At 45.0% G+C, this 72,089-nt stretch overlaps 1 protein-coding gene and 1 long non-coding RNA gene across 3 annotated transcripts; one reads left to right on the top strand and one right to left on the bottom strand.

The window, feature by feature from the left end:
- Positions 1-21,582: 21,582 nt before the first annotated feature.
- On the bottom strand, positions 21,583-22,638 carry Gm52008 (predicted gene, 52008). Its single transcript, XM_030247053.1, has one exon. It carries the CDS (start codon positions 22,636-22,638, stop codon positions 21,583-21,585), a length of 1,056 nt encoding a protein of 351 aa, XP_030102913.1.
- Positions 22,639-33,857: 11,219 nt separating this feature from the next.
- Gm16086 lies at positions 33,858-62,814 on the top strand. Of its 2 annotated transcripts, XR_381902.3 has the most exons (6): positions 33,858-34,223; positions 46,957-47,137; positions 48,880-49,008; positions 54,296-54,464; positions 58,763-58,863; positions 60,030-62,814. It is a non-coding gene; the product is annotated as a predicted gene 16086 (long non-coding RNA). The 2 variants fall into 2 exon arrangements; XR_381903.3 differs by lacking the exon at positions 46,957-47,137.
- Positions 62,815-72,089: the final 9,275 nt, after the last annotated feature.

Below are 72,089 nucleotides of genomic sequence, written 5' to 3'. Positions count from 1 at the left end.
TGATGCTCTCCAGAGACGTGGAGGTGATGCACTGCAGGGTAAGGGGCTGCTGGGATGGGGTTGAGGGGCTGAGGACTCCTTTGGAGGTTACCACACTCCTCACCTACTTGACGGACAAGAGAGGGACAGAGAGGATGGAGAGGCAGACCTGCTTCCGCCCAGCAAGGCAGGAGCAAAAGGGACTTGGTTTCTCTCAAATTCACACCTGAGTTTCTGACAGGACATGTTTCAGACATGGGGTTTTGCTTTTAATCAAAAAGACTGAGAAAATCACAGAGAAACTCGCGACAGTCTGTGCTTTACACTCCACTGTAGAGTTTGGGCAGCCATTATATTTTTGTGTGCTGCAGTCTTTCTATTGTGGCGGACACTTAGGGAGTTTTTCCTGGTCATGGCTGCAGTCCTTGACATAGAGGACATCAAGGAATCTGTCCGAAGTCAAATAGACTGAATGATGTCACCTAGACTCTTCCTAGGACGCTGGAGTGGACACAGAAGTTTTGTGGTCCCTGGACAGCCATTTCTTGTCTTTTTCCACTTCTCATCCTGGATGCTTTGCATTCAGATAGAGCTTCCTGGTCTCGTAGTCTCTTGGAGCCATGAATAAATGCAGAGCATTGCCTTCTTGGGGTCTGCCATTTTGTGTGACCCCAACCCCATATGAAGACAAGGTACAAAGTGTTAGGTATTGACACATTCCCCCAACAGAACACCAGTGTGCAGGAGGGCAACCCATCTGTTCACATCAGGATAGTTTCCTGATTGGGGATTGAGGGGTACTGAAGAAGCTATAAAGATATTTGCAATGTTTCATTCTTCCTGGACACAGAAAAATCAAGCATGCCATATTCCATTCAGATATTTGAAGCAAAACAGTTTTGACTCTCAACCATGCATGTGTCCCCGTCATTAAGTCCTCTAGTGCCAAACACTCTGATGACCTCCCTGTCACTCAACAGGTATAATGCTTAAGACGAAGTAAGCTGGATTCCAGCCTCCACAATGTTACCTACTCATTGCAATACCTGGATGAGTCACCAGGTCTTTCTGACTCTTTGTTTCCTCTTCTGCCTCATGAGCCTGGGACAAAAAAAAATCTCCATTGTATTCTACACCCTCATGGCCAAGGTTGGGGCTTTGAGCAATGGCATTAATTTGTAGCAGGGAGGAAGAAGGGCAATTCCTAGGATAAGAGAGGGTGACGAGGCAGAAGGTGGGCAAGTCCTCTTTACCAGGCTCCTGGATTTTCAAGTGTTTCATCTGGTAGAAAAGCAGAGAGCATTTACTTATTGGAACTAACCCTGTATACCTAGATAAGACTGTATACCTAGATAAGACTGTGCTAGTAATAATAGCGACGAACCGTTCGTCACAGCTTCCTTTCAATTAACCATTTAAATCACAGCCCATACAAACCCCGACCCCTGTTGCTTTGTGATACAAAAGGAGAGTTCACACTGCTAAGTGTGGAAGATGCACAACCCTTCTCCGAGGTCCACGGTTCTCTTTGAAAGAACTTTCTTCTGGCTGTTGTGGGAGATATGTTTGCTCCTGCCCTGCAGCGATTCATTATAGATAACCCCTCCTGATTAATTTTGCTTTGACTTTAACGTTGACATTAAAGAAAGAAAAAGATAGTGCTGGAGAGGTAGAAATCTCCCCTCTAACACTCAGTGCTTAGCTATTTTTAGCCAGCTCTTGGGTTTGATGCAGAAAGGGAGGGAGGTGTTTAAATTTAGAAAAAAAATGACACTGTTGATTGTCATTAAAAGTCCTGGCTGTCAGGTTCGAAAGTCATCCTGGTAGACCCTCTGTGATAAATAACAAATCGGTGATTTCCTCTAGACCCATTTTAAGGTATGTCAATTGGAAGTGTCTGAAAATGGTTTGAATGAGTGGATATGAGCTGGCTGTTCTGCAGCAGGAGACTTTCCAACACTAGTTACAGATATGTAGGTTTGGAGGGAATGCAGCCAGGCAGTGTGGACACACTCACCTGTCTACTGAAGCTACCTAACAGGAGCAAATGTTGCTGGGATTGAATTCTGTGGCCAGCCATGGTGGGCACCCACGTCCCTGCCTCTTTCTGTGATCCTTGGTGTGCGGATCTGTAAAGGGATTTGAATAAATACTACACACAACACAGGGAGGCCCAGAGGGTGGAGACAATGGGAAATGGGTGCACAGGAAGCGACTCTCAGAAGGGTCTTAGCACGGTGACAGGTGTCATGAAAGTAGAGTTAGCAGACAGCCACAGTAACTTCATAACACAGAATCCACAGGGGAGTCCAGCAAGGGACCGTCCAGTGAGCTTTTCCATCGTTACTCAGAGTTAATGAGTAAGTCGCTCCACCTCCCACCCATTTACAGATGCTTTGCTGCTCAGGTGCCATCTAAGGTCAGAGATTTACCCCACCAGTGAGTGACAGCAGGGTCAACTCTACTCACACATTTCGACACACTGGGACAATGGCCACAACCCACAGGGAGGGGGCATGAGATGTAGCCCTCTGAGGGATGATTGGGCCGCTGAGAAGAAATCCAGTGTGAACTTAGACACTGAAATTTATCAGGAGTCATTTCCTGACACAGGTTTTCCCTGTGCTCTGTCTCCTGGCACAGGCATCTTCTGGTGCTGTTGGGTTGTTTGTTTGTTTGTTTGTTTGTTTGTTTGTTTGTTTTTCTCTCTCTAAGGTCCTACATAGAATAGAGTGTGTGGATAAAGGTGCGTGTATAGAAATGAAGACTAGATAGTGGGGGAGGGGGGCTAATAAAGGAGGGGAGAGAAGGCAGAGAACTGGAAGAGGGGTGAGGCGGGAGAAATTGTGTGTGGTAGGTGTCACCTTATAGACACATTACAACATTTCATAGTTTTTGAAGTTAATTATGTATTTATATATTCACATATGTGTGTGTGTGTGTGTGTGTGTGTGTGTGTGTGTGTGTGTGTGTGTGTGATGTGAGAGTCTATGGGGGTTCATCCATACCACAGTGTGCATGTGCTGGCCAGAGGACACCCTGCAGGAATCTGCTCTCTCTTTCCTTCCACCATGTTGGCCCAGGGGATGGAACTCAGGTCTTGAAGCTTGGCAGCAAGAATCGCTACCCACTGAGCTGTCTTGCCGGCTCTATTTATTTATTTTATCAGTTTGAGTCATGGAGTGGTAAGTTTGCTGTTCTCTCCATGATACTGTGCACATGAAAGTCATCTGATAGTTACAGGATTACAAGTGAGTCTCTGCATTTCATCTGGGTTGGCAGTGGTGACTTTTATCATTCCAGACTAACTATATTCTGCATAATGCATGTATCATATTCTCTACCGTTTTCACTCAGGCACATTTAAAAGAAATCTGGATTAATTTAAGAAACAATAAGGAGACGTAACATGCAGTGGCTTTTAGGAGTGTAATATTTAAGGTATAAGACATCTTATATGTACACACACATATATGCATTGTATATCACACAGATAGAGCCAATTAACATAATAATCACCTTGTTTAGTTACCAGTGTACATGTGTGTAGTACACATATAGGTGTTGTGTGCATGCATGATATTTCTATATCTGAATATTCATGAGCACTATTTAAATATGTATGAATATGTATGTGTGTGCATGAATGTGTATGGATGCTTCCATGTATATGAGTCTGGGGTGTGTGTGTGTGTGTGTGTGTGTGTGTGTGTGTGTGTGTGTGTAGCTGTGCCTCTTTCACTGTGTTTAGGTCCAAGTTGGGTAGGAGCCCACATACATCCTCCTTACCTCTGAGGTAATCTCAGCCCAGGTAGGACCCTTACTTAAATCCTTACCTGGCTTGGGACTTTGTCTGGGTCTATGGCCTCAAATCCAGAGAGGGCTTCCTGAGATGAGGGCTCTGTGGAGTATGGTTTCATGCTTAGCCCATCCAAGGTTGGCATAGTTCTGACCTGGGAAGGAAATGCTGCACCAGCCTTTCTGAACAAATTAGTGCACGGACAGAGCAGGCTAGCTTGATTGGCTTTGTGCTGCTATAACGAAATACTGGAACCTGGCTGTATTATTATGAAGTTAAGAGGTTTATCAGTTTTGGAGGTACAAAAGCATGCTGCCAACATCAACTCCGCCCCATGTACCAGTCTCCATTCTGCCCTACGAGAGCTGGGTGGGGCTAGTGTTAGAAAGATGGAAGGCCCTGCAAAGAGGTCAGAACAGGAAGCAAGAGAGCATGCTGAGAAACCCCAGGTCTCTTTGCAGTTGATTCTCTTGTGAGAGCTAACCCACTTTGTGGGATCAGAGCACACCCCTTCTAAGGGCACTACACCTTGTCTTGCATGCATCCCACGAGATTCTGCCTCTTAAAGTCTCACCACCAATTAATACCCCTCCCCCGTGGGGACGGAGTCCCCAGCAGGAGAACTTTTAAGGAGACACAGCCAAGGCCCATTCAGACCTCCGCTGAAGCCTCACCCACTGTCTGATGGAGGCAGAAGCAAAGCTTTGCATCAGGGAAGCCGCAAGGTCACATCTCTTTGCCACAGCCAGTCATGTATCACTTCTTTAGGCTGAAATCCACCCCGACTTTCAGCATTACTGCAAGCCATTTGGTTGTGGACACAGGGTAAGCCCAGACCTGTCACCTTCATCTTGGCTCACTTGCATCCCTGTCATCAACCAGGCTTTCTGCACCTGACTCGTGTCCGAAAGCGAGGTCCCTTCTATATATTTAGACAGATTTGTATCAACATTGCATTGTTACACTTGACTTCCCCCTTTTTTTTAATTATGTAAAAAAAAAATCACATTAAGCCGAATCTAATTACTGCAATGTATATTAGAAGCAGGGCACCATCAAAATTTTATTTAAATTAATCAGGTTTTGATTTAAGATATTAAATTCAAATTAATCATGTAAAAATGGAAATGATCCTTGACGGGTTTCCAGCTGTGACTTCAGTCTGTTTCCTCGTGAGTCACTTTCGGGATGTCTTGGGGGGAACATTACAAAAATTCACGCCGGAGCTATTTCAATTACAGTTATTTAGCAGGACAGATGTAAAGAATATGGTATAATTAAGAAGGAGCTGATGACATGGTCACACATTTTCAGGATTAAAAGTGAAAAAAAAAAAGAAAAAACCCTACGTGGGTTAGATGGAAAGCTGGCCGTGTCACCCAGGTTCAAACACAATGGGGCAGAGCATTGGTTGCAGACAGAGTGAGGATGGCAGAGGCACAGGACTCTCTTCTCTGAAGCTATCTGCACCCTCCGACTTGGGTTTCAACTTTGAAGTTTCATTAGCAGGCTGCTACTAACCGATATTGCGATTCTTATCGCTCCCTAAATTATCTTCCCCCATGGCTATCATAGCCGTGGACTAATTTGATTCCAGGGCTATCAAAAAAAAAAAAAATCTCCTAGAGTTAAAATAACACTTGAAGAGCCATCTGAAATCAAATTGCACATATTGCTTACAGAGATCACTTATTATTTAGACTCACCTGTAATTATATCGAAATATCTTTTTAAATGAATGCTAATTTCTCATATGGATAATACGTTTCGTGGGGTCATAGAATGCTTGTGCGCACCTTAACCCGATTGCAGGTGGCATGGGCTGTGGTGCTTTGTCCTTACATGGTAAGACTGGTGTAAAACATCTGGGTGGCTGTGTGGCTGTGTGGCTGTGTGGCCTTGAGCCTTGCAGCTAATTGGAGGCTGTAGTCCCCGTTCTTGTTTCTCCCAATATTCTCTAAGTGATGCATCTACCTCTTAGTGGCTCATCTCTGGAGCAGGCTGACTTTCAAGGCCTTAAGAAGCCCTGACAATCATGCCACCTCTTCAAGGGCCTACCAGCATGCTTGGTCAGAACAGAAAACTTTGCTGGGTGACTGTGAGACTGGGCCCCCAGTCTGTTTCCAGTGTTTTGGCTGAACCTCTGAGAAGGAACTGGGGTAGGGGCTTTCCAGCCCCAGGACATGACTCACGTTCGGTTTCTGAGTCTTCAGCCAATGATCAGTATTTCCATACAGTGAGCAATGTGTGTGTCCTTCCTTGCATCCAGACAAACAACTCTGCTCTTTCACCCGGGCCCTCTGCTGTCCTCTGTCTCCACAGGAGACAGAGGTTGTATGAGCCAGCATCCATCCCAAGCTTGGGATGAGGGAAGCATCCCTCGGTCATCAGTGCCTGACTTCCACAGAGCCTCAGCAGCTTCTCCTGCCAGGCTGATTTAGTATCCTTCCATACTGCCTTTTCTTCTGGAAAGATGACCTCATAGAATGGACTGCAGCTTTGCACGCAGCCCCAGGTCTCACAAGTGGCTTGGCCTTGAGAAACCGTAGAGACCTTTATCTATTTTTTTACTTTATTTATTTTTATTATTTTGGCTATTAGACTCACAGTGCTTAGTGTGGGACTCAAAACCCAAGGAGAACTCAGAAAACTTGTGCTTAATGAAGAAGAAGAAAAAGGGAGGGAAACAGAAAAGGAGTGGAGGGGTGGGCAGAAGAGTAAGCTTGCTACCTCTAAGCTTATCCCCAGTGCTCTGGGTGGAAGCTATCCTCTCTTTATCCAAGATTTCCTCATGGGATTGTCTACTGGGTGAGTCTGTACACTCTGTGAATTAGGTGTCCCATATTAGGTGTGTGTGTGTTTGTGTGTGCGTGTTGGTGGGGAAGCTATAGAGAGTAGATGTGCCATTGGTGAGGTCAAAGTTCCCATGTAACAAAAATACAGGTAATGAGTCTTTTTCAAAGTCACATTTTGCAATTTAAAACACTGAGTCAGGTTCGAGGGTGACATACGTCTTGCTCTTTGTGGAAATCAAGACTTGCCTGTCAGTACTAACTGTCCATGTTTCCTGTCCACGGATCCTGTACAAGGGGTCAGGTATTAGGCCAAAAGACTAATTTTTCCTCATCTCAATTTTCTTTTGTTTACCAGTATACCTTAGACTTCTCTGGCCCTGTGTAACCTGGCAGACAGGAAAAAAAAATGGCTTGTAGCCATTGAAGAAGAAATGTCTCCCCTGGGATTCCATTCCTCACTGAGAGTGACCGATTCATTTGGGACCATGTTGCTTCTGCTTGATAGTGGCGGGGCGGGGGTTGGGGGTGGTGGTTAGAGCTCAAGACCATGGCTGTGGTTTTTGCTTCTGTCTTTCGAGGCCTGGTGGGAGCTTTTCCTAGTCAGGCCCTTAAGTGATGCCTGTAACTCAGAGTTCCACTGGATACTTTCTGTGTGGCTCTGGCTGTCCTGGGACTCGATCTATAGACCAGGCTGGCCTCCACCTGGGAGATCTGCCTGTCTCTGACATCTGAATGCTGGGGTTCGAGGTGAGTGCCAGCACCACCCAACCCCGTTTGATATTCTCTACCCTTGTTCTACCAAGATTCTGCGGAATGCCTTCTGCTCCTCACAGAGGCCAGTTAGAATCTCAGCTTGGAAACACCCGTGCAATTTCTGTGAAATTATGGCACGGTAATCTCTTCATCTGAGAGTCATGGGTAAGCATGAAGCCTTTCCTGTCACATTACCATCACCTGGCGTCTCTTCCCTTGCATTTTAATGCACCCGGCCGGCTTCTGTCACGGGGCCTGTGTTCTGTTTATTACCCCTGGTGGGATGTTCTGCAGCTGGTCAATGCCACACTTCCCTCAGAATGTCACCAAGATACCGTGTCTGGCAACCCTGGTTATTCCCTGTTGCTCCCAACAGAGTCTACTTCCATGTCTGGTTTTAGTTTTCTTCACAGTGTTTATTTCCTGAAACAGCATTTTTACTTATTAATGTTTCTGCTATCTTCTCCAACTCTATTCTTGTTCTGTCTTAAGTGGTGGGCCAGGTCATGGTTGCTCCCCAAACATTTCCAGAATAGATATGTATGCTTGAAATGTGCTACAAATCCCCTTCTCTCTGTGGAGATCCCAGGCTCCGTTGAGAAGCAGGAAGCACCAGCTGCGGTGTCCACTTATATCTGTGGAGGGCAGCTGAGCACCCGGGGGCATGCACGCACGTGAGAAGAAATAGTCCAGGGAAAACAAGAAAAATCCACAAGACCACATATGAAGAAAACCTGAGGGGAAGAGAGCTAGAGAGACCCAGAGCAGGAGAGAAGCAAAGATGAGAGCAGAGACCCAAGGAGGGGGAGAGAGACATGCCCAGCCCTGAGTACAGAAATGGACAGCAGAGGCCAGGCCCAGAGCCTCAGGCCACTCTTCTTCAGCATGCCTGGCGCCCGCCCACAGGGAGTCCCTATTACATCATCTCCTCGCCCTTTGGAAGCTGAGTGCCACCTTATTTACTTGGATCTCCTGGTCAGCCCTGAGCCCTTTGTGAGCGGCGACGTCCCTGAGTGCTCCCCTAGAGACCCTGGCGTCCCCTGTAGCACCAGGTCAGGGACAGCCAATTACCACAGAAAAAGGTCTTGGTGGCTCCTGCTAATTGCTGTGGCCTCAGCAGGTCTTAATTCTCTCTTCCCTCCTCCCCAGCCCCAGTTCCCAGGGGCCCTATACTTCTCTGAGCACACAGATGCAAACTCTGGAAAGATTAAACTTCCACTGCCTCTCTGCCCAGGGCCTGCAAGTCATCACAAAACATCTAGAGAAGTGAAGACCCCACCCCTACCCCCGAGTGCCCAGTCCTCCAGGATCTTCCGTGTATGCCCACCCCCCCCCAAAACCTCCGCAGGTTGTCTTCCCTGAAAGGCTCCTGCTCCTCTCTGACACTGGGCCCCAGTCTCCCAGGAGCTCCTAGCTGGCTGAGGACATCACAAATCACAGTTGCATGGACCAGAACTGGAGCCAGAGCCACTCTATTTGTCAAACTGCTGTGACTGCCACAGCCCGAAGCTACTGAAGGGACACGGCTCTGAACTGGGCCTGTGGTTTTGATCTGTGGCCCCCTGTCTCTTTCACAGAACCCTAAAGCTGGCTGTATTTTATAGATCAGAACAGTGCATTATAACTACACTGTGCCATGCTACCCGTGGGGTCAAGGTAACACCTAGGGACAGAATGTGCTTCTACGGGCACAGCAGTGATCATGTCTGTTCTCACGGTGAGGGGAATGTGAGCTCCAGCTAGAGACTTCAAGGAGTTTTAACAATTCAGGTCAGGTTTTACCCACAGAGAAATGTTAAGACGCTTTGAAACCCATTTGACTCTGAGATCACAGGCCAGTCACCAGCCATGCGGCATGAGAACGGCTCTCTTTGCTCCGACGGTAGAGATGGTAACCCAGGGGTGAATGGAACTTCTGCTTGTAAGCCAGCTCTTCAGAAGTGGAAGGGGTGTGCAAAGCTGAGATAGTTCTTGTTCCCAGCAGTGCACGGCGGACCCCTCTGCTGGGCTGGCTGACTTACTTCACGCGTCGGCTTCGTGGGTGGGTCACACGGCCTCGGTCTGCACCTGTCACTCTGACCTCCTTTCATGGAAGGCATCTGGGATGGAATCAAAGCATTACCTCAGGGGCTGAGGTACAGACAGTGTCTGGTAATGTAGCCTGAGGCTGTAATGACCTGAAAGAGCCAATAGAAGTGTCCATTGTGTTAGAGCTATATTAAGTAAGTAGGGCTATATACTCTAGACACTCAATAACTGCTCACTTAAATCGCTGAAGCCTGGCCCCAGCCAGGTCCATCCACCATCATTCTGTGCACATTAAGGATGTGGAGGATGGAGTGCCCTGGAGACAACAGGTTTGGGCTTTCCCCAGGACATAAACTCAGAACACCTCTCCAAGATTCTGGAAGACATTTTCGCCTGCTCCAGGCAGTTCCCAGGGCAGACAGAGTGTCTTCACACTGCGACCTCTGACCTTGGAACAGGTGTCCAACTCTACCCTTGCGGCAAGACAGTTGACTTGTCAAGGCTTAAGAAGACTGTCACCCCTCTCCTCTGGCAGGGTTTCGGCTTCCTTCGCTCTTCACCGTGTGAAGATCAGAGGTGTGGCTCCCACCCCCCCACCCATGTGACAGAGGCAAGAGCAGAAAACAGGCTGGTTGTCACCAAGGAAGGCCAGAGGCTGCGATTATGTGTGGAGGTTCAATGTTTGCCCGTTCAGGGCAGGCAGGCAGGAAGATAGTTGTGAGGCTTTGGGGAGCCAACCGCCTGTGACTGACTCTAGCAGCTAGAATTAAAAATAAAAGGAAACAAAACAAACAAAAAATAAAAACAAAAACAAAATAAAACAAAAAACCTAACAACAACCAACCAGGCTTCCAGTGCAGCGTGGACTCTGGTAATCGGCAAGACAGGCTAGTTTGAATTGCCTCAGTTACCCAGTCTATGAAATAGGCTGCTGATGCACCCTTCACATGCCTGCTGGGTCATAGGATCTGGAGTGTGGGCAAGACTCTAACACAAAGCCCCAGAGCTAATGAGTTTCCAGTTCTCAAGATCGCGACTTGGCAGACACGGTCCCATTTGAGCCCTTGCTGGCTTGCAGTGTCTGTCCCCTTACCTCTGCTGATTAGCAGGCTCACTCAGACATTAGGTATGCTTACACGAGTTGCTCAGGACCACAGAGATCTCCAGTGGTCAGACTCTGGTAGAAATTCAGTTTTCTCAGACTATGAGCAAAATCACCTTAAAGAAGGCTGGGGAGCTAGCTGAAAGTTGGCAACGTGCTTGCTTTGCAATCATGAGGACCTGTGTTCAATTCCCAGAAACATAATAATAATAATAATAATAATAATAATAATAATAATAATAATAATAATAATAAATAATGTTGACAAGAACTTTGGTGTGGGGTGTGGATTTGTAATGCCAACAGGTAGATATTTTGGGCTCTCTGGTCAGACAGCCTAGCCTGCTTGATGAGTTCCAGGTCAATGAGAGATCCCATTTCAAAAGAAAGGTGGTACCTGAGAAATGTCCTCTGGCCGGCCTGCAAGTCTCCTTGTATAAGTGTATGTGTATGTCCATGAGCACATGTGTATGTGCATAAATGCATGCACATATATGTTTACACACACACACACACATGGGGAGAGAGGGGGAGAGGGAAGGGGGGAGAGGGGAGGGAGAGAGAGAGAGAGAGAGAGAGAGAGAGAGAGAGAGAGAGAGAGACTCTGTATAGTTAACAACAAAGACGATAGCTGATCATTAGTTTAACATAAGGAAACAATGTTTCTTATCAGGGTCCTGCTTTGAAGAGATAGTTACTATAAGAATATAATAACTGTTCCTGCTGGGGAGAGGCTCTCAGTTCTCTGCCCTGGTCAAGAAGTAAGTGTTGGGTTACTTTTCCCTCAGGAAGCAGCCTTTCATGCAGATTTCATGGCCCAAAGAACAAGGATGAATTGGCCCCCGAAACACATCAAGTTCTCTCCCTGGCTCTAGGCCTGAAGGGAGAAGGATGAAACTTTGAAGCACAGTGAACGGGAGCTGTGTCTTTAAAAGTGAGCCTGTCCTTGCCTTCTCTGGGCAGAGCACAGCAGCTGGGCTGCCCCCCAGGCCCAGGCCTCCTGTTTTGCACAGCCTCTGAAGCCAGCTTGGCTGCTGCCCTGGGAGTCTCCCGGCCACAGGTGAGGTTCCATGGCCCTAGCAATGCCCAGGGGGCCAATCAGGCTGGGCCTGCATGAGGTAAGAATGAGAGTCGCCCCGTGTGCTCTGGGCTCTTTCAGAAATCTCAGCAGATCAATGTCACTGTGGCTTTTAATTACCCCTCCTAGACTTCATCATTATTTCATGGCCTCTAATACACCCAGCAGGCTGCCCTTGGCATACAGATAAACAGCCACCCAGCATGGCCTGCCCCCTGAGGTGGTACCCACTGCAGTTGCCCAGCCCAAGGGACAGTAGCCTGACAGGGATCTGGCCTTGCTCAGTATAGATAAAGCCAGTGCTTGGTGAGAGTTCTTCTGTGACTCTCACTTTACCAAGAACCTACTGTGTGCCAGATGTTGAGCAGAGACTGGAGACACTGTAGTGACCCCCATATGATTTCCAGAGGCTACCCTCTAAAGTCACTGTCACCCACTGCCTGTGCACCCTGTCTTTCCTTAGGAGAGTAAGCTAAACCCAGGATGATTTTGCCCTCTGGGGACACTTGACAGTGCCTGGAGACACATTCCCCTTGTCACAACTGAAGGAGAGTCACTACTGGCTTCTAGTGGGTGGAGCCCAGGGCTGCTCAACATCCTTCAGGGCATAGGCTGGCCATGTCTAAAAGATGACCAGACAAGATGTCACCAGGGCCATGGATAAGCAGCTCCAGAGATGACAGATGCTTGGCCTGGCCTGGCCAAGCCATAATACCAGAACAGTGGGGTCCCACCAGACAGCTCTTGGTCATCTCTCTCTCTCTCTCTCTCTCTCTCTCTCTCTCTCTCTCTCTCTCTCTCTCTCTCTCTCTCGCTCTCTCGCTCTCTCTCGCTCTCTCTCACTCTCTCTCGCTCTCGCTCTATCTCTCTCTCGCTCTCGCTCTCACTCTCTCTCAACAGTTGTTCAGGAACTAATTTGTGCCAACGACTCTTCAAGAACCCTTCCGTACCATCCACAGTCATGTCTGTGACCAGCCTTCAAGGGAAATGAATCTTTCCCAGTCTTTTAATTTTCTTGGGTTCATAGACTCTCTTTGGCTGGAGGAGAATCTAAACTAGCTCTGTTTTCTGTTTTGAATGAGTGAGCTTATTAGGCGCGTGGCAAGCAAAAGAGCAAAAGAAAAAGCACGTATAACTCGTAGCAGAGAGAGGGAGAAGCAGCAGGCAGACCAGCAAACCGCCGCCATCAAATCAGGTGCTCACTGCGCACGCGCAGTGGGAACTCCTGAGCAAGGTGATGCGGACAGCCTGGGTTCCGCATTGAGCTTTCTCTCCACGGACAAGCTTCCAGGTTCTCGCTCCCACTGCAGACATTCTGGAGAAGCAACAACGGTGTCTGCTATAAAGTTTTCAATTTTAGTTGTTTTGCTGTTCTCTCTACGGGGGTGGGGGTGGGGGGGAGTGGGTTGGTATTTTCAGAGCCAGCTTCTCTGTGAACTCAAACAGTGCATGAACATTTACTGATGTAAGGTATATTACAATAGACATGACATGTTTTTAACTAAGACAGTCTGGCATCAAACCTTGTGCCCTCTCCTGCTCGGAAGAGGCCACTCACGCGTACTGAACCCACTTTGTTGGCGGCTGCACCAGCGAAGTCTGATTTGAACTTTATCCTTGATTTGAACTTTGCTCTTATTTTCTGGATTATAGAAGAAGACTTTCGTGGTTTTCCCATAATAAGGCATTTGAAACTAGATGGGAAAATTACCCTTTCTTGTGCTTCCTATTTTTTTTAAAAAGGAGGGATTTTTCTTTATGTGAAAGATATGGTCTGACCTTGACACCACTGGCAGACCTCTGGGTCTCTCTGAACTCTTTTAAGTGTCCAGGACTGACTCTGGGCATCTGAATTCCAGGCATCTCTTACCAAATGATGGTGTCTAGGAGTAAACTTCCATTTCTGTTTCTGGACTCTGGTGTCTTGTTGCCTCATTTCGTTGACTAATTCCAGTGTCTCTGGATACACTCTCATTTCCCTGGTAGAATTCTGGTGACTAGACTATGGCCATTTTGTAATCTGATCTCTCTCTCTGCCTGAATTTTAGGATCTCCGATTGAATTCTGGGACCTCTGACAGAATTATAATTTCTCTGACTGAACCGTGGTAGCTTTAACTCAAATTTGATGCCTCTAACTCAACTCCAGTGTGTCTAGTTGTACCGTAGCATCTCTGTTTGTACTGTGGTGTCTGACTGAACTCTGGTACCTTTTATTGTACTCTAGTGTCTCTGGTTGTGAGCTTGTATCTGACTAAACTTTGATTCTGAGCTGGACCCTGACATCTCTGGTTGGACTCTGGTATCTGACTGAATGTCTCTTTTATGTGTAAGTACAGTGAGAGGCCATTGAAATTTATTGAAATTCTATGTATTATCCATTGCTCTCCTTTGCTTTCTGTGTCTGTTGCTAACAATTTAAGGCCAACTCCTCACACCTTCTTAGAAACTCTTCCGTGACATTCATACCTAGCTCTCACATCTGAGCTTACTCCAGAGAGTGGCAATTATTTCTCTCCCTGGCCAGTCAGTAACAGCCTCCAGAACCTTGGCTTGTCTCTTGAAGAACATTCTTCTCCAACTGTGATCTCTCTTCCATCCTCTAATGAGCATCGACTCTCTTGCCTGTGCAGTCTGTTCCTTTAAGAAATGCGACCAAAGAGATGGGAGCTAAAGGAAAAAATAACTCACAAAGAATCTGCAGGACAATGTATGACGATTACTTTCCTTCCCATCGTGAAGTCCTGCCCCATTTTATTGCTTTCGGTTAGCGACACTCTTTTCCAGAAGAATCTGAGTTCTGGTCACATTGTGCTCTCACGGAGGAACGCCCCAGATTGGCAGGTGCTTCAATCGAGTTAACCACAAGCCATGGTGTCAACTGGCTAAACACCCACTTAAAAGACGTGGGACAAAGCTTAGGGCAGCCACCTGCATATTCCCTCACACCAGGACTCAGGAGACAGAAAGGCTAAGTCTGAGTGGGAAGGAAGCAGGGGAGAAGAAGCTGTAAAGGATACAACCCAGGCCAGTCACCCGAGACAGCTATTTCATGGGAATCTCTTCCTGATGCTAGACCCTGAGGGCAGGGGCACACAGCCACAGCAGCGTTGTTCTGAGCTTGAGTTTTAAACATGAATCAGCCTGAAATCAGCTCTTTACAAAGGCTCGCTAGAGAAGTCCATGTTAAAGACTTGGTACAGGGGGGGGGGGGGGGGAAGAGTACAGGCCTCCTCTAGGGAGAAGCAGGGCAGCATGTGCATGGCCCATTGACTCTGGCCCATGTGTGGCCAGCCTGCTTCTTGGTTCCCCCATGTAAACAGCTAAATGCTCCTATCAAGAAGTGCTAAGGCCAAGATGAAGAAGGCAGAAGCATGCCTGAATAGCATGGCAGCCTTTGGATGCAGAGCAGGTAATCTGTATGGAAGTGAACATAAGGGAAGAGAACCCATCAGTAAAGTGCTCAGAGTTTGTGGGACTGGGTATGTTCTTCATGGCTGAACTTTCCAAAGACTGTGCTTGTCATTTAAGATCAATAAACACAAGGCTCTGCAGGCTCACTGCGAGGCAAAGCATCAGGACCGGAGGATGGCCATGCCAAGTCTACCCTCACCCCACTGACGAGGCTCTGAGCCCTGCCTTCTCTTGATAAGGAGTGCCCCCTGTCTTCTCTTAGATGCCAGCACATAGCCCCATCATCTCCAGAGTTCTTGGTCAGTGTTTGCTGTAGAACCTCAGGGTGAGTGGTGGGTGGAGCAACTTATTTTCTACAAAAGAGTCAGGGACTTGTTAAATGACCTCAACTCCTAGAAACCAGAACATGTTAAGATTTTTTTTTAATGTTCCCTGAGAAAGACAATTCTAGTCTTTGGAAGTGCCAGGGTTGTTGCAGAGCCTATACTTTCAAAGGCAGCTGAAGAGTACCCTAGAGAAGTCCAGGAGGAAAGAAACATTCAGAAAGAGGCAAGAGTGAATCCAAAGTACTCCATCCAATGGGTGCCACTCCTTCTAAATAATTAAGCTGATGACCTGGCCATGACTTCTAACTATGATTTGGCTTAATTGATGAACAATAAAACACCAGAGTTCAGCAAGGCAACAAAGAGCATCAAGACCAAAATGTGAACGTGATATTGTTATGCCGAGAAGAACGCATCTATAAATCCCCTTCTGCCTCCTTGCAGGGACTGCAGATGAATATCCTCACACTGAAATTATTTTGGAGTCTAAAGTCAGTTTTGTAAAATGCTCATGAGGAAAGGAATATCACACAAGACATAATTCTAAAACTCGGGTGGGGATAGAAGATATGCACACACAGAGGTGTGTGCATATGACATTCTGTTAGTGAGTGAAGCCCAAAGGAGGAGATGATGGTTTCAGCAAGGAAGGATGGTGGTGAGGTGTCATGCAGCATTCTCTATGTGCAGACCACAGGCTGGCTGCTTCAGAGGGGCATCTCCTTTGGTCTCCCCACAGGGTTGGTGGAGTGTTGAATTTTCTGCAGAAAAGGGGTAACATAATTGCCCGGAGTCCTTAGCTCTACAGTAGTGGGAGAACTGAGCCTCACACCTAGGCAGGGGGCCCAAAAACTCTCATGCTCATCTAACTGTCCAGCTTGAGTGAGAAAAGATGCTAGTGGAAGGAGCTTAGGCCATACAGTAGCTACTCACCTCATGGCTGGGCCAAAGCATCCAAGAAAAAGCAACTTAAGGAAAGACAGAGAGAGTCATGTAGGAAAGAGCCTGAAGTGGCTGGTCACATTGCATCTGCAGTGAGAAAGACAAGATAGATGGATCACAATTCACTGCCTTCTTACTCATTCTGAGCTGAGATCCCAGACTATGCAGTGGTCCCACCAACATTTAGAATGTGTCTTCCCTTCTCAATGAACTTTTTATATATATATACATACATACATATATATATATATATATGTATATGTATATATATATATACACATATATACACATATGCATATATGTATATTGTGTATATGTATATGTGTGTATATATGTATATATGTATGTATATATTACTATATATGTATATTAATGTATATATGTATATAGGTTATATGTGTATATGTATATGCATATATGCATACATGTATATAGGTTAAATGTATATATGTCATATGCATATATGTATATATGCTATAGGTATATAGGTATACGTATACACACACCCATATATCTCAGATATCTTTGGATAGTTGTTTCTGTGGTTATTCTAAGTTCTGTCATGGTGACAGTAAAGATCACCCACCATACACACCCACATTTGATCAGCCCACCACCTCCCTGCTGGGCCTCAGTGTTTGGAACCTGCAGAGTGGGCATGGATAGTGTTGACTTAGGATGCTGTTCAGTATCACCTGATGAAAATATTGATCTATCACAGCAGTTAGCTGTCAAGGATTTGTGGTTTCTCTTTCCTTTCATTTCTCTCATAAAAGTGAACTGAATCGTATGTGACTTTGCAACCAGTCAATCACGCTTGACTTGCAAAGTGGCTTGCTATCAGCAATAGATAGAATTGGATACGAGACTACCAGGAGCTGGTCCAAGACATGGATCGTGGCTGGATGGTGATGAGCAATATTCAGACATTATGGCAACCCAGGCCAAGGCCAATACCTAGGATTCTAGAAGGCAAGTAACTCTGGGACTGCCAAAGGTATTCATAATAGTTCTCTCATCTGGCCCAGTCACGTGATCTGAAAGTATAGCTAGAGGGAGCCTAGGACATCTGCTCAATGCATGAGTGGCCAGAAAGGCGACACCAGAGAGAGAGCAGCCTTAGTTCAAACTGGCTCCACTTGGCTATGGGAATTCTGACTTATGTTCCTGGCCTGGGCTAAAACTGTTCACAAATCCTTGTCTGGGCATGCTCACTCTGCTCCTGCCTATGCCTTGTAGGTTAGCTCTTAAGTGTAGCAGAGCATTTGAAATCACATGACCTCAGGTGTCATGCAAGCAGTACTACACCTTAGGAAGAACTCACGCCAACAAGATGAGTTCATGGGAAATTCTCCTTGTGTCTGCAATAAGCATGCAGCGTGTTTTCTCTTCATTCCTTCAGGAATGGTCTTCTGTCATGAGTGTGTGTGTGTTTGTTCTCTTTTGTGTCCGTCAATCTCCCTTTAAGTTAATTAATGGAAGTTGTTGACTGTTTGGTCTCTACTCATTTAGAGTCACCTTGTTTTGGGCTCCTTCCCCTCCCCTCCCCTCCCCTCCCCTCCCCTCCCCTCCCCTCCCCTCCCCTCCCCTCCCCTCCCCTTCCCTTCCCTCCCCTCCCCTCCCCTCATTTCTCTCTCTCTCTCTGTGTGTGTGTGTGTGTGTGTGTGTGTGTGTGTGTGTGTGTGTTTTAACCTGTGTCCATGAATATGCTTTGCCTTGTATAGTCATGTAGAGATCAGAGGTCACATTGGGTGTCTTCCTTTATCAGTGTTCATCTTATTTTTGAGACACAGTCTCATTGGATTTGGATATCAACATTTTGGCAAGGCCAGTGGCCTTGGGACTCACCTGTCCAGCCCTCACCAATGCTTAGAAATGAAGCCTTTGCCGATAGATTGAAAGTAAACATGATTTCCTTTTAAATCTTGATGTTTTCTCCTTTGTTTTATTTTTATGGATCTTAAATACTCTGTATGTATTTTTTGAGATTATAATTAAATTACATTTCTTCCTCTCTAAACTTCTCCATATGCTTCTTCCTTGACCCTTCCCTTAAAATTCATAGCCTCTTCTTTACACATATGTATATACATTTACATATATGCTCCTAAATATGATCTGTTTGGTTTGTGTAATGTTATCTGTGTATGGACACTTTTAAAGATAGTGATTGCCCAATTTTACTAAACCCCCATCAATTTCCTCATCTAGCCAAAAAAAGGGGGTTTGTGAAGAATGACTCAGATTGTCGGCATGCCAGGATCTAGAGTCATCTAAAAATTAATTTCTGGGTATGACTGTGAGGAAGTTTCTAGATCAGGTGGATTTCGATGGGAAGAGCTCACTGGATGTGTGCCTGAGTTCGGATCTCAGGCTGAGTACAATGGAGAAACTGACCCATGCCCCAAGTTTCTCTACCTCTCCTTCCTGAGGTTGGCTACCATGTGGCCAGCTGACTTGCCCTTCTACAGCTGTGCTTTCTCTACCATGATGGGCTGTACCCCCAAATAAACAAACATGGTGCTTCCTCAAGCTGCATTTTTGGGTTTTTTGTCACTGAAACCAGAAAAGAGAAGTGCAGGCATCAAAAAGGTTCTGCATCCTCTACCTAAAAAAAAGAAAGCTTGGTGGCCCAGTATCCCTCATCCTTATTGACTAGTGTGGGGACCGAACTCTTCATCTCACCTCAGGGCAATTCTATTGACCGCCTGTTTCCTTCATTCCACTCTTCTCCTGGAGCCCCCAGAGCCCCATCTTCTGTGGCATCTTCCGGGGGGGAGGTTGTGTACAGGTTTGCTGACCTTTCATAGATCCTTTATCTCTCTGGCTAGTTTATGTGTGAGTCTTTGACTTTCTTTTTCACTCTAAACTTAGTGCAGTGGTCCAACCAGTCCCTGCATCCCTGGTTCTCAACCTACCTAACGCTGAGTGAGACCCTGTAATGCAGTTTCTTATGCTGTGCTGACCCCAATCACAACATTGTTTTTATTGCTGCCTCCCCACTGTAATGTTGCTCCTGTTATGAAAAGTCATGTAAATACCTGTGTTTTCAGATGGTCTAGGCGACTCCTGGGAAAGGGTTGTTCTGCCATCAGAGTGGTTGACAGGTTGAGAACCACCTCAGATAGGTCATGACAGGTTGAGAGCTCCTGCCCTAGACTGTATCAGTCATCTTCAGGACCTAGAACTGTCCTGAGAGGGATATATGTCCAAAGTAACATAACGATGCGTATGGTTGTTTGAATGACAATGTCCATCATAGGCTCGGGCATTTGAATGTGTGGTCCCTGGCTGGTGGTACTTATTTGGGGAGGGTATGGAGAACCACAAACTTCTGGAAGGATCATATGCTTTGCACTAGAGATGGGCTTTGCACTTAAAGTCTCGGGGTGGGGGTGGGGTTTCTTCCACTTTGATCTATGCTTCTTGATTGCATTTGAAGATATGAGCCCTTAGCTTTCTGCTTCTGACACCAGGCCTTCCGCTTGCTGCTCTCTCTCTCCCTCCACTATCATGGACTCTCATCCCTATAGAACCATAAGCTCAAATAAATTCTGTTGCTTCTATAAGTTGCTTCTGATCATGGTGTCTGATCATAGAAACAGAAAGGAAAAAACTTATCTGATAAGTTCTGGAAAGAACCAGTTGTATCCTCTGTGATCTAAATGTCCCTGGACAAAACACAAGGCAGGTCCTTAAAAACAGGGGGGAAATGCTGTAGGAAGGTTTCTCTCCATAGGATGCCTATGTGGTGGTTTCTCTCCATAGGATGCCTATGTGGTGGTTTCTCTCCATAGGATGCCTATGTGGTGGTTCTGGAATTGAGACTGATGTACCCATGTGGAACCATTTTGGGCTCTGGGAGCCAGAGTCTGTGAGAGTAGATGGCTCACTTGTCCTTCTTGAAAATAGGGACATTGACTCCAAATTCCACTGGATTCTAGAATTGTATAGCCTTGCCCTAGCCCTCTTCAAAACACCACTGACTCTTCTCTGTGTGTTCTCCTGCTCTCTGAAAGAAAAAAGTTCCACTTTTGATAAGCAATATGAACAGGCTCTTTGGTACACATCATGTCCCTCTTTCAGGGCCACAAAAGAATATCAGAGCTCACCACATGTGCCCAGTGCACAGTAACAGGCAAGTATGACTAATTGCCGAGGCTGTAAATAAATGTTTTAAAGAAGAACCCAGTGAATGTCATGGCTGAGGACAAGTTCTTTGCAAAGTCTCCAGCACTTCTTATCAGGTAAAGGGAGATTTTGTATATCGAATGAACATAGAACATTAGTGTATGCGTTAGTGTGCAGGCACGTGTGCACACATACACAAAAGCACACACAATCACACACACAAGCACACACACACACAATCACACACACACACACACACACACACATAATCACACAGAACATGGTGATGCTGACCTCCTCTTCCTTATTGTTCCTCTCCCTGTGGAGAAAGGAATGAGGACACACACCCCTGCCGTCTATCCCAGGTCTGTGCTCACCGATAGCCAGAACATAGACAAGGTCCTCCCTGAACCCTTCTTTGTGCTCATTTGCACACTCTTTCTACGGAGAGTGAAGAGGATCAATGAAAGTGGCTTTGAGAACCTCAAGCAGGCTAGCTAATGTGCAAAGGTCAGAGTGCAAAGCAAGAGCCTCAGATGTGGCAGGACCGCTTTCCCAGGAGCAGCCTCTCCTCAGTGCAAGATTTCAGGACAGCACAGAAAGCTCACCCGTGATGCCACCAGGAATGGATTGTGCAAAATGCATTCTGAAAGCATAGTTAGCAACGTGAAGAGTCTACAGTCACCCAGGCGGGATCTTTCTGTTCTCTCACAGGAAGCATCCCCCAGCCATGTCTCCCACCAATCCAGATGCTTCCCCCCCTCCACTGGCATTTAAATAATGCAGCTCTTATGGGAGGTGGGGAGGGTCTCAAGAAACGTCCTGGCTGCATAGGGCCCCTGTGCAGTCTCTGCTGCACGACTCAGGCTGCCTCCAAAGAAGGAAACTTGGTTCAAAATGTATGAGTTCATTTTTATGTTCTACTGAGAAAATTTATTCAGTGTGACTGCTCGGCAGCCAGCACAGTAAAACACCTTAATCCCTGGTTGAAGAAAGGTAATGCTTTGACAGATGTGCGCCTCCTACTTCCCTCCCGGCCATGTCTCAACAACAAACCTTTATTTCTGCTTCTCGGCTGTAGCCGGCAAGAGAAAAAACGAGGAGAGCAATAAAGCAGTCAGAAATCTCAGGAGCCAGGCGGCGACGCAATCGTAATGACAGATTTTTAATGTGGCGAGAGAGATTGACAGGGAAATGTCTTCGGAGCAAACACTCACCAGATGGAATGCAAACAGTTTATTGGAGGAGAGAGGTACGCCTGAACCATGGAGAGGGCAGGCACAAGGTGGGCTTCTGCTGTGCTGAGAGGCAGGCCAGAGAGAGGAAAGGGAGTGGGGGGGGAAGAGGAGGAGGAGGTGGAAGGAAAAGATGGGAGGGAGGGGAAGAGGAGGAGGAGGAGAAAAAGGAGGAAAAGGAAGAGGAGGAAAGGGATGTGGAGGAGGAAGAAGAGGAAGAGGAGGAAAAGAAGATGGAGGAAGAGGAGGAAGAAGAGGAGAAGGAAAGGGATGTGGAGGAGGAAGAAGAGGAAGAGGAGGAAAAGAAGATGGAGGAAGAGGAGGAAGAAGAGGAAGAGGAGGAAAAGAAGATGGAGGAAGAGGAGGAAGAAGAGGAGAAGGAAAGGGAGGTGGAGGAGGAGGAAAAGGAGGAAAAGGAAGAGGAGGAGGAAGAAGAGGAAGAGGAGGAAAGGGAGGAGGAAAAGAAGATGGAGGAAGAGGAGGAAGAAGAGGAAGAAGAGGAGAAGGAAAGGGAGGTGGAGGAGGAGGAGAAAGAGGAAGAGGAGGAACAGAAAGAGGAGGAGGAGGAGGAGGAAGAGAAAGGGGAAGGGGGGGAGGAGGAAGAGGAAGAGGAGGAAAAGAAGATGGAGGAAGAGGAGGAAGAAGAGGAAGAGGAGGAAAAGAAGATGGAGGAAGAGGAGGAAGAAGAGGAGAAGGAAAGGGAGGTGGAGGAGGAGGAAAAGGAGGAAAAGGAAGAGGAGGAGGAAGAAGAGGAAGAGGAGGAAAGGGAGGAGGAAAAGAAGATGGAGGAAGAGGAGGAAGAAGAGGAAGAAGAGGAGAAGGAAAGGGAGGTGGAGGAGGAGGAGAAAGAGGAAGAGGAGGAACAGAAAGAGGAGGAGGAGGAGGAGGAAGAGAAAGGGGAAGGGGGGGAGGAGGAAGAGGAAGAGGAAGAGGAAGAGGAAGAGGAAGAGGAAGAGGAAGAGGAAGAGGAAGAGGAAGAGGAAGAGGAGGAAGCTGGTAGTTCTGTCCTGGGAAGCCCCCCGAGACATTCAGGGAAAAGAATGATATCTCCTGGCATCTCAAACTGGGTTCCATTATGAGTCCCCCAAAGTGGAGGACCGATGAGAACAAGTCTGTATAAAAAGACCAGGATTCAGGATAAGAGCTTTGTGAGTCAGGCCTGGTAGTGCACACCGGTCCTCTCTCATTGGGCAAAGTCTGGCAGGAGGGTTACCATGATGTGTAGGCCAGCCTAGGCTGTGCAGTGTCTGGAACAAACAGAAATGAAGAGGAGGGTGAGGACTGATGGGAGAGCTGCCACTTGGTGGAACTGTGACCCGTGGTGCCCCTCCGGGAGCTTCATGTGCCTCTGGAAGGCAATGGGGCAAGTGGCAGATGTTTCTACTCTAAGTCTTTTTTTGCATCTACTTGGTTTCAGGGGTTGCGGGCACCAGGCTCTGAATCCAGGAAAGGGAGGTCAGGTCCTGCCTTGGTGCAGTGAGATGCATATTAGAGCATCCAGACATTAGGGGTCTGTGCAAACAACAAAATAATTAGCCATTGAATGTCATATGTGCATAAATGCCTAGCTATGTATCTGTCATCTGTAGTACCAATCTATCCCTCCAGTCGTCTGCCCACCATGTTCTGTGAGACTGTTTATACCACAAAACAAAATGAATGCCATAGGAACCCTGGAGTCACCACTGTCATGGGAGAGTAGTCAGAATCCTGACTCAAAATTCAAAATTGCTGAGTGCTGTCCTGAGCCTTGTCTGACCTTGAAGCCATCATTTCTTTTGGCTAGCCTCAGTTTCTCCATTTAGGAAATCAGGTACTCCCTGCTTCCTTGTACACTAACAGTTTAGGATGCTAAGTCCAAATCCAGTGGCTAGTCCCCAGACTATAGAGCCCCCTCCCCACCTTTCTCTTTCCCACTCATGACAGAGTCTCACTATGTATCCCTGGCTCTCCTCGATGGAACTTTTTATGCAAACTGTGCTGGTCTCAAACTCACCTTCCTGCCTGTCTCCAGAAAGCAGAGATTCTAGGCATATACAACCACCAAACCTGGGGGAGAGGGCAGGGACCTCTCAAACAAAGCAACAGCATACAAAGCAATTACCAACTAACTGAGTGCCTGTGCCTGGTATGATGCACGCACGAATTCCTCTTCTCTTTAGAAAATCCTGGTTTGAGAAAAAGTTGTCCCTAGTAGGGGTAGAAAGCAATAATGGAACTAGAGGTTTCTGAGAGACTGCAAGCCAAGACCTGTTATCGCAACCACATGGGAAAATGGGAGATGGGACTCTGTGAGGTTCTACACTGGCTAGCTCACCATGGGAATGGAAGCTGAATAAGAGAGGAGTAAGCAAAAGAAAGAGAGGCCAGAAAGACCAATAAGCAAAACTAAGAGTATCCTAGCATTGTGGGCTGCCCCTTTCTTAGGCCCAAAGAGACGGTAAGCGTCATGAAGTAGTGCCTTTCTTGAGGTTGGGGGAGGTATGTGTCCAGACTGGCAGGGTGAGGCAGGACCTTTGAGTCACATTTTTATAATGTGATCCTGAAAGCTGGGGGTTGGGGGTTGAAAGAAGCCTTAGGATCAATGTGTCACCTGTATCTGGAATCGCATACCAGGCTGGCTTGCTAGCCATGCCTCCTCTTGCCCAGTCTTATGGCTTCAGAATATATCTCCAGAAGACTTTGTTCCACCTAGTATTTCTACTTTTGTCTTAAATCAAATGGTTAAGTAAGCATTTTTTTGTTTGTCATAAGCTACTTACCGTTCATTGGGTATTCATGTGGTGTCCTGTCTATGGGATCTGCTTAAAAAATTAAAACCCTTCTTGGCTTGAAAATCTGGGTGAGTAGGGAGCACGTGGCTCAAAAGCTAAACAGGTGACAAACAGGCATCTGGGCTGTTGGATCTAGAAACAATGGGTCTAGCTGGATTTACTTATTTTTGAAAAGTGCTGCAATAAATTCTTGCTTTGTGTTTTTACTACATTTCCAAGTTGAATTGAAATCCGAGGGCAGAAAGCCTTTCTCAATCTTGTCCCTTTAGAAGAAAACAATAGGGACCAGAGGTGGCACTCAGTGGTGGGTGCTTGGGTAGGATACAGGGGGCCTTGGGTGCCACTCTAAGCATCAGGAAGAGGGGACTGGGAGAAGGGGATGGAAGGAAAACAGGAGAGAGGAAGACAGTGGGAAGGGGGGGAGGGAGAAGAGGAAGAGGCCAAGAGAGAACAGGAAGGGAACAGAGTGGGGTAGAAAAGAGGAAAGTGTGGGGAAGCTGGGAGTGAGAAGACAGAAGTGGGGGAAGGAAAAATTAAGAAAGGAGAGGGAGGAGGAGAAGAAGGGAGGAGAGCAGAGGGGAGAGGAGAGGAAGAAAGAAGGGAAGGGGAAGAAGAAGGGAGAGATGGAACAGGAGTTCAACCAACTGGTACCAAAGGGTTCTAGGTCCCACCCACTTCCCAGCTACATCTGGAGGCCAGCGGTGTTCATTAGACCCTCAGGATGCTCTCCTTCCACTGGACGCAAAGTTCCCAGAGTTATACAAACGCCGAGAGTGTGACTGGTAACGTGACAGATAAGCACAGGGTACGTCCAGTCGGATCCTGGTTACACTCATGAATCCTTATCCAAATCATGTTATCAGCTGTGAGGACCGTTCCCCAGCCTTTTGCTATCCACCCACCCAAACACTGATGAATTTCCAGACCCACATCTTGATCAAAATGGATTCGAACAATTTGGGCTCAAAATATGCACGAGTTTCTTCCTGCTTCATGATAAAATCCTCCATTGTGCCCACTCCCTGACTTCCTGCACATGGGTGTGTGTGGGGGGGGGGGGGGGTGGGGGAGGCGGTATGGGAACGTCATGATGATAGTTAACTTTGCTTTTGTATAGATTGTGACGCATGATCACTGGTCATTTGTGGTGGTCTTCTCTTTTCTCTTTTTTTTTTTTTAATTTTTTTTCTCTGCTAGGCAGGCAGGAGCCAGGTGAGGATTAAACTGGCCTGTGTTTCAGAGGTTGTTCAAGTGTTGTCATTTGGGTTGGATGGCCTCCTCTGTCCCCTTAATGTTCCTGAGTTTCTTCCACTCATAGAGGAATAGAGGGTTGGGTGTAGGTCTGGGGTCACTTGATCTAGAGCCTAGTTGTGTAGCACACAGACACAGTTCAGAAAATGACCTAACCCTTATTTTATTGACCTAAGAGACCTAAATCTTAAAGTTGCCACATATTATATACATAGACTAATTTTAAAAAATTGTTTGTGTCTGCATGTATGTGTGAATGTGTTTGTGCGTACATGCATGTATATGTTTGGCTTATATGTGCATTTATGTGTGCGTGTGTGTGTGTCCATGTGTGCATGGAGTTGCTTACTCATGCGCATGCCTCTGGAGAACATAGGTTGACAGTAAGCGTCTCCCTTTATCACTCCTCAGAACACTTTTGAGATGGAATCTCTTTGGGCTCACAGCTCCCAGTTTTAGCTAGGCAGGCTGATGGGTTCCCAGGGTCTGTACCACCACACCCTCAGCACTGGGATTTCAAGTCCATGCTACCACCTCAGGCTTTTATATGAGTTCTGGGCCCTTGAATGTATCTGCACAACAAACTCGCTACCTTCTCAGGCAGGAGTTCTCAACCTGTGGGTCCTGACCCCCTTGCGTGTCGAATGAGCTTCTTACAGAGGTCAAGTAGATATCCTGAAGATCAGATATTCCTACTGTGATTTGTAACAGTAGCAATATTGCAGCCATGAAATAGCAATGGAATAACTATAGTTGAGGGTCGCCAAATGAGGAACTGTTATACAGGGTCACAGCATAAGGAAGGTTGAGAACCACTTAGTGTTCAAGCTATGTCTTAAATCCAGTGCAGTTAGAAACTAGCATGAGACTGACTTGGGGAGAGCTGGTTCACTTGTTCCCTTGCTAGAAGTTTTACATTTAAAAAAATGTCGAAGATGTGCAAAGCAGAAAGCGTATGGGTGGGACTGCTCAACAGGTCTGGCTGCCTTTGTAGCAGTAAGCAACAAACGCATGCGCACTTTTGCTTATGTCTACGCATATCTTCACAGCATCTGGGCTGTCCAGTGTTCGGGTTCACTTCTGATTCTTTGCCACACATTATAAAGCCTAATATCACAACATGATGATCAATTTTAAACATCCTCCTTTCCAACTTCAGCTTTAGCTACGGAGAGTGGTTTTGTTGGGCTGAAAGTGAGTCCTGGAATCATTTGGAGTCCACCGTGTTCCCTTGCTCCCTTCCTTTATTCAAGTCTCTGTTTCCTTTACTCACACTGTCAGTGTGTATCCTTGGCAGTGGATCCTGATCCATTCTGATCATTACTCTGTTGAAATGTTTGGAGCAGGGAACGGGCTGGCACCAGGAAGATGGGGTGGAGAGATTGTGACACGGGGAGGAGTGTGTGGAGCACTGGCTTCGGGGCTGGACACAGGGCAGGTGCCCTCATGAGCTCAGTGGCTACAGTTACCTGCACCAGATGGAGGTCAAAAGCCAGCATGGATTAGGGCAGGGCTCCCGTGAACCTAGAGGGCGCACACCTAGCTCCCTAGCTATTGGCAATTGGTGGCCAATGTATGAGGGAGCAGGGCTCTTCTCTGGGACTCTGGCCACTGGTAGGGTCCCCACACTTTATTGGATTATCTCTCAGTCATGCAATAAGGGCAGTGCTAATTGGACTCTGGTGTTTATGAGAGAGAGAGAGAGAGAGAGAGAGAGAGAGAGAGAGAGAGAGAGAGAGAGAGAACATGAAGTGGTGAAAGAATGCACTGAGGGTCAGGGAGAACTCTGGGGGTTGTGGACATGATATACAAAATATATTGTATACACATGAAATTTTCAAAGTTGACATCTAACTGATTATTAAAATATTTAATAAACCACATTATTAATTCAGCAGAAGAAAGGCTATTATCCCATCAGTGTCACTTGGAGTCTAAGGAGATTTCATCTTTGCACATATTATTCAATGTGCTCTTATTCATCTTGATATGTGTGCTTCACTCCTTTTTAAATAAAATACACAGAATCCTGGAGCTGTGTTTGACCTGGAGTGACCAGTGTTCACTGGCCTTACAGCTTATATGTTATTTTATTTTAATCAGGTCTAAGCATTTACTTACCATGAATCATCTGAGCCTATTTATGCAAGCTACCTCTTACATTTGCCACATGTGCTGAAAATGTTTTGTTTATTAATTTATTCAATAAGTATTTTATCTCTATCTTGTCACATCCCCACAGTATTTGTTTTTTAAAAAATATATTTGGCTTCTCTCTCTTTCAGGCTAATTTACCTTTGAAACTGAGCAGGTTACAGCTAAGACACATTTCAAGCTTCATGCAGTATTTATGGGATGAATTGAATTTTGGAAAATACCAGCCAACTAAATTATATTATTAGGCACAATCCTATTTTGTTTGTGCCTTACACTTTCTAGGCAGTTTGCTGTGTTTCTGGGGTATTTTGAAACCCTTTCTATGGCAGATGGATGCTAGTAATACACCTATTTTTCTACACACAGTTAATGGTACTAAGCAAACAAGGACTGGAATATGTTTTGCATTTATTTTCAGGGCGCCGTGCGTTTGGCTTCTTCTCCGGGAATCAGAGGCAGTGATGGCGGAGATGATGACAACGGAGACAACTGCGGTTCAGGCTGGGTCTGCCGGCAGCCTTCTGAGCTCTGGGTCATTCTCCATTTTCCCACTTTCTAGTGCATAGGCTGGGGTGACAGGACAGCTCCCTGCCCTCACCTGCCTGCACGGGATGGGGAAGCGATCCGCTATTCCACATCTTTTTCCCTTCCGAAAGCATGAGAAGGTCCCATGCCGAGGCACCCAAGGAAAGCTGGAAAAGTGTGCGTCCTAGGCCAAAGGCCCTCCTGCCCGTCTGCAGCACTGAGCCGAGCCGCATCAACCCTGACTTTGAGTGGCAAATTACAGCCTGCCTGTGTAATAGCTCTCCATCTTATTTATTCATTTTTTTTGAATTCCTAAAAAAAAAATCATGGCAAGAAGATCAGCATGGCCCCCTGCCCCCCGCACTGTGGAAGTTTGATAATGTATGTCCTAACCGCTTAATTGATTGATTACCTCGCTCCAGCTTCCTGAGGTACCAAATTTATCTCTAATAGCCAGCGTCAGGCTCGGCAGGCAACCGTGGGGGGGATGGGGGTCCCTTGGTGTCGATTTGCTCTTAACTGGAAAGTCATTACCACTTAATACATGTAGATTGTGTTGAAAGAAAATTATGTGTAATGAAATGAGGGGGAAATTAGTGGAGTGTTATGGGCGAAAGCAGATGTTAGTGAGGAATTATGCTAGCAGAGATAATCACCTTCGCTGGTATTGTGTGTGCTGGGGTGTTAACTCAGGGAGAGGCCGGCAGAGAGCTAAGCCAGTGTATTGTTGGGCCCAGATTCGCCCCCAGAACCTCAGTGATGAACTGGACTTGGATGCTGAGCCCCTCGAGCTGGGCTCACCCACATCTGTATCTCTTTCTTGTTGGCTTTTTGAGGTGCTAGGACTCAAAGCATTTACCTGCTGGCACTTACAGAGGCAGCATGGAGTCACTCATGAGGCCTGAGGACAGCAATCCACTTTCACTCTTGCATTAGCTGAGTCTATTCAAAACATGACAGATTCAAAACAAACAAACAAACAAACAAACAGAAAAACAGGAGCAACAAAAAGCAACAAACTAACAAATGACAAGAGGCTCTGAGACCTTTTGTTAATGGTCTTATCCCAAAGAGAGGTATTTAAGTGCACATGGGTGACGCCAGAAAAATTAGATTCCTTGTTTCTGTGTCCTGGGATGCTGAGGAAAGTGACAAATATTTACAGTCCCCACCTCTCTGGAGTGCCTGCTACCAGGGCTACACAGAGATAAAAGTCTCCGTGCATAGTTACAGCTACTAGGAGACAGAGGGAAATCTGGCCCTTAGCTCAGGGTCAGCTGATATTTCAGAGGCCACACGGAATTTGCAGGACTCTAGAGTCTAAAGGCTGTGAGGTAACACCACACAGTGACCACTGTCTCAGCATAGGGTAGGCAGGCACATGCAGGTGTTCCATGATGCCCTCAGGGTCTGGGTGAGGCTCAGGGCAAGGCTGCTTCTGTGGTCTACAGCCATGAATAGAAACTCTCATATCATTTGCAGTGCCATGGTGGAGAGGCCCATGGTCCCACCCACAGCATCACAAAGATCAATGAGCCGAGTGGATACAAATGGTACTGAGCATCTTAAATGGAGTTTCTAATAGGAAAGTAGACACCTCAGGGCTTGCAGGCTCTGGGCTTAAAGGTTAGGGGTAAGTCTGTTTTATGACTATGTTGGGTAAATAAGTCCTCCAACCAGTGTTCAACAGCTTGATAGTACAAATCTCCAGTATACTGCATACAATGCCTAGTGCTTCTAGGCACTCAGTAGTTGACATTCATAGGTTATGAGAATGACAGTTTTGCATAGAAGTATACATGTTAAATTATGCCTAATAGATATAGGCAGATATGCACATATGCACACACATATAGATGGATAGATAGATGAGAGAGAGAGAAAGAAAGAGAGAAACAGACTGGAAGAATGAGATGAGAAAAAGAAAAAAAGAGAAATTATATGATAGATAGATATAGAGATAGATAGAGATATATGTAGATAGATGATAGATTGATAGATTATGGATAACTAGATATAGGTAGATAGACAGAATATAGCAGATCATTTAAAATGTTTTTAAAATAGTTCTTTAAATAGAGCATCCATTCATAGGCTTGTCTTAGTTGCTTAATGCAGCGAGTGTCCAGATGACCTCCAGAGACTTTTGTAAGTCATGACATAAGGCTGTCTTACTACTTGAGATCTGTGAAGGTATATACTCTACACACACACACACACACACACACACACACACACACACACACACACACTCTCACACACACACACAGTGTTCTGGCAAGGACTGACAGAAAGCCAAAGGATCAAAAGTTAAGTTAACAAATTTCATTCCTCTAGGCTGAAGGTGCCATTACAGAAAGCAACAATGGCTGGGCAGACTTAAAAATCCAGTTAGAAATAGCAAGGATTTTCCTCCAGTCCAAGGTAAATGTTAAGACAGCAACCCTCTGGGTTCATTGAGAGCTGGCACTCATCCAGTTCTGGTGAGACCATGCAATTCACTGGAGTTGGGAAGTTGGTGTGAGAGCTTCCGAGGGTCGAGTTGAAGTCTCAGCAATGCTCATACATGAAATCAGGGCTGGACTGTGTATCAGAGGATTAAGGCAAGGGGACAGAAGCCTCCACGGGTAAGGTGATCACTGTAAGAACATGAGGACCTGAGTTCACATCCCCAGAAAACATATAAAAACTAGTGTGACAATTTGTGTTCATAATGCCCTGGAACACAAACCTTGGCCCTCACTGGTGAGCCAGCCTAGTCCAGGGGAAATCTCCAGGTTCAGCGAAAGACCTTGGCTTGAAAAATGAGGTGAGCAGTGATGGAGGAAGACACTCATGCTTGCACAGGCTACACGCCTGAGAATAAATGAATGACTGAGCAAATGATGGATGGATGGATGAATAAACACAATGCTCAGAAAAAAATCTGGAAGGCAGAATTTAATAGATACAACACACACCATGCACACACCAGCACCAAAACTCACCCATAATCAATCTCCTCACTGAGGGAAAGCACCGACCGAGAAGTCTTCCATGGAACATTTATGGGTGAGTGTGTACACAGGTAGTCATGTGCACGCCCATGTGTACACACATAGATTTGCATGTCTCCATTGTTCTAAAGAAGCTCCCGCTGGACAGCTGAGTAAATTCACTGTAACGCAATAGGATGTCTTTAGAGGTTTTTCATTACAATCCGGCAATGGACAGCCATGTGTAATATATAGTGAATCTCTGATGATTTTCTCTTAAGGTAAATTCCTAAAATATGCATCACTGTGTCATGTCATGTTTTATAAAGATGACAGGCACCAGAGTTAGTAGCTTCAGCATACAATTCAGGAAAGAAAATGGGCATCGACTTGTGTTAGTTCTCTTTGCAAAAACAAACAAACAAACTTACAAACACCCCAAGCTTTGCTGGTTGGCTTCAGAACATGTAGGGGCTAGCCAACATCTGCATGCCTGCAGACCCAGTATTCCAGAGGTAGAACAGGAGAGCGGGGCATCAGAGAGCACTCTCAGCTACACAGAGACTCGAGGGCAACTTGGACCCTCCTTTAAATAAAACAACACTCGCATAGCTTCACACTGTCTACGGGCCATGTGTCATGAACTGACTCTCATTGTAAACATCCAGACGTCCCTCAAATCTATTATCTCTTTAGCACAGCAGTTCTCCTGTGCTGGGTGATCCCCTGGGGGTTGAATTACCCTTTCACAAGGGTATGGCCATGGAAAACACATATAATTAGGTTATGATTCATAACAGTAGCAACAAAAAAATATAATTTTATGGTTGGGGGTCACCACAGCATGAGGAACTGTGTTAAATGGCTGTAGCATTAGGAAGGTTGAGAACCAACCACTGCCTTGACAGGACAGGAAACTCTCTTTACCTATTGACCAATACAGGAGCCTACCATGATTTTGTTGTGACAAACGGCCAACACTGAGACTTTAGCAACAACCTTCACCTTCATGCTAGATCCTTATCGAGATCGGGATCTGTCCATTTTCTGGTTAACGTTTAGTTCCTCATTTGATTCTTTGGATTTCTTTATTGGACCATGGGAGGCTGGGGCCCTGCTGGTCTCAGTAGAAGCTCATCTGTATTCGGGATTATCTAGGGATTCTGGGATCATTGTGCTGGCTGTGGACAGAACCAAGTTCCCGCAGCAGCTGTACAGCTGACCTTGCTGGTGGCGTTTAACTCCATGGTACTAACTTTTATTACCTGACATGCGAGAGTGAATACATCTCCCTGTTCAGGGTCTCTTGAGAAATCATCAGAATATTTAACTAAAGTGGACCAGCATGAAGCCTGGCACATAGCAAGGACGCATGCTGGGATTAGAATGGGTTTAAGTTTCTTTCTCAATCTTTTAAACTTTTTATTTGTTTACATTTGTGTGTATTCCTGCATATGGGTATGATGCATGTATGTGCCTGGTATCTGTGTGTATATATATATGTATGTTCATATGCATTCCCCTGTGTACACACATAGAGGCCAGAGGAGGACATTGGGTGTTCTGCTATATCCTTCTACAGTTTATTCTCAGGACACAGGGTCTCTTGATAAACCTGAAGCTAGGTTTGCAAGCCCCAGTGATCATTCTGTCTCTGCTCCCACGATCCTAAGGTTACAGACCTGCAAAGGCCCCGTGTGGCTCCTGACATATGTGCTAGGATGCAAACTCAGATCCTCAAGATTGCACCACAAGTGTTCTCACCCTCTGAACCATCCTTCCCATCCTTAACTTTTTAAACCCATAAATAACATCTGCAGACACTGTGTTCCTAAACAACTCAGTGCTCCTATTTCTCCTTGCCCGGCTTCACAGCTGAGAGAGCTCTCCAGTAGGAGTCCCGGTCATGTTCCCCCAAGAGGAGAGCTGACTCTCGAAGCCATTGGAAAGCCATGATGGATGTCCCATGACTCAGAGAATAATTAAATCCCTCAGTGCTGGCTGCCATTAAACAGAAGGGGCGCAGTCGTGGCACACGGCTGTTATTATTTATAAATACGCAGCTAACACTTCAGGTCGGCCCACTGCAGATCACTCCCAGCATGGTCCCCATGTGAAGCTGGGCGATGCCTCCCTCTCATCTTCACCAGAATGGCAGAGAAAGGTGGGGCCTTCGATCTGTAGAGAGACGTCACCCACTCCCTATTTCTCAAGTCATTGCCTTTATGGCCTGGGCCTCAGTTTTCCTTTCTGCAGCTGGGATGGAAGTGTCATGGGGCATAAGTATTTACAAACCTTGCAGCTCAGGGTTTGGGGGAAAAGAGCTGGGTCTGACTCTCCAGCTATAACTTTAGAAAGGAGAGTGGGGAAGGCGGAGGCTGAGCAGTTACATATGACTAAAAGAAGCAAGAGAAAAGTCTCAGGCTTGAGGTGGATCCACAACTCGGGAGAATTCCTTTCCTCTTTCTGAAAGCAAACCAATTCTTACTGTCTTAGTTTTGATTCTCTTTTTAACATCAACTTTGCAATACACAGATACACATACACAGATACTTACACAAACACATATATACATACACACACACATACACATGCACACGCACACACATATACAGCAGTAAAGTCTTCTTCAGTCTTCATTTTATATAGACTACTTAACACTGAGGCAAACTGCCATGGCTCTGTGACTCTCTGACATCAAACAGCTCCCAAATGCCACAATGCGCCATCCTCATATTTACTAGCTTCTCTTAGAGTAATTCCTTATTGTCTCTCTTTTCTCGGTTGACTGGTTCCCTGAGGATATAAGGCTCATATCAGCGACCTCTTCTTCCATCCTTCAGAGCAAGTCTAAAAGCAGCTGATTATCATCCTGTTTGTTGGTTCTGAATTGAGCCAGTCCTAAAGGACCAGGACTTCATTTTCTGTTGTGAAGAACACAACACAACACAACACACCAGGTAAGCTATACCGAAACTGACTTGTTTGCCTCGTGATTCTGGCTCAAGGACAAGGGATTGATGGTGACTGTCTTGCTGGCAGATTCCTTAGACACCTCAAGGCATCCAAGGGCAGAGATAGGGAAGGAGCAAGGGGGTGTTGGAAAACTGGCTTTTAGAGTAAACCCATTCTGCTATAATCCATTAGAGACAGCGCATTAAGCCATCAATCTATGAATCACATGAATAGACCGGCCATTCACGGAGGCATAGCCTTAAACCTCTCACCTGGTCTTACCTATTAATAACTCATAATGGAGATTAAATGTTAACATGCATTTCTTGGGGGCTGGGGCAAGCCATGTCGAGCCTCAGCAGCTTTGTGCGTGTTTGATTAAATACCCTACCTCTTGGGAGACACTTTCAGTTTCTTGACAGTGCTCTTGGAGTTTGACAATTGCCAGCAAACCTTAGATAACATTGTTCAACCCCGAACTAAGACACCAGATAGCACATCGGCCTCTATCTATTACTCATTCATAAATATTCACATTGTCTCCGTTTCTGACGAGAGTTTACATTTCATCTCTTTGATGATGAAGTTGATGTCCTGATTTGCTTCTGTCAATGGGATGTAAAATAATGTAATGCTTACAACATTTAAGGGAGAGCATTCTAAAGAAGCCATATGAATGATTGCCTATCCCCTTTTCCACAGCTTTCAGGAAATAATATGTATTAACCTGGATTTCAGATTGTGAAGAGAAACAGATCCAAGTTCCACTAGCTGATTGGAGTAGGGTCCGAAGGCAGAGCTGCAAGCTTCAGCTTATTGAAGCCTTACATGCAATATGGACAACAAATGAGGATCATTTGTTACACAGCACTATTTGGGCACAGCTGACAGTTATAGAGAAGAATGCAACAAGCATTGTTATATTACAAGGTTGAATCCATTAAAGTATCAGAAAGTGTTTAGCTTTAATCACCAAGTGACAGAACAAACTTTCTGGACAGATAATATCTGAAGAGCAGGTCAAATACTGTGGTAGGAGGGATATACATTTGTTTAAATGTTGACAGTATATTTGACGCCAATTCAAGCAAAGTCTTTGGGTAGTACAACAGTTAGTTTGCACAAAGGAATCACTAGAAGAATATGTCCAATGTGCCAGTCCCCTGGGATGGTTTGAATAATGGCCCCCATCAGTTCATATATTTGAATTCCCAATTTGTGGAACTCTTTGGGAGGAATTAGTAGTGTTGCCTTGTTGGAGGGGGTGTGTCACTGGGGTTGAGTTTTGAGATTTCAAAAGCCCAGGACCAGTCAGAGTACCTCTCTGCCCTGCGTTTGCACATCAAGATGTAAGCTTTCAGCTGCTGTCCTCGAGCCATGCCTGTCTGCCTGCTCTGTTTCCCACCATAATGGCCATGGACTCTAACGCTCTGAAACTTTGTCCTAAATAAACTCTTTCATCTATGACTTGCTTTGGTGTCTGCAAGGTGACAGAAAAGTGAATAAGCAGCACCTGCTCATGTTATGGCTGAGTTTTTGCTCTGTGGTGGCATCGAGCTTGGGAACCTTAGCAAACATGAACACTGATCCAAAAGTCACAGCATGGAGTTGTGGGTTCAGGTGCTTCTCAATTGTTCTTTGAACATGAAACACAGTTACCATGTGCCTTCCCATGTACATGCTTACAATATTTATGTTTGTATGTTTTGTTTAGAAGACGCTGTAGATTACATGTGGTCATCCAAACCCCTTCCTTGGCCACTCGAATTGTATAAATTATGTAAAATCGCCTAACTGCTTTGAGAGTTAGTAGTCTCATTCTCCAAACAAAGCAACTATTTGGTGTCATTATTTTAAATAAGAATAAATGAGTTTACATCTGTTTAAATAAAAACAAACAGACAAAAGGGACTAACATAAAATTAAGTAATTTTCCCCCTTCCTCTCCTCTCTCCTTCACTTCTCTCCCTTCCTCTCCCTCTTTCATCTCCTTCCCCTCCTCTCTCCTTCACTTCCTTCCTCTCCTCTCTCTTCCTTTTTCCTGTTCCCCTTTCTTCATTCCTCATGTTTCTTTGAACTACCTCTAATACATTTGCTATTTACATGCTTCAAGATTATTTAAATATGTGTTCAAAGTCCATTAACGGCAAGAACCTAGGGAGAAAGTAATTACATGTGCACAACTGGAAATAGCTGTCTATATCTAGGAACTGTTTCCTGCTCAAATATGCCTGCCATCCTCCTCCCACACTGGTACATTTCATGCATCCCCACTCATTTCAGAATGGCGTTTGTCTCAAGTCAGTTGTTATCTTGAAAACCTAGGGGATGGATACAAAGTTGACGGTTCCATGAGTCATCCAACCTGCCAGTATGGGGGGCTCCTAGAAGATTCTTCATAAATGGGAGACAAGAGAAGATCAGGAGTTTAGGGTTGATTGTGAAGTATGGAATTAGCTAAGATGTGCAAGACTATTTCTTTTGGCCATGAGGCATCTGCTGACAGCTTTGAATCTGCAGTGGTCTTTCTTCTGGAGAGAAACAAGCATTCTGGGCTTTGATCTTTTCTAGTTTGCAAAATTTACAGATAAAGAATTCTTTACAGTGAGAAATAAGCACCAACCATTCATGTTTCAAATTTCAGAGTTTCAAGTTCCCTCTTTTCTCCACATCTCATTTTGTTATAAAATCTTAACGGGACTTTAAAAATTAATTGGAAAGGACACCCCCTGGACCCACCAAGGCAGGTGTGAGCAGTTTGTATCAGTCTGTCCTTAAAGATGAGAAAACTGTTTTAGCAGGTTGAATCAAAGGTGTAACCAAGGTCTTAGAGTTACCATCCAATTAGACTGAAATCCATTAGTAGGGCCATATCCACTTCCATTTAAACCACTTTGAAAAACTCCTGCTGTTGGACAGAACATTTAAACTTATACAACAACAAAGGAAAGGAAAGAGTGAGGAAATCCAGACTTGATAAATCAAGACATTAACATATTTAAATTACTGTATCTCTGTAACCACATTGCCCACAGTATGACTACATTACTGATGTCAACCATGGCTGCCTGAGCATTTTAGGCTTCCATTTTATCTCTTCTCTCCCAAGAAACCTAAAGACATCAGTTACAACCTTACTGAGATGGTGACATACTTGCAGTGGCAAGTGTTTGGACTGAAATGAGTGTGGTACCTGACAGATGGCTACTGTGATGGGCCTGCCTGTTAGGGCTCATCAACCAACTCATCAATCCAAAGAAGAGTTAAAAACCTTCACTTGGGGGACAACAGCAGCCTGGATACTTCAGAAGGCCTTTAGAAAGGACTGACTACTGGTTTATGTGTGTATGTTTGTGAGAGGTATGATTTGTGTGTGTGTGTGTGTGTGTGTGTGTGTGTGTGTGTGTGTGTGTGTGTGTTTTCCATGCATGAGGAGGCACACATGCTTGCTGAGGCTAAGCAGCACTCACAGATTCCTGTATTTATGGCTCTCCACCTTATTAACTTTAGGCAGTGTCTCACTGAACTGGAAGATTGCATTCTCCTCTAGGCTGGCTGGCCAGCGAGCTCTCAGGGTCTGCTGGTCTCTCCCAACGTTGGGGTGATAGGCATGTAAAAGCATGGCTGTCTTTTTTGTGGGTGCTAGGGGTTCAAGCAAAGGTCTTCATGCTTTCAGGGTGGATATTTTTATCCACTGAGCCACCACTTTAGCCCTTGAGCAATTGGTTTTTGATGCTCCGATCAGTGTTGCCTTGTCTGGGCTAAGCTCCTCATAGAGACGGCAAGGCCATCTGATTGTAGGGTTGAATCACATGTCCTCGTTAACCAGGCACAGATTTGCTTTAATGATTCTCTGCAGAGTGACTCATCCAGGATTCTCTCTGCATCCCTTTTGTGCCTGGTCCAGATGTGCATCTAGAACAGGTTTAGTTCAACAATTTCAAAGGGTGGACGCCCACTTTGCACATATGATTAATTCTACATGCGCCTAATTAGACCCACAATTGGCTAATTGCATCCACAATTAGCCAATTGCAGGCCCAATTGGCCACTTGTCCCATAATTTGAAGGTACGAGTGGACAACTGAAGGAACAATTAGATGCATGCCGAGTTTTACATATTTAAAGAGGAGGCTGGGAAGTGAGCTCAGATCAAAATGTAACCGTGGTCTTGGGTGCAAAGCAAAGCGTCCACGGCTGAGAGGGTCTTCCTGGAAGACGGGGAGAGTTCCCTGCGTTTTTCTACCTCATGCAAGCTCCAAAGCCAATGCTTTTTTGTTTGCTTGCTTCTTTTCCTAAATATCTATCAAACAAATCTTCGCTTTGGATCTGCAGGAGCTAAGTTCTTAACCTCCAAGTCTACAAATTACAAGAGTTTCCCACAAAAGCAAATTTCCCTCTGTGGAAAATACAGAGTGCACTGAGCTTAGCCTCTTTGGTGCTTCATATCCCTGCTCCTCTGGAAAGTTTTTCCCATCTCCTCACGCTACTCTCAGGAGCCCGAGAAGAAGTGACACTTTCCTCCCCAAATCTGTATTATCACAATGAGGAATTATAATTTCCCCGAAGTGCAGTGACTTAACCCCACAGCCCCCTCAATCTATGAATACTCTTATCAATACCTCAGACTCCCTTCTCAAATACCTCAGCCAAGGAACCTCAAATCAGGAGCAAGAGCTTAAAGGACCCAGAAATCCTTTGCAAAACCACATGTGGTAGACACGCTGGGAGACACACGCCATTCCTGGGGACTACGGAGGCTCAGGTGAGCCTAATGTGGGCAGTGGCCTTTAGTGGCATTATGGCTTCATAAGGAGGAGGCTTGCTGTGGAGTCTCTTGTTTCTGCACTTTTGGTCTTCAGAAACCGCATTTCTTTATGAGTTGGCTCAGACTCTCAAGCAGGAGTTGAGACACCAGGAATACCTATGCTAAGGCAAAGTACTGAAACCCAGTGAAGATGTCATGGCCCCCAAGGCTCTGGCCCACTGTGTGGTCTAGAGAACACAAGGCTGAGGGGTATTTTCTGAGAACAAAGAATTTCACAAAGGTGAAAAAATACAAATGGAAGGCAGAAAGGCTTGTAGTAAAAGAACTTTCAAAAGACTACTGAACTCCTGAAGTATAACTGACCATGGAATATAGTATAAATATATGCGATAAAATTGATGTCACCATGAAAAAACAAAGCACTGAACCTTAATGCTCTGGTATAGGATGCTAATACACACCTTAGATTTCATCACCCAATTTTCTACTCATAAAACCTTTTATTTTAAAGGTTACTTTCCATGCTGAACTTTCGAACCCCAGTTTGAATTTGCATCTTATTCTGTCTATCAGAGATACTTCACTCACTACTCTGAGCCTCAGGACCCTAGTTTATATAATAAGAGCTGAATTTGGGGGGTCACCCAGGTCTTTCCACCTCCGAATCTCAAGAAAACCAGAGGCTGAACTAAATGTCTCCCCAGTTTTTACTCAGTCTCTAAAGCTCACCACCCAGTCGTCGGAAGATAGGATGCCAAGTTCTAAAGGTCCTGCATTGGTTCATTTTCTGGGATACATCTCTCAACGTTTCCCAGTGAAAAACCAAGGTCAATAATACAACCTAACAGACTCAATAAGGAAGCTCTGTGGGCAGTCTACCGAGGCTGCTGCTCAATAGTCTGGTGCAGTTTGTAAGAACGTAGCCAGGAGCTTTGTCAATGGCTATCATACTGATCGGTCCTTATTGGTATTAATTGTCTCATGCCTACTGCTCACCCACAGATCCCGATAACAAACCCAGGCTGTGTTCCCTGCATCACAGCAGCGGATTTTTTTTTTGTTCTGTTAAAACTTGGGGTTTTGCTTGGAGGGGAGACTAGCAGTGCTGGCCTTCGGGCCGTGCCAGGAAAATGTGTGGGCCAGATGGTAATCCAAGTTGGTCTGATAGAGCGTTTCTATTTCTGTGGATTCTCAAAAACAAACTGACAGGCACGAAGAAAAGCGGTGACTCACAGCCCGCGGGCCCTCGACTTCCAGCTTCTGAGATGCAATTTCCTATTGTCCTGGGAACCCCATTTCTGCAATGATACAACCTCGCACCTCCTATTGCCACCGTCACCACTGGCGTCATCCTAGTTACTGCTGTTAATGCGGACACTTCACCAAGCACTTGCTGTGAGCTGAGGCGGATATTTACTGTCTAGTAAAACAAGCAGATTTACTATAACTGCCTTCTGATGCGCTCACACATCCTTGGTTCCATTCTGTCTATAGTGAAGGTACTTACCTTCACCTAGACTCAGGGAGATTAGGCAACTTCATCACAACCACAAAGATGATGAAGATGTTGGGACCTGAACCTAGGATATGCTTTGTTTCTTCTCTATGATGATGTTTTTCTAAGTGACAGCATCCCAAAGATTATAATTCTCCTGTTGGCATCCACTATTGCATGCATGTACATGAGTATATATATATATATATATATATATATATATATATATATATATATATTCATATATATGAATATATGTATATATTCATATAGATATGACTATGCACAAATGCATATGCCTACGGGTATTATAATTATATCCCCCAGATAAAGGATAACTCTGTTTCATAGGATAAATATTTTCTGGCTTGTGTCTCTCACAAAGCTCAATTTTTTTCCACAGCTATGCTTCTTACCTTAGTAAACAAAGAGAATAAAAATATTGCTCCAAAATTTTTATCATATATAAATGCAGATCTGAGGGCTGGAACATGAGTCATTGATTGAATGAATCTTAGAGTCGAGAGCCTCTGAACTCCTGGGCCAGTTCTCCCACACCATGCTTTATGGGGCAGGCAAGTCCACATTTGTTATCACAATCTCGCTTTCTCCTTCTCATGATGCTGATGCACTTATGATCCTTTGATGCTAAGAAGGCATATAGATCCCCAAAGCATCTCCATGCCAGTGTTCAGGAGCACTCAGAGATGGAGTAATCTAAGTTTCTCAAGTGGTGTTTGTGCATGAGGGTTGGGTGGCAAGGAGACCCCTTCTTCCACCAAGTTTCCATTGGGTTTGGGGACTTTGGATTAACTTCGACTTGGAATGAGCCTCAGCCTCAGAAGAAAAAAAAATTCACCTGTAGCCATCCGAACAGATGGGGAGGCCACCTGATATAGATGCCTTGGTAGTGAGATGGCAAAACACAAAACACTATTTTGGAGCACATTCTAGAAGGGCTTGCCTTATTTTTAGATACTCACTGAGTTGGTTTTACAAAATGAACATTCGGTTTAAAAAAAAATGTATTATCAAATTAATAGCATAACAAGTTTTCAGGGGAGGTTTATTAGAGTCAAATATTTTAAAAGCTGTCATTTAAACAGAAATGGTTGTTAAATTGAGGAGATAATTAGGTACCTGAAATTAATCAAAGTATGTTTTTAAAAATAAACCCCATGTTTGACTCATTGCAGATACATTCAACCTAGCCTGGTTCCCTGGAATATACTTGAAATCAGACATTTTGCAGACATATTTTCAAGATTGTCTTTGACCATCAAAATCCAGTTCTGTCTTTCACAAAGTAGATTCTGCAAAAACAAATGTGCCCCCAAATTAGAAGTCAATCTGTAAGGTATGGGGAGCCAATAGATATCACTATGTGATGTGTAAAGTTGGTGGTACCAAATTAAATACTTTTTAAATTTAATTTTCTTCTAGTACCTGCTTCCTCTCTATTGGTTTCGCTTTATCCCAGTTTTAATTGGCTATTCTGACCTGGGAGGTGTATCACAATTATACCAGCTTAGTGGGCTATGGAAATTAAAGAGTGAGAATAAGGAGATTTGGGCTATTCTCACTATATGAGCTAAGGAGTGAGGTGACATTTATTTATGCAAAAAAAAAAGATCCCCATAAGCACCTGTCTTGAGTTAGGTGAGGGGAGTAGAAATTGAGATATCAAAATGGGGAGAGGGGAGAGAGAGCGCATCGCACTGAGAGCAAACGATATGACCCAGAGGACCAAAAGCACAGAGTAGGAGAGAAGAGAGAAGTGGCATTGGGAGAATGGGGAAGACGCTTATGTAGGAGATGGGGATGGAAAGGGTCCTCCATTTTCAAGTAGGAAACACAGTCAGTCATGTTGATGTCTCATATTTCAATCTCAACTTAATTTATAGATTTCCCAAATCTATAAATTAGTTCTGTGGTAGAAGAGATGATGAAGGCAACAGAGGCTCCTGCACGCCCCACATCCAGTTTCATGGTTGAGGAAAACTGTCTGCCCCAGGCTTTACATACCCAGTGCTACCCAGTTCTCACTAGCATGGAAGCTAGGCCCAACACTTCTACCCTCAGCCACCACAGACCTGGAAGAAGTCCGACACCATGCAATGTTGGAGGCATCCATCATGCCAACCATCAAGGACCACATTGCTTCCATTGACTCGGGTAGTAGGATGCTCAGTTTCTGGTCCCCTTTGTATAACTGGCTCTGCTGCGATCATGGTTTGTTGCCTTTTCCTGAGTTGGCAGAGTAACTCCTTTCTCAACTCCTTGCTCTCTCCTCTCAGCCGTTATTGGCTTGCTTGTTTCTTTTCAAACGTCTTGGTCTGATGTTCAGAACCTCAGAGAAATAGGATATCGTATTAGAGCTACAAAGGGAAAGAAGGAAGTACTTGGTTCTGATGATGCTATCAGAGCTGGGATTTTTTGGAAACTATTCCTCATTAAGAGCCCAAGAAGTAAATACCTCTGCTTTTTGCTGGGATAGTCCCAATAGCACAGAGACGATAAGGTGCTAACTTTCCCACAAGAGCTCCCAGAAACCACTGGGCCACTTAGTCAGGGCTTCCCAAGTCTGGTCCCCTTACAATATTACTTTAATCTCTTACAGAAACAGTGGAGATTTCCAGGCTTTGGTACAGGACAACATAGGCTTTGCTGAGGTAAACAATAGCACACAGATGCAGAAATGCAAGGCACCTTAGCGCTGAGACCACCAAGATTAGGGACCTGTAGGTTGTTTCAACTTGCTCTTCGGAATCATAAACCAGGAGGCCCACAGGAAAGAGACTTTCCTTCCTTAGACAAAACAGGGGCCATTTTATAAAAGACTGAGTCTTTCTGCATTTCTTCCCTTCCTGACTGACTCTACCTTACTTCGACTTTTCAAAGGTACTGATCCCCTCTGACAAGCCACCATGTCCTTTCTCAATTTGATAGCACAGCCAGACCACGGTGGCCCTGTCACTAGCTATCATGTCTGGCTCCTGGCTAGTGCTCAACAGATTAGCTAGGATCCATCTTGACCTTTCGGCAGAAAGATCTCCCCTTGTAGAGACTTCCACTTCCACCTCTAGAGCTGTATTGAGTTGGCTGCCCCCTCTTCTGTATCTGGACCAGTACAGGGAATCACTGAGTTTTCAAGACCCTAAGCCTTCCTATAAAGGTAATATCCTTTTCCCTATCTAAAACCAGAGAGTATGGAGAAGACTGGCTGTAAAGTTTTAGATTGGCAGACACTCCAGGAAGAATTGTGTAGTCAGAGACACACAGATATCTGACAGCAGATAAGACCAAAGCAGCCTTCCCTTACAGCCACACAGTCCTGGCTTGGTCGCATGGGTGCCTTTACCAACTAGGAAGCATTTGTCAAGTCTTTGAGTTTCCTCTGTCCTACCTTTACAAAGCTGTTGAGAAGTTTAAAGTATCTGACACCTGGCTCTGTGCTTTAATTTGACAACCATTGGCTTCTGGGATGAAGAGTATTTCCTGGGTAGGCTATCTCTGACAAAAGGGATTTGATATGAACATGTATGTGTGTGTGTGTGTGTGTGTGTGTGTGTGTGTGTGTGTGTGTGTGTGTGTACATAGATGGGTAGTTTATAAAACAGTAGATTCAAAGTAAGGCCTTTTCAAACATCTTTAGTGTTAATTATTCTTCTCCCCCAACTCTATTCTGCCTTCTCATCCTTCTCCCTCCGTTTCCCTTTCCCCTGGGATCACTATAGACTGCCTTCCCCTTATGGTTGATCATGGATATACTAGAGATTCCCCGGAGAACACGGGCTACTGGTCTTGTTCTTGGTTGAGTATAAGCACTTGAGGGTTAAAACACTGAAAATCACCATATACTTTGCCCACAGGAGGTAGAGAATCCAAATTGGTCTGACCAGAAACTTTTCCTCCTGTTGGAAAATCTTCACAGTGCTCTAAGGTCCTGTGCAGGTTGCTAAGAGTCAGGTGTCACCTATAGTCTAACTCAGATGTGAGCCCTATAAACTATAATAATGAACATATCAGGAAGATGTGCCAGTTGGTATAATAGTGGCATGAAGGTTATAGGGGTGACCAACTGCTTGTGTTGTACTTAAGGTCAGTTTCACAGGAAGAAACCTGTGTCTGAGTCTATAAATCTTGTCACGTCCACTTGATTGGGGAGTGAACCTAATACAATTATTTTGCTCACTTGACAAAAATTTCAAACTGCCCTCTAAATTATTATCTCTATATCCACGGATCGGTGATGTCCCCAGACTTCTCCATGAAGTTGCTTTTTGCAGTGGATAGGGATTAAGAAGACAGAAATTCACAGTTGGTGATAGCGTAGACATAAATGTCTGTGGAGTTTTCAGCCCCAAATGGGACATCTGTTCTCTCTCTCTCTCTCTCTCTCTCTCTCTCTCTCTCTCTCTCTCTCTCTCTCTCTCTCTCTCTCTCTCTCTCTCCCCCTGCTCCTGCCCTCCAGGGACCATTGGAAAAGAGGGAGCTTATAAGAAGCAAAAGTTGAGGAAGGTTGGCAAGAGTGTCTTCTGGACGTGATTGGATTGTTATACTCATGGAGTCAAAGCAGCTGTTGTTACCTGCACAAGGCCTTTACCAGGAGACAGTCAGCATGAAAATGTAGGCCTACCCCTCTCTAAGGAGGCAATGACAGTGACAGATTCTTGGGAACGAGAAATCAGTTTTTCTCAAGTGTGAGGTCCTTGAGAGACTGGTGATGATATTGTGGATGCTCCATCAACCATGTGGACCTGTAGAGCACAAATTGGAATTGGGGGTGGGACAGGAAGTTGTAGGAGAGGTGGGGATGGAACCAGAAGAAATTGATAGGGTTGGAGGGTGAATATTATAAGACTATTGTATGCATGTATGAAAGTCTCCAATTTCCTTTTAAGATGTCTAAAGGAATAATAAATCACACATTACTAGCTAATAAGTTAAATCACTTTAATATTTATATAGCCCACAGAAAGATAGTAAAATGCACACCTACCGAGATAATTGATTGTGTGTGTGTGTGTGTGTGTGTGTGTGTGTGTGTGTGTGTGTGTGTGTAATTTAAGAGCGAACTGTTGAGCTAAGAAAGGGGAATGCCATAGGAGGTACAGATGAGTACTGGCCAAGACCCCCATCTTTCCACCCTTGAGTTGGAGATCATGAAGCCCCAGGGACAATCCCCATCACCAAGATCAATTGAAGCATGCCATTGTACTCCAGTCATCCCAGAGTCTGGCCATAAACAAGTTCAAGAGCATCCTTGGCTACATATTGAGTTTGGAGTTTGACAGCGGAGAAGGCATGTGACTCTGCCTCAAACAAAATAAAATAAAACATGGTTAATTAAGAGCAAAGTTACCCTTCCAAGGGGTCCACTACCAACCAGCACTGTGGTGGTGACATGAAGTCAGAGTGAGCAGATAAAGAGGAATCTGGAAGATTCCACCAGTGCCATTCATAGACACTACAGGACAGACTGGGACTCTTCCCCCACTCCAGTAAAACCAGTAGGTGGCCATTAGAAGACAAAGCCAGTGTCACCTTGGGTAGCCCTGTGTAGACTGCTATCAGGGGAACCCCGAGTTTATTGCCAGCTGCAGTGGAAAAGCATTGCTTTGAATTTTTTTCCCTACCTAATTGTCAAAACTGAATAATATTATCAGCTTTTTTTTTTTCATCCTTTGAGTATTTTTCTAATAAGAAAGCACAGAGATACACAGCAAATAAAAGCGTAAGATTCCAGGATGCAGTGCAATCATGCAAAATGACTTTCATATCAGTTTGATAAGCAGCTGAAATTTAATAACTACATCCCTCCTATGGTGCTGGATGAAAGTCTAATACTTTCTGCTTTGGGTTCTTTCTTCTGCAAGATGCTATTCAGGACTGTAGCTGAGGCTTTTATAGTCAGAGAGATGAGAGGTTCAGTGGATTAAACAAAGCCTTGAGAGGCTGGGCCAAGCCCCAGCCAGGCCAAAACACAGTGGCTTAGAAGCTGAACTAAAGCCAAGCCTAAGGCTGCCCATGACTATGGAGAAATGATTCAAGTATCTCCATTAGCTCAAAGTTACAGGTCTGAATCACCCCCCCCCCTGGAAAGCACACCCCCTTGTTAAGAGCTATGAAATAACTGTCTCCAGAATATCTTTATGCCTTAGCTTAGGGCAAATTATTCATTGGAGGGAGAGGGACAGAGAGAGAGAGAAGGAAGGATGGAAGTAGAGAGAGAGGGAGGAGGAGGAGGAGGAGGAGGAGGAGGAGGAGGAGAAGGAGAAGGGAGAGGGGCATTTGGAGTTGAACAGAGATCCCTCCTAACTTTACAAAAAGAACAGAAATGTGATGTTATATACACTGCGTCTTGGTAGGCAACTTCCGATTGGAAGTCCTCATAGAAGACATCTATCTAAACTTCCTATGTTATGGTTAGGGAAATTACGATTTATTTAATGCTGTGTACCTGTCTTTTAAGGTCTAGTGCAGTTGTTCCAGATTCTTCCAAGGAGTCTTCCATCCCCCGACTCCAAGTCAGAAGGAAACATGCCCAGGGCTCCGAGCATCCGGCTGGCAGTGGCCATAGCCTTCAAGGTGTTATTAGGGATGTCTAACCCTAGAAAAATTGAGGGGCATTTGACGAGATAGTATCCAAACAGGTATGGGGGATGGGTCCCAGGGCGGTATGGTGATACATACTAAGGGATGTTTAGCACTGGGTTGCAGGTGCATAGGGAGAGGCCAGGCCTCCCTGAGCTGGTGGGCTGTCCACAATGGGGTTTGGCTGTCTTGCTCTTCTACTGCCCCCTCCTGGCAGAGTTCCCTGCCAAGGCATGAAGTGGGCTGCTTCTGGCTTGCTTGTCAAAAGGGTGTCAGCTAAGGGGTGGGAAGCCGAAACCCTTTCAAAACAAAGACAGCCGGGCAGATGTGAGCATTGGGAAGGCTAAAGATGCATCTTGGTAATGACTTGAGAGGCGTCCTGGGTGAATCTATATGAGAGAACCCCAGCCGCATGGTGTCCCCACCGTTGCCCCTCTGCTTGCATGGGTGCGGATAGGACCCGTTTAAGATAGGTGTAGACAGGAAGTCCCTCGGTGGAAGAGCATCGGAGCCTGTCATCGCATCCCACTACAGCCTTTAAAAGAAATTCTAACTCCAGATGTCGGCTTAGGGAAATGAATCAATTAGGCAAATGAAGACTTCCCCCATAAATCAGTGGGTGAGAGGCTTGGGTCCAGCCATGGCCCTGGTCCGGGGGATGGGATACTAGACTTGGCCAGGGCCCAGGGAGTGGACACTCCAGCCGTTCTCCACAGCCAGGTGACCCGGATCCCCTCTGCTCTTCTGAAGTTATGTTTACCCCCTTGGGAGCTGGTTTGATTTAGAGAGAGTGCTGTGAGTCTCTCCACCCCCTTTTCCTCAGAAGATAATAAAGCCTCGGGCTTCAGAGTGGGACCCAGTGTAAGCCGGTGTCACTATTCATAAAATAATTGAGTTTACACAAAAAGTGATTTCAGTAATAGCTGGCTTTTTATAAGTATGTACATTTTATTTAAAATTACTGACTCAAAAGGCAAGGTAGAAAAAAAAATCACCTCCAACAACTTCCTGTAATTGCGAATTATTGTGAGGGAAACAGAAGGGAGAGCTTTCGAAATTATGAGCCATTATGCTCAAGAGAGAAAGAGAGAGAGGGAGAGAGAGGAGAGGGAGAGAGAGAGAGAGAGAGGAGAGAGAGGCAGTGGAAGGGGGAAAAAAAGAGACAGCTCGGCTTCATGAAACACAGCTGACAAGCTCGGCTAAATTACCCCCGGACCATTACAAAAATCACTTAATTGCCGAGCATTTTGTTAGGTCAATTGACTCTAATTGAAAAAATAACAAAAAGCTTATTATGCTGCAAATGTGGCCGTGGAAAATGAGTCTTCTGTTAGAAGGAAACAATAATTCTAAATTTCAGCTGCCTCTTACACTGTGAAGTTCACTGTTTCCTTGGGGTAGAACCCACTGTAGCCGAGAAGGAAAGCAGTATGTGTTGATGCCTTTTTCCTTTTCGCCCTCCGCATCTCGGCCTGCTCTTTCTTCCTCTGCCTCGCCTGACCCCTACCCAAACCCACCTTTCATGGCAGAGAGAGCCCCCCACCTCCACCCCTTCTTAAGCAGATACACACAAACCCCCTCTTCACCTCCAGCTCCCTTTTACCAGTGTGAAAAGTTCAGGAGACAAAGGGCTGACTCATGGCAGGGTCCACATCTGTGAACTATCCCATTTCCACCCAGACATCCCATCCCCAGCTCACCTCGGACAGACTCATTTGAGGGTGTCAGGAGCCCCCCAGCCCTGTCTGCCAGGGAGCCGGTCTTTTCTTGCTCTCATTCCTGCCTCTTCTCCCCTTTCCAGCCTGGCTGACAGGAGGCAGCGGAAAACTGAAGACCAGGAGATTTTTCCAAAATGGCCCCCTGACATGCACATCTAAGGCTGGCCCTGATTGACATCAAGTGCAGCAATTAAACCCACCAGCTGATGAAGGTGAAGGCTTACCCATGATTATACATCTTGGGGATGGTTTGGCCAGAGTTGGTGCATTTTAAAAAGCCTACGGACCTCAGCTCCATCGCTGCCCCAATTATAGACTTGAATGGTGGGAGTTCACAATGGGTGTGATTCTGCTCTGAAAAAAAAAAGGGAAAAAAAAAGTAATTGTTTGTTCATAAAACCAAGAAGCCTGGGTAGGAGAGTCTGATGGTAGAGCCTTTGTTTGGAAAGCTGTGGGAAAGAAAGTGTCTCTCTCTGTGTGCATGAGTGTGGCACTATGTGTAAGTGAGCACATTTGTGCCCAAGTGTGGGACTCTGTACACATCAGCATAATTATACAATATGTCGTGTGCTTGTCTGTTCATGAGTATGTTTATGTGTGTATGGGTGAGCGGTGGTGTGTGTTTGAGTATAACACTGCATGTAGTGCGAATGAGTGTGGGGCTGTTTGTGCATGAGTGTACTATTACATACAGTGTGCACATGTGCACAGTGTGTGACAATGCTGTGAGTATATGAATGAATACATGAGTGTCATGTCACATGCAAGTATGCATGTGTGCACAGAGTGTGGGATCTATTGTATATGAGTTTGTGTGTGTGGAAGCATGAACGTGATAGTATGTGTAATTTACACGGCTTTGCACAAGTATGGGGCTATGTGTAGTGTACAGTGCAAGCCTGTATATGCATGAATGTATGACTATGAACATGTGGGAAGCTATTGTATATGAGTTTGTGTGTGTGCATGTATGAGTGTGATATTATGTGTAATGTACAGGTTTATACAGGACTATGAGGCTATGTGTAGTATACAGTGCATACCTGAGTATGTAATGATGTGTGATTATACGCACATGTGTGTACATGTGGGTGCACATGTGTGTGTTTACCAGCACACATTTACACATGCGCCTGTGTATACACAAGCATATATTGAAGGAGAGTCATGAATCAAAGTGAAAGCATGACTTTAGACCTTTAAGCAAACGCAATGCTGTAACTCACCAACACCTCCCAGCCTCTCTAATTTACAAATTTTAGCTCCTGCCCAGCTTCAGACCAAAGACCATGAGGTCCAAGGCTCATGCGTGGGAGATGAGGAACTTTACTGGGGCCTGAGGAGGCAGACCCTGTGGGATCAGCTGCTTCCTTCTGGAGCCCCTTCACGGTTGCAGCAGCAGAAGAACTTGATGCTCCTCAGTGGAGGGCCAGCTCTGCCTGAGGTCCCCAGCAGATCCCTTCCACCGATGTGACATCCAGAGCCAGGCATCCTGTATACAAGAAGAGGCAGAGGTGTCAGGCTGCCCTCCCACATGCGTGACTTCTGAACATCTACAGTTAGAGACAATGACAAGAGGGCTCTCGAAGCCCTGCGTGTCACCTGGTGTCTTGGCAGACAGCTTGACTGGGAGTAAACTAAGCCATTCCGGAGCCACAGGTGTTAAAAGCACCAAAGAATCATCAGGAAAAGCCGACCATGAGAGAAAAGAACTATCCAGAGGCTTTGTCTCAAGGGGAGAGGGGGCAGGTGCTCCCCTATGCCCTATTCTGGGTGGCCAGACCAGGCTGTCAGGATATGGTGTTCTGCAGAGCTAAGATGTCAAGTCGTGGCTGGTCTGAATAGAGAGGAGAGCAGCAAGAGGGCCAACAAATGTCCTTCTGCCTTGAGTGGCACAGAGAGGGAACCGGGGAGAAACAGGGCCTTGTGATTGTGTGGCAGCCCTTCTGAGAGCCACAGGAGCGAACCGGGTTCCACTTGCCAGACCAATGGGCTTCATCAATTAATCACAGACAAATAATCACCACCTCCATTAAAGAATAATACATGAAAGGACAGAGCCTCACTGTAACGTATTCAGAAAGGGCCGCCTTCCTAATCCCTCTGAGCCCTGACATGTTAACTGGGTAGCGACTAATTAGATGTCAAAAATTCATAAGCGCTCTTTAATATTGCATATATCTGCAGCCGACATTTCAATATGAGACTTGTATACACAGAAGTCACCGTGGCATTCAAACACAGCGGGGTGGGAGAAATAAAAGCAAACCAATAAAAACAAGGTCCCTAAAAAACCCCAGAGAGTGGCGGCTTCGCAAGTGTGTGCTTTCTTCTTCTGGAAAGGTAGTGCCTTAATAAGAATTATAGGCGAGGGGGTTGCTCTGCTCCGTGCTGTATGGACAGAGAGAAGGAGAGAGAGACAGGAGACGGTCTTATCAAAGACACTGCCAGGTAAATAGTAATTTATTGTTCATGCACAATGAATATTACCCAGTGTCCTGACACCGGGTGATAATGAAAGACATGTTACTGTGGCATCCCAGGAGGGGATTTCCACCCCCCTTCCCCTCTCATCTTTCTTGAGCAAGGGAGCAGTGATGGGCACTGGCAGCAACTGCATATCTCAAGACATTTCGCATAATATAGGAAGCACCTGAACTTTAGTGGATTAAGTAAGTGAGTTAGTTTGCTGGCTTCATGATATATATGTTGTCTGGATGCAAACTTATATTTCAAGTGCTGGAGACTATATTTTTATAAAACAAGCTTTTTCCTGTCGGAAGAATTATAGGAACGTGATATAATACAAGGCGGCGAGATTAAAAACAATGCATCATAGCAGGGAGAAAATGCGCTGTTTTATGGCTCGCATCCCTTAATTGAACCTCTCAGGAATACAGGGGAAAGCTCACCAAGAACCTGCTTGAAGAGCTCACTCCCTTCTTCGAGCGGCATGGTTGTGTAGGTGGCTGTTCGTTTTTATGTTCTAGCATGTGTGCATTTAACATGTAGTGTGTCTGTCTGCACATGTGCAGGCACACATGCACACACGAACAGAAATGTAACATGGATAACATTTTGCTTTCCTTATTGAGTCATCCCATACCATTTTCAAAGGAAAGCTTTTATTTGCTTTATCAGCTTATTAAATATTTTCATATTTTTTTAAAAACATCTTGTCTGCATATGTGTATATGTTTATGTTTGTGTGTGAGAGATGGTGGACATGCACATATACATGTGTGTGATTGTAGGTGTGCACATGTGCATGTAGCAGCCAAGCTTAGCAATCAGTTCTCACTCTCCGATTTGCTTGTGAAGGGATCTCTCTCTCTCTCTTTCGGTCTCTCTCTCTCTGGCTTGCTCTGTCTCTGTCTGTCTGTCTGTCTGTCTGTCTCTCTCTCTCTCTCTCCTTCTCTCTCTCAATTAGGTTCCGGGACTCCGCAGAACTTAGGAAATTAGTCTGAACAGGTGAGAGGGTGCGCCAGAGAACCGGACAGCTTCTGGGACAGGCGGAGGCACAGAGCCGCTGAGGCAGCACCCTTTGCGGGCCGCAGACAGCTGGCCACCGTCCGGACCAGAGGACAGGTGTCCGCCTGGCTCGGGAGGCGGCCTCAGCCTCAGCAGCAACGGTCGCCATCTTGGTTCCGGGACTCTCTCTCAATTAAAGGTTTATGTGTGTGCTTGCACACTGGCACATGTGTCAGTATGTGTGTGTGTGTGTGTGTGTCTGTGTGTCTGTGTGCGTGTGTATGTATGTGTGTGTGTGCCTGTGCATGTGTGTGCATATGTGTGCATGTGTGAACATGTGTGTGCATGTGTATGCATTATGTGTTCATGTATGTGCATGTGTGCAGTGGCCACAAAAGTCAGAAGAGAGCATCAATCAGGAGCCCAGGATTTGGAGTTACAAGCTGTGTTGAACCACCTCGTATGGCTGCTGGGAGCCAAACTCTGGTCCTCTGGAAGAGCAGTAAGCGCTCTTAACCACTGAGCCATTTCTCCAACTGGGAGGAAACAAGGTCTCTTAGCCACCATGTTGTATCGAAGGCTAGCTGCCTGTGAGCTTCTGGGAATTCTCCTGTTTCTGCCTCCCATCTTTCCACGGGAGTACTTGGGTTACAGGTGGACACCACTGTAACCCCACTGTGTGGATTCTGTAATCCCACTATGTGGATTCTGTAATCCTACTGTATGAGTCCTGGGGATCTGAATTTAAGCCCTTATCCTTGTACAGCAACTACTTTACTGGCTGAGCCAACTCCCCAGCCCAAATTTATTTACTTTTAATTAGCTTCCAAAATTCAGGTTTCCTTTAAGCATTTTCATAGAAACTCAGTTTTCCTTGGCCCTCTGCCCTGAAGGACTCCACTTCCCCATCTACTTGAGAAGGTAAAATAATAAAAACCTTTAAGGAAGAGAGTTGGGGAGGGGTCATAGAACATAACTGATGTGAGAGTGGACTCAAGAATATTCAGGGTAGGAAGGCAAAAAGTACAATTCTTTTTCTATCTGACCAAGGAGCAAAGTGTGAGGAATTTGTGCTGGGACACAGAAGGAGCTGTCGGCATTGAGACATCAGTACACAGTAGTTTTCCATCAATCTGATTAGCAATCTGCCCCCGGGATCTGTCTTCTTAAGACAGTGAAGTCATACCTGCCTCTTACCTTGCTTAGACCTAGGTGCTGTGAGGACACTAGGCAGGCCCAGGCATCCCTAGGGACCGCAACAGCTTAAAGCTCAAGTCCTGGCTGATTTGGATCATGTCCGTGGCCCCTGCTCCTAACCACGCATGCTGTCATGTTGACGTGGACTATTTTAACATCAGGTGAATTGGGAGGCTTCCGCAGAGCTGTGGATCGCTGTGAACATCGGCGCCCACAGCACTGATGAGCAGTGTTTGGATGGGAGAAATGCATTTAAAACCCCTCCCACTTCTGTGCTGGTCCCCTGGTTTTAGAGTTTCTGACTACCTTACCTGTCTCTGGCATGTCAGCTACAAGAGGACTTTCTCAAGAGAGGGAGAAGGACTGGGCTGAGGCATCAGGCACAGTGCCAGGGACCAGTGGTCAATCTCAGGTGGTATTTTGGAGAATCCTTGATTTGGAATCTTCTGGTCTGATTCAGGCTGGGGAAAACCCTTCCTCATCAATACTTACATCATGACTAACTGCATTCACTTGGGACCTGAGAGTCTCGCTCCTTGTTACAACACGAAATTGGTTTCTCCTGCCCTTTAGTATCTCCGTCATCAGAAGGAGATTCCTCATCAATGTTGACTGGAAAACTTGATCTCTCCTGCTTGCCTCCGGCACAGGAAAGGTCTCTCTTCTCTCAGTTGCTTTAAGATGGAAGTCAGGTTACTACCCTGACTTCGTTCACAGCTTATTCATCCACCCCTGCTTTTAGTTTCCGGGATTTTGAGCCCAGTTACTAGCGCCCATAGGGGATTGCCAATACCACAGAACTCAACTTAAACTTCTCTCTCTCCTTCCAAGAATGGAAGCTCCAGTGAGTTGCGATGCTTCCAGGGCAATGATCTGAGAGCCCGGAGAAAAGCAGAACTCTGAGGGGAGCTATAGGTGACACCCGGCTGCGGCACCTAAGGTGATCTAGGATCGAGAGCTTCAGGAGAAAATGCTTCACTTGGGGCAGAAGGACTGTGAGGTGAGATGCAGGAGACTGGCTGAGTGGACAACAAAGGTAACGAAGGTGCCACAGACACTGGTGACAGTCATCTTTAAAGAGCATCATTGTTTGAATTACATTTCTCATCATTGTTGTGCCCTAAATACCCACAGCAGCAGCTGGAGGGATGAGGGGTTTGTTACCACTCACAGTTTTGGGGGAAAGCTTGGCGGGATACCTGAGTGCTTGGGCAGAGCGTCATGAGGCCAAGAGTGTGTGGAGGAGAGGCCCCTCTGCTTCATAGTGGACAAAAAGCAGAGAAAGAAGGACAGAAGATGTAGCCAGGATGAGACACGCATTCCAGAGGGCAGGCTGGGTGCAGACATAAGAGAGGCTTCAGTTTTTGTTCCCATTTTCACCACGGTCCTTTACATGTCTGCTTCTTCTTCTTGGTCTCTTCCATTTTTCTCAACGTTGAATTTCACTGAATCACCTGCCCTAAGGACATCTCAGGTTCAGCAGTGTAGATGTAGAGTGAGAGGAGATGGCTACACCATGCCATAGGGATTATGTCTTCTGTGCAACATTATCTAAGCTTCTAGAACTTGAGTCCATGCTAATGTATTGAGGATGATACTCCAGGGGGCTGTGTACAATTTCTGGGTCTAACTAAAGAATTGAAAGGGGGCTCCTGGTTCCTCTAACGTTGTGTGCTGAAAGCCCTCTGCTTTGGGCTCCCAGGGAACACATGGCGACTGAGCTGCAATAGCCACAGAGCTTCCGTTGATGAAAAGGCCAGGGGGAGCTCAGCAAAGGAAGTCAGTTTAAGTTCACACAGGATAGTAACTTGATCCAGTGTCAAGGACTAGGAGCTAGGTGAAAGCAACTGGGGTAAGGTCTTTGTCCCTGAGGTCACAGCTCAAAGTGGAAGGCCTGCACTGAGAGCATTCATCAATGAAATGCTCACTCTGTCCACGACCTCTTAGTGGTGATTGATTCTCAGCTTTGAGAATGCCTCTGTATGTGGGATGCATACGACTTTGCTCTCACACCTAAAGAAACAAAGCAAACCATCATGAGGAGGGTCCAGGGCAATACCCATCTTTAATGGGAAGCCAAATCTCCATACGTATTCCCAAACTATGCAGTGTCCTGGCTCATCATCTCGGTATCAGGAAGGTTTTACACTAAGATTCTTAGAACAAATGTAGCAAAGAATGAACTCCCCAAAGCAAGGTTCAGAGGGAACTGGACAATATTAGGCCAACATGACCCACTTGGAAAGTCCCCTTAAGTGGATAGAACCCCTCACTCTTAAAGCCGGACTTGGGTTCATCCATTCCCAAACCAAGTGACCTGAAGCTAATGGCTGGTGCAGAAGAATGCACAACCAGTGAGTGTCCACGTATGTCACACAGAAATCCATTGGCCATTCATATTCTGGGGAGTCAGCCTTAGAAGCCAGTGATGTACCTGCCGGGGCTGAGCATCCCTCCATCCACGAACAGGACATGAACTTGAATAGCTTATGTGCTTTATGTCTTCTGATCGTCCCTGCAGTTTTATCTTCCCCTTCGTGTACAGCCCATGCTTTGTGAAGTAATGCAGAAATAATAAATTCTAGAGGAATGTTGACCAAATAGATGTTTAAAACTTACGACAGAGTTGGGACATAAGTCTGTGCGATTTGTAGGAGAGGTTTGCTGTGGTAGGGAGCAGGGAGACTGGAAGTCTAGCCTCAGCCTATCTAAGGCTCGGACAGAATAATCAGAAAAATAGTTACTCTCTAAAGATAAGACTAGGGTATGGTGTGTAGAGTGAGGAAGAGAGTTTTCACAGGGTAGGAGAGACAGCCAGGGTAGCTTTCTTTATAAGCACAATGGCTTCAGCATGTCAGAGAGTGGGACAGGGGAGATAATGTCCTGTTTGTTTGTTTAGAACCTCTACGTTTCCTTATTTCACAATGCATAATTGTCTTGGGGATTATACAGCCCCACTAACCAGATAAACCAAAATGACTTAGCCTTGTTTCCATGGTGACAGAGATGATGGTGGTGAGGATGAGGATGGCAGACAGGGCTGCTGGCAACAGCAAGGATCAGCATCAGCTCGGCTGTTTCTAGGTACACAGTGCCTGCCCATGCCTGTGGGATGGTAGACAACGTGCAGATGGCCCCACACCTATTACGAGCTTTCTGTGCTTCGGGGAGGACCATTCTAAAGAAAAGATGGCACTTACTACGTCTTGTTCTATGCCCAGGAAGACACTGTAAACAGGATAACATAGGTAATCTAATAGCAGACTCTACAAGACTTAAGATAAAGGCCCATGAATAACAGAGATAGTTAACCAGCTGTCAGCAGAATGGATTTGGGTCAGTATGCACTTCAGCCACACCCTCAGCAGTCAGGATGGGTGCATTCCTGATCATCAAGAACAGCTTAGTTCAAAAAACTGAGGATGAGCTGGGAAGGACCTAGCCTAGACATGCCGATGAATCCCTATGTTTGCAACAAATCGCCATGTTTCTCCTAGACGACTGAATCATGATTATAAAGCCAACTCTTCTATCTATGTAGCTGCAAGGGAAGGGCAGGCAGCAGAGGTGGGATCCCAAGATGCCACAAGGATGCCGACCCCTTTTAACCCACAGAGTTAATACTTTGAGGACATGTGAAGGGAATGGTCCACAGGGAAAAGAAGCCAAATAGACAAGAGTGGCTATGTCCAACAAAGCAATCTCAGAAAGGACACCATCTCCTCCCAAGACCAAAGGGAGACTTACTAAAGATAGACAGATGACTCCTGTCTGGCAGTGTGAAAACTGAGTGTTGCCTTGTGAAACAGGGGTCTGAAGATCCCTCAGGGAAGTGCTTGCCACACTAACATGCAGACATAAGTTCAATCCCCAGCATGGGTGTAGAAAATGAGGCATCTTGGGCTGTGCTTGTAATCCCAGCATGGGAATATGAAGACAAGATCCCTGGGCCAGCCTGCCTGGCTGAACCAGCAGGTTCCAGGCTAAGGAAGAGTCTGTCTCAAAAACTAGGCAGACAATGCCTGATTAATGACTTCCAGTCTGTACACACACACACACACACACACACACACACACACACATACACACACACACACACACACACACACACTCAGAGACAGAGAGAGAGAGACAGAGAGACAGAGAGAGACAGAGACAGACACATATACATGCACACAAATACACACAGAAACACAGACACACAAACACACATAGGAACACACAAACACACATAGGAACACACACACACACACACACACACACACACACACACACACACACACACACACACACACACTCCAATCCCATGGCACAGAACTTGAAGAAAAGCAACAGAACTAATCACCAACCAGGAACGGACCTGAAAGTAATATCTAGGAGCCAGGAGCGTTCCAGCATGTTAGCAGCAATTACTTAGCGAGTGAGGGGCTGTGACTCCTCTCCAGAATCAATAAAGCAGATCGTGCTTTCAACACTCTGTCACTATAGGGCACCCCGTGAGTGACACGGCATAGCCTGAACAGAGATTGAGATGGGTATGCGGTTCCCACTCACACAGCAGGTAGCAATGTGTACAATTCCATGAGCTTGTGCTTAGCAGGCCCTCTGCCCCTGACGCCTGCTTTCTGGCTTCATGATTAGTTAAGGATGTGTCTGCATCCCAGATCAGGTATCATCTCAAAGAGGCCCTTCATATCCTCAGCCAACGCTCACTAAGGACCTGTCGGGACCACTGTATCTCCACTTCTCTCATCTCTACCTCTACTCTCTGTCATCACCACCTCTGCCTCATCTCCACCCTGATCATCTCTATTGCTACCTCCTCACTCCATCTTAGTCTCTGCCATCTCTGTCATCTTCTATATCCACATCTTTCTAGTATAGCTCTCTGTCTCTGTCTCTGTCTCTGTCTCTCTCTCTCTCTCTGTGACATCTGTCTCTGCCTCCATCATTTCTATCTCCCTTCCTCACTTCTTTCTTTACCATCCCTACATTCATATCCTTTGATCATCTCCACCTGTATCTGTCATTTATAATTCTATCAATTCTGTCTTCATCTCTGCCATCTTTCCCTCTACCTATCACTAGGCTTTCAACTCTGCCTACCCACATCCATCACCTCTGTCATCTTCATTGTCTTCATCTCTCAGCATCCATATCTATCTTCTTCTCTAACTCCTTAATCTCTATATCCATCTGCTTATTTAGACTTTATTCCTTCTCCTCGTTTCTGGTACATTGTCCCTAAAATCCTTGGAATTCATTGAATGGTTAACTTTCTTTTTGTGTATTTACCAGAAGACAGATGGCTGGAAGGTTATAGGTCATCAAGGACCAACTCCGGTGATAAACATTGGAAATTTCCCCGTCTATCTCCATGGAAGGGAAAGAGGATGAAGGTACTGATTGTTTGTTCCACATATCCATATCTCTTATCTGAATCTCTTGTAACAATTTAGAACAAACCAGCAAGTGCAAATGAGTCACTGGGCTCCTAACCTCCATGAGTTACCCCAGAAAACACAGTGAAAAGGAGATGGGGGAGACGGGGAACTTAGCTTTTAGCCACTCTGGACAGATACATGTTGTGGGTGTCTACTGTGTGTGATGAGAGATGGGAACAGTTTTATGAGACTGAGAACTTCACCCTGGCATGTGAGGCCAACTCAAGACAGATTTGTCAACAGTGAGCTCCGCTGTAGGCTCTCCACTACAAGGGAATAGATGTCTGAGGAAAGCCATCTGATGTTAGAGATAAAAGGAAGGAGACTATCAACAGAAATCCACAACTGCTCTGAAATGCAGAACACAACCACAGCATGTTGTACAACTACAGCTGACACACCTACAACTAAGGCCCGAGGAACATTACAGAAGATGCTGGTGAAAGATTATAGGAACCAGAGGGAAAGGTGTCTGCTGCCAGGCAGTGCCTTTTATAAATGAGGGAGCAACTGCACCTAAAAGACCATAATGTTATAGTCACCTCAACAAGGTCCAATTAAATGATAACTGCAGTTGACATGCTAGCAGGGATGGTGAAAACCTCACAGGTACCTACCCACCTCTAGATGAAGAGCTACATGCTGGGAGGGGGAGCAGCAAGACCTCCCTTAGGTACACAACCTCAAAGGGTCAGCCCTAAACACATACATCACATATACATACAAGCAATACTGGGGGAGAGAGAGAGAGAGAGAGAGAGAGAGAGAGAGATGCATATAGATATGCACATGTAACAATAATAAGCATAGAGAAGTCATGAATTTGAGAGGGAATAGAGTGGTCATGGACACAGGAGAAACTGGAGAAAGGAAACAGTAGACTGAAAATAATATAAATGCTCATAACTGGAATTTAAAAACAAACAAACAAAATTAAAAGCAAGAAGCGAAACAGAAAGGCAGGCACCGAGAATCAGAGCAAAGGAGTCTTCCCTGTCCCTCCCCTCTTGTTGCTCTCCCTCACCTCACATCACCTCACCTTCCTCCTCAGCTCCTGCATTATCTGAATGACTTCATTCGCTTACATGCCTATTTATCATCTCTTGCCTTCACTTTCACAGAAGCTCCACGGAGCATGGTGATTTTTGCACACAGTTGCATCCTCTGCAGAGCCAATCTTCAACACCTGTGTTTAACTGAGTCTGAAGGAAACACCATGACGTATATGAACAGATGACGTTGGGTAGCTAAACATTCTGCCTTGATACAATACACATTGTCAACAAGCACAAAATCAAAATTCAAATGAGGTGGTCTCTGCTGAGACTGGGAACGTGCTAGATTTGACCGTGGGAGGAAGAATCAACACAGGAACAAGACTCTCGGTGGCAGAACATCTGATATGTGCTTTCACCATCTCTGGCTTTGGTTCTTAGTGGTCAACTGTAGTCTAAAACTTTGATGGAACACTGTGAAAACAGGAAACAAGCAAAGCCTAAGTTTTCAAACGCACAATTCTGAGTGGCGTGGTGTCATCTTTCATTGTCTTACTTAATCTCTGCCTGGATAAAAATCACCCTCTGTGCAGCGTATCCACCCAGTATGCACTACCTACTCATCAGTTCCTTCATTGTGTTCTTGTTTATCAGATCAATTATTATAGAGTCGTACCTGTGCTCCCTCACCCTTACGTCACTGAAGAGTGATCAAAAAATGCAAAAAAGAATGGTGACACTAGGGATTCAGGTGTGCCACAGAGAGGCCACCAAATGCTTCCTTTAAGTGATTTTGTTAAAAATAAAAGACAACTCCAACGGACTGCAAAAAAAAAAAAAAAAACCTTTATTCTGGGACCATTAGTACCTGATGTTGGTTCCAATCTTCAATCTGTGAAATTGCGAATGAGAACAAGAAATTCATTCTAATGTTGCTACTGTTTTAGCCTGAATGGCCTCACTTAAGATGAAACAAACATAGTTTCAAGCACTGAGAGTTCTTGGGCTATTTCTTACATGGAAAGGAAGAGGCTAGTGTACAGAAAACTATTTATAACATAATACAAAATAAGGGCTTCCCAGTCTAACTCTGCTGCAGAATATCTATTTCCTTGCAAATAAGACTAGTCCAGCCTCCCTTCAAGAATGAGTAATGACCAATACAGCAGAACTCTCTAGCAGGTCACAGGGTGTAGAAAGACAGGGAAGTTCCCAGGCATCAGAGATAGAAGCTAAGGTGAATGGAATGTGGTGATGAGTGATGGGAATGGCAGGATGCTGGCATGCAGCTCAACCCCGATGATCATGGCCCATGAAGTTTCTTCTCATCCACTGTGTCTTTGAACCATTGAGTAGAGAGATGGTTCCTTGTGTGGACTGCTTTACTGAGAAGTGGAATCTTGGTGATCTTGATGATTCTGGCCTAAGAAGACAAGAGCTTGAGTGTGGGTGACCTTGTCTTTACTGAAGGTCCATATGATGGCACAGATTAGGGAGTATACCTTCTGAAAGGGATCCAGGAACAAGCAGGAGTTGTAGGTGATCCTCAGTCAGCCGTGAGCACCAAAAATGCAACCTCTGTCCCAGGCTGGTAAGAGAATGGATTCTCCCACCAACTCACAGGAACAGGAAGTCAGTCTTTCCTAGCTGAACCTCCTGGTGGGGCCACGACTACAGACAGACTCCTGACTTCTGCAGAACAGAGCCAGGAGACACGCTGTCCTCTATCCGCCAGCTTCCAAGCTTCAAGACAGAGTTCCAAAGGGACTGCTGCCTTAAGCTACTGATTTTTCAGGTATTAAATCTAATATGGTGAGGGAGTTAGAGAGGGGCAATTCAGCACGCGCTGTTGGGACAGCTTTCCAGCTACTTGGGGTTTGTTAATATGACTCTTTATAAAACGCTTCACTGCAAAATCAATTCTGGAGTGATGAAGAAACTAGACAGAAGAGATAAACAGCGTTGTCTTCCTCAAGTCCATCTGCTCTCCTGAGGGATTCTAGACTGGGCTCCATCAGGCTGCTCTGGGAACTGGCAGCTGAGGCCATAGGTGGGACCTGGAGGAGCCCCTTTCTGGTTTGTAGACAGAAGCCTTGAGAGCACTGTCCTGAGAAAGAGGGCATAGTTCTCATTGTTGATAGAACATACATCATGTCCTAGGATACAGCCTCAGGGCCCTGCCTGACACTGTCCTATTGAGGCTCTGGAATTCAGTCTATGAGTTTTATTTGTGTTTTTAAAAAACACTTTTTAACATTTATTCTTTGGGAATTTTATGCATGTAGTGTATTATTGTATGTTTCCTCTTTCCAACTCTCTCCAGACCCTCTCAACATGTTATCCCATGTTTGTTTGATATAAAATTTTAATGGGACAGGGATGTTAAGTCCATATTACATACCTTGTCAATGTATAAGTTCTCTGGTTTCAGGATGAAGTGCCATTTTGGAGAGTGAAAATAAGAGATCATTTACATTTCTATCTTTAAAAAGAAATTTTATGTTGTAATATTTCCACAGTTGAGAGCCCTTCTAGTATATAATTGCTGTAGAATTAACAGGTACAGAAAGGATCTTTATCGTGTGGGCAAGAGGTAAGTGTGTTCAAGGTTCATGTTCAAGGGCCACAGGCACGTAAACATAGAGTGAAAGATCTCACATCAAATTTCTGGGTCAGACTCTTCTGGATGGCAAACATATTGGCGATTGATTTTAGGATTTCTTCTGTGGTTTCTATCCTTTCTCCGTGTACATTTTCTACAATCCTGTGGTAATGTTATAAATGGGATATTTGCACACAGAATAATATTTCAGTCATAATCACAAAGGCAACAAGATGAACAGTTTTGCCTCTGTAATATTTGTACATTTCTTCAAGTATTGAGGAATTAGATAATAATATTAAAACATTGTGTGTGTATGCCATGATTACAACTGTGTAGAAGTGTTACACATACATGGTAGGACTAGGAGTAAAGAGAATATATCACAGTCAAAATAGGTACCTGATGGACCATCAGAAGTTTAAATCTATTTCATACTGTTTTATACTTGAAATAAATGTATCTTTTACATCTGTAGACAGAGTTTATATAGATTCTGGGCAGATGATAAGGATGATAGGAAGACAGATAAACACACAGATGAAGGCAGGCAGTGGTAGCACACATCTTTAATCCCAGCACTTGGAAGACAGATTCAGGTGGATCTCTGAAATCTCGAGGCCAGCCTGGTCTACAGAGCAAGTTCTAGGGCAGCCAGGGCTACACAGAGAAACCCTGCCTTTAAAAAAACAAAACAAAACAAAACAAACAAACAAAACCACAGGTGAGAGATAACAGATGATATATACACATAGTTAGATGGTAGATAGATAGATAGATAGATAGATAGATAGATAGATAGATAGATAGATAGATAGATAGATAGATGATAGATTGTCTGCAATAGATGTAGATACAAAAATGATAGAAGATAATAGTATGCAATAGACGTAGATACATAGGTGACAGATGATATCCATAGATGGCTAAAAGGTGGTTGACAAACATAGGTATAGATAGACTGAAAATAGATCATTAGTGATAGATAATAAAAATAGACAGATAGTCAGCAGACAATGGATAAGTTTGCCTTACAATGTATATCAGCTTCTTGAGGCAATTGTAACAAAGTGCTGGACATAGGATAATTTGAACACAGACATGTGTGTAGTTATCTTCCCAGAGGTAAAACTTTTCAGCATATTCTCACCCACAAGGCCCCCTTTTCAGCAGGTGGATACTGGCCTCTCTGTGTGTCTTCCTTTGGACTCCGTCTTGCACTTCTGAATGTTTTAATTTTAGGTAATGATAAAAGACAGCGACCATCATGAGTTCAGGCTCACGTTAATAACCTCATTTTTACCTTTAAACATGGCTGATTTGGGGAAACCAAGGTCAAGACATCAACAGATCAGTCTCTGGGCATATATACCATGTAGCCTGGGACATATATACCATGTAGCCTGGGACATCCCTGAAGGGTACCTTCTTGCTAATGAAAGAATGATACACAACATATCAGTCTCTGGGTATATATACCATGTAGCCTGGGACATATATACCATGTAGCCTGGGACATATATACCATGTAGTCTGGGACATCCCTGAAGGGTGCCTTCTTGCTAATGAAAGAATGACACACAACTAGCAATTTTATATTTTTGGGATCATGACCTTTGAAAATTACTCAATGGAATGGTAATTATATTATTGCAGATATTCAAAACTTGATGTTTCCACCTTAATTTTGTCAGAGATTGGGCATGAGCATCATGAGAACGTGAAGAGACAACATAGGAGGATCAAGTTCAGCATTCGGCGGTATCGGGCACTATGTGTTTGTGTCCCCTCTGCCTCCATCTGAAGCCTATTCATTTTCCAAGCAAAGGCAGGAATTAGTCACCTTTCACAGTGCCAGGTCCTTTTTTCCCCCCTGGACTCTCAAGAAGGTCTGTTCAAACATTTACCTACAGAGCTTGTCCCAGAGACCCTACGCACGCCTGTAACAGAGTGAGCATTCCCAACAGTAACATCTTAAAGGAAGACTCCTTGGAAAACACCCTGAGTCCCCACAACAGCCCCCCTTTAACTCTCATTGCACCTCCTAGTTGACAGTGTGTGTGTGTGTGTGTGTGTGTGTGTGTGTGTGTGTGTGTGTGTGAGAGAGAGAGAGAGAGAGAACATGCACACAGGTACAAGTGTGTGCATGCCCAGTCACAAGATTTGCTTCCCTCTGGTGCCCATCTCTCTGATCTTGTCCTTGATAAATGGTTATTTCTCTACATGGTCTGTGGTCTTATCTTCTTCATGTCATACTTGACTGACTTCACCTCTTTCCTTGCCCGACGGTGGCTGTCTTGGTAGACATTACTGGACCACAGGTCAGACAAGAGGCACAAAGACCTCAGCCAGGAGGAGGGAGTGAGAACCCAGTGTTGACAGGGTGGGTGCTTGGAAAGTAGGTCATCTGCCAGGCTAAGAGATTTTCCAATAGAAGGTGCATTGGGAATGACTAAAGCCAGTGGCCTTGGACTCTGGGCTATAATTCACAGTCACAGGAAATCTCATGACCAAATTGTGGGAAAATAGGATGCCTTTGTACAGGGCACATTGAGAGAGTGTTTCTTATTCTGCTCGCTACGCCTTGTGGGTGTCTCTCTGGTTCATTCTACTGTGTTCTGTAGCAGAGGCTGAAGAAAAACTTTTGCAATCTAAAAAGGCATTCATTCGTCTGCGCTATTGGTAAATTTACTTAAAACGACAACAACAACAACAAAATGTTGACCTTATGTATAATAAATCCAGACCTACACTTCTGAATATGAATGTCTTCCATCTTTGGGGTTTAAAATTGATGTGGTACACAATAGTTCTGTGTCTAGCGCTCATTCCCCCAGATACATAGTCTCAGGGAAGCCCATGGAAACCCTCAGAGAAATAAGACCCCATGTTTCTCTCCAGTTCCTGAATCCCTCATAGCGTGTCCTTGGAGAGAGAGAGCAAAATGGGAAAAATCAGCCAGTAGAACAGTTTGCAAAGTAGCCAAGGAGAAAGAAAAACACACACACACACACACACACACACACACACACACACACACACAAATGGGTGTTCAACAATGCCAGAAAGACAAACAACAGATGGACAAACAGAATTAGAAAGCAAATGCCAGGAGCCAAAAGAGGCAGCGGCTGCATTGGACAAGATTAGTGGGGGAAATTGCAACATAGTCACATGTGGCCAATGTGAGTAACACCTGAAGAGGCAAACCCCAGGGTGATAACGCTTTCTTCAGAAAAAAAGTCAGTTGGTTACTACCAAGAAGCTCAGGAAGATAGATTCCTGTGTTAAAAATAGGGGCTAGGGTTGAAGGTTAATTTGCAGTGTGGTGTGGCGTTGTAAGCATCTCTTTGATACAAATGTCCCTAAGAACCTTGATAATAAGAATTCACTACCTGCATGGACCATTGGTGGCCATTCCTGGATCAGCTTGGACTCTGTGACACAATGTGAGTCGCCCAACACAAGCCTTGCTCCACATGCTTCTATCAGGGCCCCTTTGTTGATTTGCACTGAAGCTCATCAACATTTGTTCATGTAAACAAAGCATTTGGGTATCCTTCAAGAATCTGTTCTGGGAGCTGCTCCTGAAGTTTCCGATCATGGGAAAGCCAGTGCCAAGGGGTAAGCAGACTTAGTTTGCTTGCTGCCTCCTGGAACCAGGGATGTGAGGAGTGGACTCCTGGTGTCAGCTCCTGGAAGAGCTGAGTGTATGACTCATACATGAAACACGTGGGTTATTTGCTGGGTATTGAGTTCCTTCCAAGTTAGTGGTTAGATGGAGATCTGGCATAAGGAAGACCAAAAAGAATAATAGCAAGTCAAGGACAAGGGGCTTCTTTTTCACTTGTAGTTTGAAAGTGCAACCAATCTATCATGGTTGGAAGGTGTGGTGGCAGAAGAGGAAGATAGCTAGCAGGTCATGTTGTGTCCAATGAATGAATGTTGAATGTTGGTTCTCAGTCTCTCTCTCTCTCTCTCTCTCTCTCTCTCTCTCTCTCTCTCTCTCTCTCTCTCTCCTTTTAGAGAAGTCAACCCATGGGATGACCTTGTCTACATTTAGGTCTTTCTATCTGAACCTATTGTAGAAATCCATCTTCAAGACTCGGGGCCTGTCGGTTGACAAGTTACTCCTTAGTTTATTTGAATGTCAGCTATAGGAAACACCCTCCTTCTGGGCTGAGGGAGGGGAAAGCCACAATGGCAAGAAAGCCTGGTGCAATTTAGTCACCCAATGCTTCTGTGGACACTTGTGAAGAGAGAGTTGCGTTATCTAGGAGTTGGCAATGCCAACTGCATATTCCTTTCCTTTGGCTCTGGAAGGAGACAGAGAGTCAAATTTCTTCATATTAAAAAATGAAAACTCAAACTGTGTTGCGGCTGGTTTTCATGATGCCTCTAAACATGGCTGTGGCTAAAGTCTCCCAGGCTGAGTCATGCACCCAAGATCCCAGCTCATCTGTGTGGGAATAGATTTCCTTTCTCACTGACCCCATCAACAGCTTTGTGGCGCCAGTTTCCCAGTTCAATGGCTTACCCTCAGCCGCTGTCACATGAGACTCACAACAGTCAACTGTGTTTAAATCTTTTATTTGGCTTTGATCTAAGGTGTTGGACTATTTCTATGCTTCTGTGACTGAATTAACAAGAATAGCTAATTGTTCTTACACTTGAGGAGACATGATGTCCTTGCTAGTGCTACAACACTGCCTGACTCCTTGGGAGTGATGCTCGGAGACTTGTGTCTGTAATTCGACAGTTAGGCCCCAGGATTGATTCATAAACAAAACTGAAAGTGTGCTCAAGGGACTCAGAAGCCACCTGCCCCATCTCACTTTGATCACCGTCGAAGGTATGGCACTGGATCCCCAGACACAGCACAGCCAACTTAGCCTTAAAATATTTTAATGTTGATGAGTTATTATCTGACCTTGGCCAGGACACCTACCTTCTTAGCTGAACCTCAGTTTATTTGTCTGTACAATGGGTGCACTAATTTCGCTCCCTATTTATAGATAGGAATAGACATTTGATTTACTCAAATTATCTATCTATCTATCTATCTATCTATCTATCTATCTATCTATCTATCATCTATTATTTATTTGTTGCTCAACCCAAATGCTTCTTCTAATCACTACCGTTCTTCCTTTCTGTGAATACTATCCTGACAAATGACAAATAAATCATAACTCTGAAATGTAACAATGTTTTCGATATACCTTTCTTTTGGGGAGCTTCGGAGCTAATCAAGTATGGATTCAACTCTAAAACCTATGCTTATGGTTAAGTTATGTCACCTGTGCTTAGTCCAAACCCCATGGGGCCATTGTATGGATGCTGCTCTATGGGCAAAGGAAAGAGGCAACTTAATGCTAACCGCTAAGCAGATAGCACACGGTGTGTCTTGCATTCATGGGAACTTAAGAAGAATCTTGTTTACATTCTGAAAACTGTAGATGGAGGAAAATGTAATTCTCCACTTCCTCTTCCTCCTCTTCCTCTTCCTCCTTCTTTTCCTCCTTTCCTCCTCCTCCTGCTTCTTCTCCTGCTTCTTCACCTTTGATTACAGGGCTATGAGGAGCTTACCCTAGTTTGTGTCATAAGCAATCAATGGAATGTATTATCCAGGATGAGAAAAACACTGTGTGTGAATGAGCCACCGACGCGCTCCTCTGGAAGCCACTGGAAGTTGCAGATGCTTAAATATCAATACACAGAGTTCACAGCTGTGAAAGGTAGGAACATCAGGTTTGGCGATACCTTGAATGCTGTCTCCGGTGGGATAAGTGATAGGGAGCTTTGTAACTGATGTGCCGTCAGACTTAGGATGGAGATACAGGAGCTGGGAACACTGTCAATTGTAAGAGCCCCCAGGACTCCAATCAAGATTCCTTATGAAATTGCTCCCCCGAAACTGGGATGAACCAATCCACAGATGAGGACTGATTTCCCTATACATGAAACTTCCATTTATGTGTAAATCACACTTCTATAAGCACAGTGCATTTTAAATACACAGTTTATTTCTGTACATTAAGACAGAATTGTTATTAGGGAAATGAAAAGCAAAATAAGAAAAGTTGTTTTTAGTGGTTTTATTGGGCCTAGAATTCAGCTCATTGTTCTCTTGGTAAAGATAAACATACTCAGGACAGCAAGGGAAGTACAGAGAAGTTTCCAGAAAGAAAGATAAATGTGATGTTTGGGATGAAAACAGTACTGTGTGGCATAGACAGCAGACTAGGTACTGCTGATAAAAGGCCAGGGTTTGAAGATATGATGAGGTGAGTATCCAGGATGGAAGGCAGAATGGAAGGTGGTGGTCTGAGGGCAGGGGTGACCCATGGGATAAGTTCAAATGGCCAAAAAGCATATGTAATTGAAATTCTTGAAGCAAGAGAGAGACAAAAAATATGTGAAGACCTAAAGACTGTCATTTAAAACATTTGATGGAAACTATATTCTATACATCTCAGTGAGCTCCAAGAAAAAAGAGGAAGAGAGAAAGATGAGGAGAGAGTGTCCCTGTTCAAAACTGAGGATGTGGTTTGTAAGCATTCATGGAATCAGCTAAAGCAGTATGTTGAGGGAAATTGATGCACAAAATTGTCTATATAGAAAGGAAAGAAAGTCTCAAATCAGCCACCTCAGATTCCCTCTAAAAAGGCTGGGAAAGCAATGTCACTCCCAACATTAATTCAACCACATGCCATAAATGAACTATAGCATGTGTGGTCCTATGTCACACACACACACACACACACGAGAGAGAGAGAGAGAGAGAGAGAGAGAGAGAGAGAGAGAGAGAGAGAGAGAGAGAGAGGGAGGGGGAGGGAGGGAGAGAGAGAAAGAGAGCGAGAGTGTGAGAGAGAGAGAGCAAAAGACAGAGAGACAGAGAGAGAGCCTATCATGGAGTCACACATACTGTCCATGCCAGGGCACTTACACAGCCAGCACGCAGGAGTTTAGGCAAATAACCCCCTTTCTCTGAGTCTCCAACTCCTCTTTCCCAAGACAGGGCAGTGAAGTCACCAGACAAGTGGCTGAAAGTTCAAAGACAGGTTTCTCTAAGTTTAGTTTCCTGTTGATATGCTAAAATAACTCAATAAAAGCAACTGGTAGGGGGAAGAGGTTTTATTCAGCTCAGAATTCCAGCTTACTGTCTGTCATTCATTATAGGTTGTGCGAGGGAGTCAAAAGTGATTACTTATATCTACAGACAAGAGCAGGGAGAGAATGAGTGCCTGTGTGCTTCCTCTCCCTGTCCCTCTCCCTGTCCCTCTTCCTGTCACTCTCCCCTCCTCTCCCTCCCCTCTCCTCTCAGGTTTCATAGGACCAAGGACCCCAAAACCATGCAATGTTGACAACCTGAATGAAAGAATGGGAACTTTCTGTTAGAGAACAGCCCTTCCTTTTCTAGAGTAAGCAATATTTCTCCTCTGTTAAAATTTTCAGAAAAAGAGAACAGAGAGAAAATGGGGACAAAGAAAAAGATCCAGTATGGATCACTGCCATAAACAATTCTCATTAAAACGTAATGCCATTTTTATTTAAGTGCTTGTGTTTGAGTGAACATTTTATCGCATAGGATAGTCAAATCTACAAATAATTATTTTAAAATACAAATAATTTCATTTTACAATATTAATAGTAGTTTGTTCAAAATAGAAAAATATAAGAGCATAGCAAATAAACAGACATAAGTAGTCTGCAAAATTTCTATAATATTTCAGTATTTTATATTGTTAATAGCTTACCATAAGCAAGATACTCTTTAATAATGAATAGCATGGAAATATCCACACGTGTTAGCTAAAACGTGATTGGATATGAAAATAGATATTAATAGATTCAGTCTTTCTTGAACTCTGAGACTTTTTCACGTTTCTGCATCCGTGAAATCCCAATGCACCCTATAATTAATGGCATATCATAGTTTAATTGGCATCTATTTTGTCTTAGTGGTATATAAAACAATGTTGTCTTTTACGACTGATTGTGAGTTAGGTTTGATGGATACATCAGTAATCTGTCAGTAGTTTATTAGTCATTCAAATGAATTCAAATCACTCTCTACAAGATTTTAAGAAGCAGACAGTTATTCAAGGATAAAACATTACTCTTACCTTTATCTCACATGGGTTTTGAGGAGAAAGAGAAAGAAAACATAAGAGAGGTGTATGGAGTCTGACCCAGAAGGGCCGCTGAGGGCAAGAGTTTGGCAGTGTTGGGTCAGGTGGAGACTTTACCAGCACAGTACCACTGCCTATATGCTTCCTTCCTCTTACCTAGAGGACTGAAGAGTCCTCTCAATGCTTTACTCCTTTCCTGGTAGAAAGGGCATACTTTCCTCATGCTTTAAACTGGGGACCTCCTAGAATTCATGGCTTGGAGAGTTAACACTCAGAGTCACTGTCTTAGTGTTCTAGCGCTGTGAAGAGACACCGTGACCAAGACAACTCTTACGAAGGAAAATATTTAATTAAGGTTGGTTTACAGTTTCAGAGATTTAGTCCACTATCATGGTAAGGAGCATGGCACCTCACAAGCAGACATGATGCTGGAGAAGGAGCTGCTGGCTCTACATCAGGATCCACAGGTAGCAAGAAGAGGAGAGAGTCACACTGAGCTCAACATGGGCTTTTGAAACCTTAAAGCCTATCCCAGTAACTCACTTCTTCCAACAAGGCCACACCACTCCAATAAGGCCACACCTCCTATCCTTTTAAATAGTGCCACTCCCTGTCGGCTAAGCATTCAAATGCATAAGCCTATGTGGGCCATTCTTATTCAACCGTCCACAGCCACCTTAGTAATATTTGGAGTTGTAGTGCGTTGGACAGGCATGAAATAAGCATGGCATTGCAAGTTTTGGAGGAAGGAATGGAGTGGCCTAGCTGGCAGCCTGCTCTGACTGGCCATGGGATGCCTGCCACCATGTTCAGATGCAGCATGGCACCCTCATCAGGTCTGTTGAAGGTATGGGTATGGTGCCTTTAGACTTCCAAGCACCGGAAACAGAGAACGAAATAAATCTCTGTTCTTTATAAACTATCTGGTCTCTTTTCGGTCACTATGACAATGTGCCCAAGACCACCTGATACTGCCGTATAACCTTTTACCTCCTGGATGCAAATGTGACGTTTCCCCTGTTTTATTGGCAGCAAAACTTTGTGATTTGGTGCTTGTAAACACACACATGCCACACCATTCAGGAGCTAGTACAACTGGTCGACCCGAGCTCTCTTTCTCATGAGAAGAGATCACTTCACTTTCTGCCTAGCATGAGGAAACTGGATAAAGCAGGCCTGGGGCAGCTTGTAGTGCTCTGTAGGTAAAGACTCATGTAATCTAAAGAAAGCTCTGTTTCAAATGCAGGCCACCAAGATCTGGAGGGGTCCTGGTTACTGGGGGAAAAAGATATCACATTTAGAAAAAAGGGTTGCAGATATGAAGAGATGGGTTCTGGGAATATATTTCCAGATTTAACAGCAAGCCTCCCCCTTAGGTATTAAATGTAACTGGCAAAGTATGACCTAGGCAGATCATTACTTCTGGAGTACCTATGGTAAAGGCCATAT

Source organism: Mus musculus, chromosome 12 (assembly GCF_000001635.26).
Source record: "Mus musculus strain C57BL/6J chromosome 12, GRCm38.p6 C57BL/6J".
NCBI classification, from domain to species: domain Eukaryota; kingdom Metazoa; phylum Chordata; class Mammalia; order Rodentia; family Muridae; genus Mus; species Mus musculus.
Note: the sequence above shows the minus strand (reverse complement) of the source record. Positions and strands in the feature narration are given on the sequence as shown.

Bases quoted from the DNA above. Each gene is read 5' to 3' on its own strand.
- Gm52008 (XM_030247053.1), bottom strand. From the start codon at position 22,638: ATGCCAGGAGATATCATTCTTTTCCCTGAATGTCTCGGGGGGCTTCCC.